General features: G+C 38.6%; 1 protein-coding gene across 4 annotated transcripts; it reads right to left on the minus strand.

The window, feature by feature from the left end:
- Positions 1 to 21978: 21978 nt before the first annotated feature.
- GATA5 (GATA binding protein 5) lies at positions 21979 to 49662 on the minus strand. Of its 4 annotated transcripts, none has more exons than XM_031951727.1 (7): positions 49527 to 49660; positions 47376 to 48140; positions 42473 to 42648; positions 27164 to 27289; positions 24587 to 24674; positions 23661 to 23782; positions 21979 to 22805 (listed from the first exon to the last, which is right to left on the minus strand). In XM_031951727.1, the coding sequence occupies exons 2-7, from the start codon at positions 47902 to 47904 to the stop codon at positions 22653 to 22655; spliced, it is 1194 nt and encodes a 397-aa protein (XP_031807587.1). In that variant the 5' UTR covers positions 47905 to 48140; positions 49527 to 49660; the 3' UTR covers positions 21979 to 22652. The 4 variants fall into 4 exon arrangements, with proteins under 4 accessions (XP_031807587.1, XP_031807584.1, XP_031807585.1 ...); XM_031951724.1 differs by having other exon boundaries at positions 22255 to 22808; positions 49527 to 49662; XM_031951725.1 differs by lacking the exon at positions 49527 to 49660 and adding an exon at positions 49056 to 49456 and having other exon boundaries at positions 22255 to 22808.
- Positions 49663 to 72089: the final 22427 nt, after the last annotated feature.

A 72089-nucleotide genomic window follows, 5' to 3' on the forward strand; every position in this document is an offset into this window, starting at 1 on the left:
GAGGTGACAAATGCAAATTTCATTCATTGATCTTTACTCTGCCCTTTGGAGCTACAAAGAATAAGTCTTTGCTGGGGAATTCTTTCTGTTCTTCCATAGTGGAGTTTGAAAAAGGCTGAGAGTCCATTGTTTAATCCTGATGTTTCAGGATCTCTTTTCCTGATGGAATCTTTTATTTTTATTTGAACCTATTCCTTTGCAAATAATTTTCTTAGCACAATAACCTGTCTGTCCCATTTCTTCATTCTGTGGTGATCTGCTTAAGAAACCTTTCTTCCTTGGTCCACAGGGAGATTGTAGACAAGGAAGAACTAAGCATGGACAAATACTAGATCTGGGACTCACTGGGAGGCTAAGGGCTGCCAAATGCCTTCTAACCACCAGCAGACCTAGTTCCTGCTCCCTGAGCCAATTTCCAGTCCTGCTGGGAGGTTGAACCAAGTCCTAAAGCAGTGTTTATTTTTAAACAACCCACAATGTTAAGAATAGCCCCCCTTCCCATGCCTTCTGTTGTGAATTGGTAACTGGCTATTAATCAAAGAAGAGGGAGAAAGAGAAACACATAGAAAGAATCAGAGAGGAGAGACAGACACACACAGAGAGCACAAAACAGAGACAAGACACTAAGAGACTGAGACAAAGAGACAAGAGACAGAGGGGTGTCTTTTGTTTTATGATCTCCTTGTCACATAGACACAGCATGGAGGAGCCAGTTGGTTTATGAAAAATACCAGCACATGGGATGCTCGTGACCAGCCAAGTCTTTCCAAGAGCAAGCAGAAAGGACTTTGAACTTGACCCACCCTTCAAAAGCTATAGATTATGGTGAACCTTAAATATTGGGCTAAGGGGTTTGTTTTTTGTTCCAGTGGTGATGTAGAACTACTGAAGTCTATCAGATTTGTGTTTTAGAAGAGTGATTTTGGGCAATTGTGTAGGGGAAGGATTGGAGAATGGAATGGAAATCAAGTGACAGTTGAAATAAACTAGACCTCAAAGGGTGGGAAGAACTTGAATAATCAGAAGGGAGAGTTTTGGTCATGCTCTCTGCATCTGTACATGGTGCAATTCAGGTTGGGCAAATGCGATTCTCATTCCTGTAATTTATGGTGTCACCTTTGGCAGGTGGAACTGAAAAATGCATCCCATAGGATGCTTGAAGCTGGATTGATGCTCCCAGATCCCTCTTCCTGACAGGATCTCCTGCTGTATTTGCATTTATTCCTCTGCAAATAATTTCCTAGCACAACAACCTGTCTGTCCCATTCTTTCATAAAAATGACAGCCTATTAGCTGCCTCAGGGTGTAAAGGTCCCAGGGCAGCTGCTACCTCTTCTGATCTCTATGATCCCTCTGGGGAGGCCTTCAGGCTTGGAGTCTGCTATTAGTTGAGCCATAAATCAGGATTGGGGGTATTTGTGAGGGTGGGGGACCAGACTGAATGTCTGGTGTAAAGGGCAAGGTGGGGAAGGGAAGGCCAGGAGGAATTGTTGCAGTGGGCTGGGCTGTAAAATCACCTGGTCCAGTGATCTTTGAGCCTGCATCTTCTGTAACAGCTGGACAACAGTAAAGATGACGGCAGTTGGAATAGGTCCCATATTTTATGGGAGATATTGGCAAGCTGAGCTGAAATGAGCACAAAAGTGCGAGGCAGGAGAACTTTAAACCAAGTTAGGTGATGGTTGGTTGCAGAAACTGAGGGTATTTAGCTTGAAGAAGAGGACTTAGCAACAACAGGATTCAGGAGGTCACAATAATTGTCTTTAAGAAATTTGAAGGCTTATTATATGAAATAAGGATTACATTTATTTTGTTTGGCCCCAGAAGACAAAACTAAGTCAGAAGAAACTAAATACATCAGAACATCAGAATTTCAGACTGGGTAGAGCACTGGACCTAGAGTCAGGAAGACCTGAATTCAAATCCAACTTCAGACACTTAATAACCGTGTGAGTCTGGGATTAAATTCATTTTGTTCTGAGATAATATTTGTAAAGCTATTGGCATAGTGCCTTGTATATATTAAATAATTAATAAATGCTTATCCCTCTTTGGTCATATACTCTAATATGGGATATGTATCAAAGATCCTTACTATGATATCCCAAACAAATGATTATCTAGCCTTTGCTGGAAGACCTCCAGTGAGGGGGAATCTGCTATTTTCCGAGATAGCCCATTAAATTCTTGGAAAGTTGTAATTATTGGGAAGTATTTCCTGACATCAAGGTTAAATTTGCTTCCTTTCAAATTCCCCTTATTGCTGTGAGTTTTGCCCCCTCAGGCTGAACAATACATGTTAAATCCTTCTTCTACATGAGTCTTTCAAATATTGAAAACAGTTATCATGTTCTCTACTCTTCTTCCTCTACCCTATTAACCTTTTCCATGTTAAATATCTTCAGGGCCTATTGATCCAGAGTCCCCAGAGAAGGGAGAGAAAAAACCAAATATTTATTAAGTACCTGCTATGTGCCAGATACTGGGTTAAACACTTTACAAATATTATTTTATCTTTATATCCCTCAAAGTCCCATTTATTCTTTCAACATTCAAAAAGTACTTATCAAACACTGATTTTGTGCCAGGTATCATGATGAGTGGTGGATATACTATGGCAAAAACCAAAATATTCCTAGCCTGCAAGGAACTTACATTCAATCAGGAAGGAAATCCCACAATATGATAAATGAAAAGTAATTTCTGGGTTCAGGACACTAGTATCTGTGGGTGGGATAGAGTGAGGAGAAAATCAGATTAGTCCACATGTAGGAAGTTGCTCTTAAACTGAGCCTTGAGAGAAGGTAAAACTTCTATGAGACAAAGGTGATGAGGCAGAGCAATTCCAGGCTTGGAAGACAAACTGTACATAAATATGAAGAGAGAAGAAGGAATCTCTTTTATGGGATATGTAGGAGATTATATATTGTAATAGGCATCTCAATTTCCATCTCAAAATCTCATGAAACTGGTTGTCTTCTTTCCTAAAATGTCCTTCCTCCAAACTTGGCTAAACAAATTGTGGTTTATGAACATAATGGAATACAATTGTGTTACAAGAAATGATGAGCAAGATGAATTCAGAAAAATATGGAAAAATTTACATTAACTGATGAAAGGTTTACATGAAATGAGCAGAACCAGGAGAATGTTGTATACATTAACAGCAACATTGTGAGATGATCAACTTTGATAGACTTAGATATTTTCAGCAATATAATGATCTAAAATAATTCCAAAAGACTCATATATGGAAAATGGCATCCACATCCAGAGGAAGAACTATGGAGTCTGAATGCAGATCAAAGCATACTATCATCATTTTTTTCTTTTCTTGTGGTTTTTTTCTTCTGATTCTTTTACACATAACTAATATTGAAATATGTTTAATATGATTGTTCATGTATAAACTAAAAAAAGAGAAAATTCCACAGACTGGATTTTAATTTACCTTTTCTGAAGTTATTTATTATAATTCACCTTCATTTGCTTTGCATTCTAGCCAAACTGGGCTACTATTTGCTAAAAGATCTCCAACCTCCCAAGTCTGGATCTTATTTTCCTTATTTGTAAAATGAAGTGATTGATTTGGTGATCTTTAAGTTCCTTCTAGATACATGTCCTGTGAAAGCTATCAGATTCACAGAGAGAAATGGTCTCACCTCAATGTCCTATACTGGCACATTATATTGTCCCCAGTGGACCTTAAAACTAATGGAATTTCATTGAAATTTAATCGGGACCCTTGTTTGTAAGTAGTTGTGGAGAGGAGCAGGAGGGGGGAGTTTCTGTAATGTGGGGGTCATAAGAGGAAAAGAAGAAGATTAGAGTTTTATAATCTAATTGGGATGATAAGAACAAGAAATCCCTTCCTTTTTTCTGGACTTTCATTTTTTCTTTTGCAAAATGAGAAAGGGGGTAGTGACTAGATGAGCTTTAAGTTTCCATCTTTAATGCTTAGGATCATGTGATTCAGCACCAATATGAAGGGGAAAGATAGAGACTAGACCTTCCATGTGATTGATAATAACAGGTCTTTGGTGAGAAAATTCTAATTAGCGATATCTTTTTTTTGCAACTTAATGTGAATGCCACAGACCATAAGTGATACAGGAATTTTTTATAAATATATATATTTTTTATCAAATCTATTTTTCTCTCTCCTACTTCCAATTCAAAATGAAAAGAAAAGCAAAATGCATTGTTGATAGGCTTGTGAACTGATACAACTACACTTTTCTGGAAAGCAATTTGGAATTAAAAATGAAGTTATTAAACAGAGAATGCCTTTTGACCTAGCGATATCATTATTAAATATATAAGAGAGCAAACAAAGAGGAAAAGGTCTAGTGTGTAGAAAAATACTTATAGCAGCTCTTTTTATGGTGGTAAAGAAAAAAACAACTTAGAAACTAAGAAGGTACCTATCTATCAATCAGCGAATATTCCAACAAATTGTGGTATATGAATGTAAAGAAATACTATTGTGCTCTAAGAAATGAGGAAAGTAGATTATTTCAAAGAGACATGGAAAGACTTATATGCACTGATGTAGACTGAAGTAAGCAGAACCAGTGAAACAATTTATAAATTAACAACAACATTGTAAATAACATATATATATGTATATATATATTTATATAGTTTGAGGTATAGGAATTCTACTAAAAATTTTATAATTATTATCTCATTTGATCCTCACAACAATTGTGGGAGGAAAGTGCTATTAGTATTCTCATTTTACAAATGAGGAAACTGAGGTAAGGAGATATTAAAGTACTTGCCCAAGGCAACATAGCTAAGAAGTTTATAATGCTGAATTTGAACTCAATTCTTTCTGACTCTGGACCTGGTACTCTATCCACTGCACCACCTTTTAATTTTATAACAATTCTGTCCAATGTATTGACCATCTCTGTTTCCAGAGAACTGAGGAAGGCGTGCTATTCACCTGATGACTGAGAGGTGATGGATTCACGGTGCAGAATGGGACATGGTGAATGAATTCCTTTTGCTTGACAATGTTATAGGAATTTAAAGAACACTGGAGTTGTATTTTCCATAAAGGCTTCCTGGGACAGGGACTTGAAGGTTGAGCAAGATTTAGAGAGGTGGAGAGGCTGGATAGGAGGAGAGGTGGAGGAGATACATGTGGGGAGCTGGGAAAGGATGTGACATGTTCAGAGACAGGAAAGAGATGTGCTTGGTTGGAGCTGAGGGTCTAATCTGGGGAAGAGAGGGAGATTTGAAGCAATAGGGAAGATGGGAAAAGTGCCAAAAAATTGAGAGTGTCTGTCCCTTCTCCAGAAGAAAGTCTTGCAGCCCCAAGCCTGGCCTTGCTAGTGAATGAGGTACCACCATAGCTAGGGGTGTTGGGGGAGGAGGTGTGAGGGGACTTTTAACAAGTTGATGGGAGGGAGGTCCTTCAATCCCTTGGTCTTTCAGTCTAGGCCCCAGCAAGGCCAGACTGGCTGTCCAAGGGAGCCTCGCTGAAGGCACTTAATCAGATAATAAATAAGGCAGCTGGAGCCATCAGTGTCAACATCCTGGCAGTGTTTGCCTTGAGCGGCCTGACTTGACCATTTCCCAGCATTTCCCTGGCCCTGCTGCCACTACCATTACCCCTCCCCTCTTCAAGGACTGTTCCTTTTCCAGGCCTCAAGAGAATCAGGGGGCTTGAACACTTTCTTAGTCATATCAGAAAGATTCTTGAGCTTCAGAGTCTGATTCTGGCCTTGGGCCTGTCCTTTCTGGGCCCCACTTGTGCCCTTTTTTCGAATGGGAACAGAAGTTCTGGTCTTCAGGTGTGCTGTGAGCGTACATAGGGCAGAATGCTTGTCGGTGGTCTGAGGGAGACGGTGTCCCAACAGGAGGATTATTGTTATGATTGTTTCATCAGCATCGCCTGGGAACACTTGGCCCAGCTGAGAGTCAGCCTGGCCTTTTGCCTGGAGCATAAATGATGCACGTCCTTTTTCCGAGTTGGGCCAGTAGCCTGAGCTGCTGGCTCAGCTTCTGGCAAAGGTGAGGGACTTAAATGTGTGTGTGAGATGGGGAGGGTGGAAAACTCAGGGGGCTTAATACTTTATTGAGGAAAATAGTTCTAGCCTTAAAATTATCCCACTCAACAAATGTGAACGTAATGAAATACATCTTGAATAAATATATTTGTATATACATGTATATGTATAACATATAGATCACATCTTTATATATACCATACATGTGGAATTCAGACATCATTGGAAAACTTGTATAGACTGATGTGGAGAGAAGTAAAAGCACCTAGAATAACAATGTATACAGTGACTATAGACTGCCCGTTCAGGTGAATTCCAATAAAATAATCAGGGTCTTGTAGAACAGACAATGAATTATATTTTCTTTCTTTCTGTAAGGGACTACAAATATTGAATGTTTCCAGACATATGATGCCAGACTGTTTTGAGTCAATTTATTATTTTTTATGTTATAAAGAAGGGTTTAGTGGCAGGAGAAAATAACTGTTACACTGAAAAAGGCATCAATAAAATAAAAAATTAATAATATATGATATATGTGTATGTACACGAGTTTATGTTTATATATGTATTACACACACACTCATAGTTAATATATCTAATCTCAGGCAAGTCACTTCTTCTCTTTTGGGTACCTCTTGTAAAATAAGGCTGAATTTGATGATCTTTAATGTCCTCTCTAATTCTGATATTTTATGAGTCTATAATCTGGAAATGTTGGTCCATGGAGCCTGGGAGTATAAAGTATTCCTTTCTATCTCCCTAGGTTAAAAGGAGAATCCAGGAAAATTTGGGGGAGGAGTAGAGGAGGTAGGAAATAGAGAAAAATAAGCTTATTTACCTACTGAAAAAATTTCTACTTGTAATAAGCATGTTAGATGTATATATACATATCTATATATAATATATATATATATATATATACTATATACAAACATTGCATATAATTTCAGGTTTAATACGTTATTGAGGAAAATAGTTCTAGCCTTAAAATTATCTCACTGAACCTAAATTTACATGAGAAATCAGGGATTTAGCTTGGAATCCATTGTTCTCCCTTGATCCTCTGGTACAATCCTCTCATTTTGCAAATGGGACAACTGAAGCCCAGAGAACTAAACTCACTAGCCCAAAGTTGCACAAATAACAAATTTCAGAACTATGATTTGAACTTGTGTCTGCTTGGCCCTTAAGGGCAGAAGTAGAAGCAAATCTGATTCTGTCCCTTATTAACTGGGTAACCTTGAGTAGATAGCTCTGGACCTTCATTTTTTCTTTGTAAAAAGAAAGTTCAATTAGATAATTTCTAAAAATCATATCATTTTTCTATCATACCATGAGGTTAAAGAAATCTGTGCATAGAGTGTCTGGAGAAAGTCTACTTAGAATCAGAAATCCTCACTGGAGTGGATGCCCATTAGTTGGGAAATGGTTGAATAAGTTATGGTATATGAATGTTAAGGAGTATTATTGTTCTATAAGAAAAGATCAGCAGGATGATTTCAGAAAAGCCTGGAGAGACTTACATGAACTGATGCTAAGTGAGCAGAACCAAGAGAACATTGTGTACCATAAAAGAAGATAATGTGATGATCAATTCTAATGGATGGTGACTCTTTTCAACAATGAGATGATGCAGATCAAATCCATTTTTATGGAGAGACCCATCTGCATCCAAAAAGAGGACTGTGGAGACTGAATATGGATCATAACATAGTATTTTCACCTTTTTTGTTGTTGTTTTCTTTCTCATTTTTTCCCTTTTTGAGCCAATTTTTCTTTTGAAGCATTTATTAAATGTAGAAATATGTATAGAAGAATTGCACATGTTTAACATATATTGGATTATTGCTATCTGGAAGGACAAAAGAATAAAAGGAGAAAAAATTTGGAACACAAGATTTTCCAAGGGTGAATGATGAAAATTATCTTTATATATGTTTTGAAAATAAGAAGCTTTTTTAAAAAAGAAAAATGAAAGAAATCCTCACTGGAGTATCCTGAAGGCTCTGAGCCTGGCCCTGTATTTGCGTGTAACTAGCACAAACCTCTGGATTTCTTCTGAAATTATATTCTTGTTATTACTTGTCCATTCTCTCATTCTCCAGTGTTATTGTTAGCTTTGGTACAGTAGGAAAAGGACAGAACTCAAAGCAATTCAAGAGCTGGACTTGAATCTTGCTACTGATGCTTACTGTGTTATCTTGGACAAATCATTCCACCTCATTTAGCCTCAGTTTCATTATCTGTAAAATGGAGTTAATGACAGATGTAGTACTTACGCTGAAGCCTTCTATTTAGGATCAAATGAGATAACATAAACAGAGTGCGTGGCAAACCTTTAAGCATTGCACACATAGCAGTTATTTGTAATAATAATGATTATTATTACTCTTTTTTTTTGCCCTCTGTCCTAGATCTCTTAGGTGAGAAAAAACATTCAGGTTCCTTGGCAACATCCTTCTTTTGCTCTTACTTTTGCTCTCTTGGAACAAGCAGACACAGGTTTAAATCCTAGATCTGAAATTTTTTATTTGTGCAACTTTGGGCTAATGAGTTTAGTTCTCTGGGCCTCAGTTTTCCCATTTGCAAAATGAAAGGATTGTATTAGAATAGTGGTATCAAACTCAAATAGAAATGAGGACCATTAAATAGCATATAAATCCCTTTAGACCACATATTTACTTAGTTTTAAAATGTAATATTATCTATGATTTATTGTGTTTCTATTGTTTTGTTAAATATTACCTAATTACTATTTAATCTGATTTGGACTGAGGAGTGTTGTGAGCCACAAGTAGCTTATGTTTGATACCTCTGAACTAAATCATATTCAGAGCTGGAAGGACTTTAGACAAGGTCATCAACTCCAATTTATATTACTTAACCTGAGAGCCATAAACCATCAAGGGAGGGTGTCTGTGGATCAGGGGGTCTGTGAAGTAAATGGGGGGAAAATTACATTTTTATCTTCATTAATTGAACTAAACTTTAACACCTTCTTTAATTATGAATTTAGGTAACAAAACATTATTCTGAGAAGATGCCTAAAGATTCTACCAACATATCAAAGGAATCCATGATATAAAAAGATTAAAAATCCTAAGGTTAAAGTTTAAGTTGTCTAAATTCTACCCCACATCCAAATCCTATTATCCTAAATCTAGTGCTCCCAAATAGATTAAAAACTTTTAGGGGCCTATTAGACATGTGGATATAAAGCTTTTGTTACAGAGTAAATCTGTGCCCATTCTATTTTATGATTCTTTGACTCTTCCTGTTATTTCTTTGCCCCATCAGCATTCTTCTTGTCCCCTGTCTTGGCCCCCACATTTGCCGAGCCATGGAAGAACTATTTATGTTGAAGGTTCTAAGTTTAGGAGGTAGAGGATGAGTCTGGGAATTGGGAGAGGAGGTACAGAGGGATTGAATGGGTTGCTGATTCATTTGCCACTCTAGCTGCTTTTGGCTTGTCCTATTAGGTGGCAGGACCACAAAATTATTATTTCAGGAATGAACAAAGGAAAAAAAGTGAAAAGAAAGAAATTTGATATGAATTTTTAGAACTCAATTTTGAATTGGAAATGCATTAGTAAGTGTTTCATCTCTTAAATAATCAATAGGAGATAGCAAGGAGAATGTTGTCAAAGGCAGGAGTGGGGGTGGAGGACAGGCTGGAAGCCACAATGAATGCTCTCCAACTTGGCTATGCTTGAATTTCTATATTTATCACTGATATCAAGCCATCAATTGATGTCAAGTCATCAATGGAAGCATGGAGATATAGTGATAGAATTTAAAGCTAGAAGGGAACCTAAAAGATGATCCAGTCCCACTTCTCCAGAGAGAGAACTAATCTAAGGTCACAGGTAGAGATGGAGCCAGGTTTTTAACGCAAGTCTTTTGCCTCTCTATTTAGAGGTACATTTATATAGGACTTATTGTGTGCCAGATACTGTAATAAGTGCTTTTTTCTAAATATTATCTCATATAATCCTCACAACAATCTTAAGAGATAGGTACTATTATTATTCCCATTTTGCAGTTATAGAAACTGAGACATACTGAGGTTAGGTGATTTGCCAAGGTCATAAAACTACAAAGCTTCTTAGGCTGAATTTGAATTCAGGTTCTCTCGATTCCAGATGCAGTATTTTATTCACTCTATCAGCAGCTGCCTCTTGCTATTTTACCACACTGCCAAGGCCTGGGATCCAAGTGATCAATATGTTGCTTTTCTCTCTCCATGTCCAGGATAGAGTCCAGAATGGATTAAGCACCAGAAAAGTCCCTTTGTCCTTATATGTGAATTCATTAAGAAGTGGAGTGGGGAGGAGGTAGGATTTCCACTGGGGCTGGATGCATTTAAATCATGAATACAAAACCTTCTTCCAAATAAAAACTAAAGGACAGGGACTGAAAATCAAAGCCCCTCACATATCGTCCCCCCAACCTCTTACTTACCTGATTCCTTTTCTAGTTCTGGTCATAATACCCTGTCCCCATAGTCAGACCCTTCTCTTCACTATTTGTACATTCTCTAGACTCATCTCTGCCTCTGAATTTGTTCATACAGGTAAGCCTTTTCTTCTTTCTTAGGTAAATGCTACTTCATCTTGCAAGATCCAGCTCAGCTCCCACATCCTCCATGGAGCCTCCCTGATTTCTCCAGTCTACATTGATCTCTTCTGAACTCTCATTGTCCTTATAATCTATAACTTCCAGTCAAGTGCGTGATTCTATCCCATTTGATTTCACTCTCTGAAAAGGACTACTTCCATATCTCTCACAGTGTGGTGCAATCAGGACAAAGAGCAGTCACTTGATTACATATGTTGAGCAATTGATTGAGGGAAGAAATAAAGCTTTTGCTCCTCTATCAGTTCAATATGGCGGGCTCTTCAGAATCTAAATAAACTGATTTGATGGCTAATTTACATGTAACAGTTGATGAATATAAGCTTTTTGAGATCAGAGTCGCTCAAAATGTTGCATTTGTATTGCCAGCACCAATGCTTACCACTCCATGGTAGGCTCTTCCTACACGATCATTGACTTGAATTGGATAGAAAGTTTTACAAAGGACTTTTTTGTGATTTACTTGTTTGAATCTCCCATGAAGTACATGAGATACTTAATACCGTTATTATTAACAATACAAAGAGGATTGGATTTAGAGTTAGAAAAATGTATTCAAATCCTGGCTCCTTAGTATACATATTACATATATTTGAACAGATCGCTTAGCCCTTCTGAGTCTCAGTTTCTTCATTTATAAAATATAAAGATATCTCTTCTAAAATGCAGAGAGGTTAAGTGATTTGTCCAAGATCATACTACAACATAAGGGTCAAAGCCAGAAACGGTATCCAGGCCCTTTGAATCCAAATAGAACATTTTTTCCACTACACAATGTCAATTTCTTTGTAATGGTACTTTTTCTAGGAGTAGCTGTTAAATCTCCAAACAAAATGATACGAAAATGAGATGAAACAAGCTTATGCCTCTCAGATTAAGCCTCTTATTTTCCCTCTTCTGATAAGAACCCTTTTCTTTCTTGCCAGACCTCACCAGTCATTGTATTTATCATGTTGTTTATAATAAAAACTGGGCAGAGCATTTACTCTGACAGGCGGAAGAGGCATTACAGGAAGCTTGGTACCCTGTCGCCGCTATATTAAGGTCCTATTGCTTGACAGTTTCCTGGCCATGAATAGCCGATTCATTAGGAAGACTTTAAATTTAGCTGCAAAGTGACTGTAAAGGTAATTTCTGTAGGCCTTGCTTCACTGCTAGGCACATTCTTCAAAACTAAAATAAGAATAGAGAAAAATGAATATTTTTGGCTGTTTCCCATTTGGATCACATGACAAAAATGGAAAATTGCATGATACACTAAAAGAGTCCTGGATTTGGAATCAAAAGAACTTGGTTCAGATCCTTATTCTGACACTTACTATGTTTGCAAAGCCTGGATTAGTCATTTGATCTCTCCATGCCTCAGTTTCCTCATCTGTAAAGTGAAGGGATTAGACCTTGACTTTTAAGTTCTCTTCCAGCTCTAAATCTGTGATGTTAGTTTAAGCTTCTCATTTTATAGAAAATAACTTTTTAGCCAATCTACTTTTCACTGCCCTGTTCATTTACCTCAGACTTTCCCCATCCTTATATGAACTAGTTATTCCAAATGAATCTTACTCATCTCTTGAGATATTGTTCAAACTTTACTTCCTCCACATGAAGTTTTCTCTGACCCTCTGGAACCCAGAGCAAACCCTTTCCTCTAAAATCCTATTGTACACAATGTCTTCCATTCACAGAATACTGATCATGGTTTGCCTTTTATATCTCTCTGATCTTTGTTTTCTACTGTGAGATATTGTTCAAACTTTACTTACCAATGACAACACCTACGTAAATAAAAAAATCACAACCCCAAAATGATCAAAACTGAATGTTGTGAAATTATGGTGACCAAGTCTGACCCCGAAGGGGAAATATGAAATGATACCTCCTCTTGCTTTTTTGTAGAGATTGGAATCTGTGAGTGTGGACCATTGTATGAAATGTCAGACTTGTTCAAAGTGCTAATTGGTTTTGCTGATTTTTCTCTTCTTCCTCTTTTAAAATTCTTTGTTTTAAAGGATGGCTATAAGGCTAGAAGGAGGGAAATGGGGAAATGTGGGAGATGTAAAAACAAAGGATATCCATAAAACCCATTTTTAAAAAAACAACAAAAAACATTTCATCCGTGAGTTTTTTCTGATGCCTCATCATGATATGGAAGTAACACTAGGCCCACACTGACTCTCAGGAAGCACTTTTATAGTTCCCTTTCCTCTTTTCTTCTTTCTCCTGTCTGCAAGGTAAAGATGCATGTGAGTCCTAGCATGTAGCTTTTGTAAAAACTAGGTCCATGAAGCAAAACATGCCAAATTGAAAAGGCTTCAGATACGGCCCTATAGATATTGTCCAAGGACCAGGCAATCTGAACTGGGAGAGACTTTGAAATAGAGGATTTTGCTGTAAGACAATTATATATATATATATATATATATATATATATATATGTATGTATGTATAGTTACCATTGAAATCATGAACTCATGAAATAGTCTACTAAGGCAGGAAAAGTTGGTGATATACACTGATGCCAGCATTAACTCCATCAAGGAAATCATCAGTTTTTAAAAATGAGTACATGTCATTTTTGCAAACTAAGTTGTAAGCATCTCAAGGGCAGGAACTCAGGAACGATAATCTATACATCTTTAAACACTCCTGACCTCTCTTCCATAATGTCTGGAACAGGATTGAGCTCATAGTACAACCTCAAGAAATGTTGTTTTTCTGGTTTTGTCACCTAAAATTAAAAATGTTTTATTTCTAAATTAAAGTTCAACTTGACTCTTGTTGCAAGTTAAGCCAATTTCTTTTTATATATATTTTTAATGGAAATGAAGACTAGATACCTCACTTAAGATTCATTTACATCTTCAAATGTCTATTCCCTCTTTCTAACTGTCTCTTTTTCATCCAGTTAATCATAGGGGCAGTCAGCCTATGTTTCATTCAGATTCTTCTAATTGGTAATTTCAGGAATCTGGAAAGGTCTGGCCTGACATTTATCTTTATATAAACACATGGATTGGAATCACATAAGAGATACGATATAGATTACTAAGCTTGCTTCTGAGCATATGAAATAGAGGTACTTTCCCCATTATATATGTAAACAAATAGAGATGAAATAATAATTGCATAAGCATAGTTAGTTTCCCCCTTCTCTACCTCTCCTTTAAAATCCAGCTCATACCTTACCCTAAAAAATACTCTCAGGAAACATTCTCTGATACTCCTCTCACCTCCATAAAGACATGTTTTTCTCTTAGATCTATTATAGAACACTGCTGTCATCTCTCCTATGTATTTACTTTTATAGTTATATCTTGATAATACCTCCAGAATATGCACAGTGCTCACAGATAGTTGGTCTTAATAAAAATATTTGTTAAAGTGAATTGAATCAAATGGAATTGAATTAAGAGAGTGAACAAGCCCTTCAGGAGGGATCATTCACAAATAATCGATAGCTCATTTACAATTCATCATTAAGCAGGCTCCCCTCATTTAGAGAATTCTACTATAGCTTGAGCTTGAAGGAAATATAACTTATTTATGAGAATATTGTACAACTCTGACTAGTCATGAAATTAATCTCATCTTCCCCTAAATTAGTTCAAATAAGTGAGGTCCAACTGGACTCACATGCATCTTTGACCTTGCAGAAAGGAGAAAGAAGAAAGAAGGAAAGGGAACTATAAAAGTGCTTCCTGAGAGTCAGTGTGGGAATTCAAAGGAGAGTGAGTCTAGAAAGAAGAGAGCTGGAGTTAATACTAGAGTGTCTGAGTTTAAACTTCAGTTCTTTGACTTACTAGCTTTGTTACCCCAGCTGTTTGACTCATGGGAACCTATAAAAGAGGGGGAGTTAAGGGATTGGATTGGGTGCCCTCTAAAATGCCTTCCTAATCCATATCTCAGATTCAGTCATGATTAGGTCCCTTCTAATCTGAATCCTTAATTCTAACTATTTTTTCAATCAAGTCTCTCATTTTAAATGATCTGCTTTTCCTTTCACCTTATTTGCAAATTTCACTCCTGAGTCCATTAACTCATCTTCAATCCATTGTGAACTAGAAATGGACCATGATGTAGATCCAAGACTGAATGAGAAATGGAAAATGGGCTGGATTACATTCAAGAAACATTGCTGTGCCTTCAACACTACTCAACAGTTTTTCTATTTTTAATACTAATGTTGTTCCTGTGATTCTCTATGACTGAAAATCACTCGTTACCATTATCTCAGAAGAATCACAATAACAGATAATCCAAAGGGCAATGGAAAGATTTGTGGTCATAGAATCACAGAGTTAATGCCATAATTCATTAATTTTACATAAAATATGGGTTTGAGACTGACTGCCATCTTGAGATTTATATTTCAAAGGGATAAATATTTCCTTCTCAATCTTTTAAGCAATGGAGAATTGCAGCAGTTTTTGAATCATGAGATGGAATTGAATCATACCTGGAGTTCTTAAAGAGACTCATCATAGTCTTTGAGAGGCAGATTTAAAGGAAGAAGGAAGATCTCCACACCTAAGCTGGAAAGAATTGTCCGTTCTGGGGCAACAACCAAAGAGAGAAAGGAAAAGTAGAGCTAAGTTTTGGCAGGGAAAAGAGAGAATGAGGAGAGCCAACAGCCTCTACAGGATATCTTGGAGCAGATGACTACATCAAAAGCAACCAGTTGTATTTATCTCTTTAAGGACTAAGGGAAGTTTCAAGAAAATATCTGTTCTTCCCAAACTTTCCTTCTTAATGTCTGTCCATTAACAGACAAAGGAAAATACTAGATTTATTTCTTTACCCTGGTGTTTCTGGTAACCTGATTTTTTTTTTTTTTTATTTGCCTCAACCATAGAGAGGACATGGATGGCTTGAGAAAAATATAAATTTAAATCAAGGCCGAAAGCCAAATGTCTCTCAATTTATGGTTAGCCTCTTTAGAACCTAAATATTAGGGATTAATTTGGGGCTCTGAGCTACAGTGATTGTACTTATATATAAATCTTTAATATAAATTCCATAGAGAAACAAAGGAGGGGACCATGTTAACCTAAGGGATAATTATATTGTTCCTTATCTTTAAAAAAAAAGGTGTTGCTGATTAAAACTGGAGAAATAAAGGGAGTAGCTAGGCAAGGTGATAAATATTCAACTTGATAAATATTGCCTGGCCAATTCCATCCCCCACAGCAATACTCATAACTATTTTTGTTAAAGATAGAAGAGGGAAGTTAAGACCCAGAGAGATAAAGTGATTTACTCATGATGGCTCCCACAGTTGATAATTTAAATAATTTGAATTTAAACTGAGAAACTTTGACTCCAAATCCAGCATGGTATCACGTTTCTCCTCAATTGCACCATGTTTCTTTCCAACCATAATTTTGTCATGCACAAGAAGTGTTATAAAATATACCTTTCAGTATATCATAGAAATAGGATATAGATAATAGATAATTTTCTTCCTAGAAATAGGAAGAAAAGGAAATGGCACAGTTGAGTATCAAGAATGAGGAATGTAAGTGTATAGGGTGGGAGATGGAAAAGAAAAAGGGAAGGGAGATTTAAAAACATCTACCATGTGCCATATACTCAAAGAATCAAAAAGTTCACTTGTAATCAATATAATAGAGTTTGTTTTTTTTTTTTTTGATTTTGTAACAGCACTCAAAAGCAAAAGTTTGGAAAAAGCAGCAGCAGCAACAACAATCACCAAGGACTCTTATTCTTTTCAAGCAATTTCATTACCCTGAGTTGAGTTGGGCTTCAATATAGATCCCAGACTTTCTTGCTCTTTTGCCAGGATGTCCTGGTGCCTATTCTTGCAGATTCCCACAACCTTCATCCCATTTCTGCTTGCTGAAATCTTAGCAGACTGTCAAAGTCTAATTGAAATGTCATTTCCTTTCTGAAACCACCCTTAATCCTCCTAGCTGGAGATGATCTTTCCCTTCTTAGACTTCACGTAACATTATTACTTTTCTCTGATGATTTTATCTTCATCTATTTTAACATGATAACCTTGCATTTTGATTCCATAATCCTTCATGCCTTGTATTTGCCAATGATTTAAAGACATGTCAGTCCCTGTCCTCAAGAAACTTTAATTCTATTGGGAGGAAAAGAAGGTGGAATATAAAATGTATATGTTAGTAAATATAAGATGACTTTTGGAGGGAGATAGCACCTACATCTAAAATGGATCAGAAAAGTTTTCCTGTAAGAAGTAGACAATGATCTGAGCTTTGAACGAAGTTAAGGATTCTAAGAAACAAGAGGTGGAGCTGAGAGACACTAATGCATTTCTGTGAGACACTTTGAATGGCTATAACCTGTAAGCTGAAGGAATGTTGACTTAAGAATTCAGGGAACAGCTAACAGTCCAGTTTGGTATGGACTAATTTGGTGAGGACATAAATTCTATAATGTAGAGTTTGTGAAGGAGAATATTATATGATAAATCTGAAAAATAGCTAGATCTAGATTGTAGAATACTTTAATATCAGACTGAGGAGTTTATATTTTATCAAAATGGCAACAGAGAACAAAAGAGTGATGACATATATATATATATATATATATATATATATATATATATAAATTCCACAAAAGCAGGGATAATATCTTCTTTAATCTTAAATGGACCACAATCTTTACCCTAACAGAGCTTATAGTTTAGTAGAATTATATGACTATAGCATAAAATGATAAATGATAAATTTGTAAAAGAAATATAAACAAAGCTCTTGGCACAAAGCCCTTTTAAAATAGGTGCTTAAAATATTTGTTAAATTTTGAGAGCATTTTTTTTATTCATACCTTAGAAAGAACTGCATTCCTGTTTACCTGTCAGCCAATAATAAAGAGCCAGAGCACTTTATGATAGCTAAGCCCCAATATTATTTATCCAAATGAAAGTGAGTATAGAGACTACTTTCTCTATCTGGCCAAATCACTGAGAAATTTTCCTTTTGGTAGTTCTTACTGAAAAAGAGGAAAAATAAGAGTAAAACTTTCTTTTCTTTCCTAAACCAACAAAGTTTTTCCTCTGACTGGATCTGTCAGTCACTAAACATTTATTAAGTAGCTAATATATGTCCAGCATTGATAAATTTTGAGGATACAAAGAAAAAGTATCTACCTCAAGGAGTTGAGTCTAATATATGTATATGTGGGAGTCAATACAAAAGCAACTGTATGCTAACAAATTATATACAGGATCATTGGAGATAATCAACAGAGGGAAGGCACTGGAATTAAGGGGGACTAGAAAAGACTTCCTGTAGAAAGTAGCATTTTATCTGGGCTGGAAGAAAATTAGAGAATTCAGGAGATAGGCATCAGAAGGCAGAGCATTCCAGGATTGGGGATACAGCTTATGAAAATACCTGGAGTAAGGAGATTGAAGTGTTCTCTTTAAATATGAGCAAAGAAGTTGTCATTGGATCACAGAGTATATGAGGAGCAGGGGGTGAGATATAAGATTTGAAATGGTGGGGGCAGATTTTTAAGGACTTTGAATTCCAAAGGATTCTATATTTGATTCTGGAGATGTTGGGCAGACACTGGAGTTTACTGAGTGCATGTGAAGGAAGAATAACATGGTCCAACCTGTATTTTAGGAAGAGAACAAGGGCTGAATTTGGGGCCAGAGGATCAAGATTCAAATCCTAGCACTACCATTTACTTAATATGAGACCTTGCATAGGTCACAATCACTGGGCTTGGACTTCTTCTTTAATACACTGAGAGTTGTGGACTAGATTTCCTCTAAATTCCTTCCACCTCAAATATTTTATTATCACATGATTATTCAGGAACCCTTCACCCAGTAGGAATTCAGCTAAAATAGAAAATACATCTAAGGAGTCAAAACACAAAGCTCATGCACTAAAGCTCTAATCACAGAAAACCCTCCTTTTCCTTTACTTCACAAATATACTTAGTGATTTATTCCTAATTTAAATGCTTTTTAAAAATGCATTTGGCTATATGGTTAACCTGCTTTCAACAGATTAGAATCACCAAATCAGAAGAGGAAAAATAACTTTCTAGAAAGTTATGGAAAGTAACAATGAAAAATTGAAAGAAGGGAAACAGGAAAAGCATAAAAAACAGATAGAAGAACTAAAAAGTCACAACAGGAAATAAACACTAAAAATCAGAGAAAGCAGTTTACGTATATTAATAAATCGTGAGGGAATTAACACACAGTGTAATAATGATTTTTTATAATGGTAACCCTGAGTCATCAAGGGAAGGTTAAATTTTGTTCAGCATTCTCTGGAAATCAAGAAAACATGGATGAAATTTTAGGAAAAAAATACATCCCAACTATACAAAAAGCTTTGGACTGGGAATCGGAAAGTTTGTGTTTCATTCTTGGCTTTACCTTTACCTTGTGGTCTTTAGCTCTTTTTTTCCTCATTCATGAAATAGGGATGAGAGATGAAGGGCTGGAGTAGATCATTGATATCAAACTCAAACAGAAATGGGGCCACTAGTCCTTATATAAGCATCACTATTGAAAGCATACTGAATTTAAAATGTAATGTTAAAATGTTATGGTTTTTTGCATTTCTATTTATTTTGTTAAATATTATCCAGTTATATTTGAATCTGGTTCTGGTCATATTCAGGAGTGCTGCAAACTATACGAGGTTCTCAGGCTGTGTGTTCCAAGGTTAAATAGCAAAGCAAGACAAAACAAAACAAAACAAAATGCTGTCACCCTCCAATTATTAACTATCTAGAAGTTATCTATACATTATCTGTAAAGTGAATTGATCAAGAATATGCTCTTCCAGGATTCCAGATCCTAGAGATGCTGCTGCAATTACAATCCTTTACTTCATGGAATACTTTGTACTTTCCAAAGTACTTCCACATGCACTATCTGCTTTGACCCTTTTACTATCCCTGTGAAGAAGATAAAATAGATTTATGTTACAGATAGGGAAACAAAGACCTAAAATTTAAGTGACTTGTCCAAAATCCCACAGTGGATAAATGACAGGGACTAGTCTAGAAGACAAATATTTTGGCTACTTGTGAAAGGCTCTTATACCAAGCTGTCTCTGGTGACCTCCAAATTGAACTCACTGGGAGTAATAGAAGTTATTGTGGGACTGGGGCACATTTTTATCATTTTGTAGCCTGAAATACATGGATTGATTTTCCATACTGACAAGTCAATATTAAATTACTGAGTATTATATCCCTTGAACATCATGATTTTCTTCAACATGATTTGGTTTCAATATATCACAGATCAGCATAAGAAATTAAATGGGAAATTTGAAGAGTTTTGTGGAATCTACAAGTGACAGGGGATAGCCAATAGAAAACACAAGACAATGATTAGAAACTCAGATATGTATTATATATATATGTGTGTGTGTGTGTATACATACAATATATATATATGTGTGTATTATAATATTAACATATTGTCTTTTAATGCCATAGTAATTCAGACGTCTTTTCTGATACAAAGGGAAAACAAACCAATTTTATATGGATTTTCTAGATCCTGGGTTGTTGTATCTTCTAACTCCTCTAATGCAGAGGGATGACTATACTTATAAGGCACTAGGTTCTGAGAAGAATACTGGAAGAGAAACTATATATATTTAGAGCTAGAAAGGATCTTACAGATCATTTAGTTTGACTTTTTCATTTTATAGATGTGGGAATATAATTTCAGAAAGGGTAAGTTACTTATCCAAAGTCATACAACAAGTAAGCAGCCACTTACAACTCTGCTCCTCTAAGTAAAGTTCCAGGACTTCTTCCATTGAACCACCTTATTCTCAAAGAACTCACATTCTGTTTGGGGAATCAAGATACACACAAAACAGAGAACAGTGTGAATCAATAAGATATCACAAGCTGAATGAGTGGTGAACTGGTCAATAAATATCTTAGGAAGCCAGGGATGGAGAGTCCCATGTAGCTAGAACTGGGCAGGGAAAAATGCTCACAGGCAGACTTGATTTTAGATAGTCTTGGAGGTTGAGTAGACTTTGAATGGAGTGGAGGGAATAAGGCAGAAATGTATTAACATTAACCAAATGTTAAATTTTCACTGTGAATGAGGATACCTTAGAAATCTGCAAAAGCTGCAAATTAGGGATACATTTGTTCTTTTGTTGATTATCTAGATTTAAAAGTATGAATAAAGAGCCTTAAAATGTATTATGCGTGACTAATATGGAAATATGTTTTACATGATTGCATATGTATTATAAGTTTAAGAAGTGAGGAGGGGAAGGAGAGAGGGAGAAGGAAAAATTTGGAACTCAAATTTTTTTTTAAATGAATGTTTAAAATTGTCTTTACATGTAATTAGAAAAAAGTAAAAATACTATTGAAAATGTATCATGTGAACACTTTTAGGAGAGCTAACTATTGAACATTTACAAGTATAGCTCTAGAAGAAGGAAAACCAAACATATTAAATATGTTAATTAACTGCCAAATCACTTAACTTACAGACTATTAAAGATGGAAGAAATGAGAGAGGCACTCACAGAGACAGAAAGAGGGAGACAGAGATATGCAAGAAAGATATAAAAACAGAGACATAGAAAGAGACAGATCTACTTCAAAAGACTGATGTGAAGGTCAAGTTAATCTGTAAAGTCATTTGAAAATCTTAAAGCATTAGATAAATATCAACTATTATTATTGCACCCTGATGATATAGGTGCAATTGTATCCTAATACTATATAATGCTTTTTATAATTTTTTTAATGCTCCATAAATGTTTGTCGAATTGAACTGAATTCAGATAAAATGTGCTCTTGGGACACCAGTAGGAGGAACACATTTTGGGAATTAGCAAACACAAAATTCAGAGAGAGATGATAAAAGCATATGTAGCACCAGCTCTTGTTATTTCTCCCTCTGCTTTGTTTTCACTCCTCACTATCTAAGTTTTATATTTTCCAACTTCTGAATCCAACTCCACCATTGATATTCCAGCCACTTTCATTTTTGTTTCTTCATTAGTAATAGTCCCTTCACCTAGCACATCAAGGTCTGGCCCTTGATGTCAAGTGTAACCTTGCATTGGAACCAGAGAAGGATTAATCTCATTGTTCTCTAGTCCCTCCTCAAGAAGAACCCTGGTTTGAATAAATGCCTCTCTCTATACATATCTATTCCTCATTGATGTATTCTATCTCATTTAAATTGAAACAATCAAATCTTTTTGGGGAATGGTGTCTGAATATGGGAGGTGGAGTGAAAGGGAAAGATGAATGAACCTCTTTATTGTGGAAGCGCCGAAGAATGGAAACTCCCAGAAAATTCCCATGGTTCAATGATGCAAAGATGACTGGATTTCAAAGTTTTTATTTCTTCAAATTCTTTAGGCGTGTTTGGCTGTGCTGCTCATCATTTTTATAAAAATCCTTTGGAAGTAGGACAGTATGAGCAATGCCTGCATCTCCAGTGACTTTTCAGGGTGAGCACATACATGCTTCAGAAGCTAACACTCTAGAGATGACTGTTTTCAATATAATACAGTAAATTTTTAAAGTAACTGGTTGTGTTTTTAGATAAACTGATGGCTAGTTTGTTTACAAAAACATTAAATTAGGTGGTGACACATAATCAGTCTTTATTGAGAAGTGGGACAAATTGCACTCCAAGTAGTCAGAGGAGGAAGAAATCATTGGGAATAAACATGTGATTTAGGGACGTTTGTCCCAGCATTGAGGGACAGTATAGGGTTTTCACAAATAAATCTATCCCTCCTGCTCCCAGGAGGAATGCCCAATTTGCTCCTGCTGAGTTAAAGTTGATAGAACTAAACAGGGTGAGTGGTGAACGCAGAAGGCAGCCAGGTATCCCCGGATCTCTCAGTCTCTCGCTGGGCCGGTGCATAAGCAAATTGTCAGGTCATTGGCTCTCATCTGGCCTCTCTGTCATCCATCAGAGGGACAGGTAGGAAGGTTGGTCCAAAAAAAGATGTTTCCAGGGAGCCCGAGGATTTAAGCCAAGGCAAGGGCACACCATGAGTCCTGGCGGAGGGGCACGCTGAGTCCAGACTGGGAAGTCACAGAGGATGGGAAAGTATAATCCTCAGGCTCGAACTTGAACTCCGAGTGGTTGGGGCCCAGGGGATCTTCTGCTGGGCTAGGACCCTGCTGGGGGAATAAGAAGTGTGCATGGGAGATCCAGGCACATGACTCTGGGAACGGGTCTACCCTTTCTTTGAGTTAGGATTCTGATTTGGTGCCAAACCTGGTCCCCAAAGGCTGGATCATGACTCATGCTTCCTTTGAGACAATGGTTCCATCATATATAAATTTGCTACCACTTATGGTGAAGGTTCCCAGAATGCTTTACAATTGGGCAAAACAGGACAGGGCCATAGTGGAGGCAAATTAAGAGTTTGAGGTAAATTAAGAGTTTGAGGTTTTACACCTGGAAAGGTGAAGACTAAAAAGATAAGAGCACAGGAATCTACAAAATCATGACAGTGAATTAATATTGAGGTCCTCTTTGAAAGGTGGTGAGTGGGAGAGGTATCTGGCCATAAGCCACATTATGGTTAATAGAGATAATAAGTTCAGGGATATGTCTATTTTGCATTTCATCCTCACCCTGTCTCTTGCCACCTCCCATCCCTACCGTACCCTGTTTCTGGGAAATAACTGGGATAAGGGGAATATGACCTGGGCTGGGTTTAAGGCTGGAGAGGTACAGAAGGCACTGTGCTCAATTCAAGTTTACACTTATGCTAGATTAGCCAACCTGTGGCTGAAGAGGGTTATTAGGTCATTCCTTTTGCCCACTTCTAAGTAGGTATGATCCTCCACAAAAAGCCATTTTGGAGAGCTCTTCCCTGTGCCCTCTCGCTATGAAAGTTGCCCTCACACTTCCCTTTATACTTCACTTCAGAGAGAGCTCTTGGGGAACCTGATTGCCCTATGAATTTTTATCCCTGATTGCTCTGGTCTGGTCCCCCTGAGCCTCTTTTCCCTACCTGGTCTTACCTGAGAGGTGATGGTCTGCCCTGGATACTGAGGGGATGTCAGGTTTGGCTCAGGTTTTAAAGTGGCAGTGCTGTCAGAGTTGGTGATGGAAGATGGGGAATTTGTGGTTGAGGCTGTTGATCCTGGGAAGAGATAGTTATGATCTGTATGTAAGGTGTAACTAGTAAATTTTCTTTCTCTAGGATAAGTTGGGCCACGGAGAGATTAAGTGACTTGTTCAAATTCTATATAAATATATATATATATATATATATATATTTAGACTTTCAACTCTCATATAACTTCGTCTAAGTACTAGACTATGGATCATTGCGTTTTCAATAGCTTTGTCCAACTTCTTTCTATCTTGCCTTATTTCTCTCCTACCTTCCCCACTTCTGCTATTTCAGAATAGAATTGATTGTGATGGTTTTTTTTTTCTGGGGGTCCCTGCACTCTCTCCTTTCTGCCTTTAAACTTGTTTGTCCTAAGAATCTGTATATGGTTCTAAACTCAGAAAAATCTCATTTCTACTAAAGTTTTAAAGATTAAGTTAGTTACTTTTCCCAAGGTATATGCATTTTAGGAGAACAATGATTATTCCAAAAATAAATAAGTAAAAAATGAAGCTCTAACAATGACACTTCAGATAGGTCAAGAAATATTTGGCTCTTGATGATACTTTTTTCATTTGGGATAGGCAGTCACATATTTTGCCTAACTCTCCCTACTTGGAAAAACACAATCTCTAAAGAACCCCTAATGTGGAATAGAGCATAAGAGATTTGCCCTGGAGCTGAGCCTCTGTTCTGTACACTGAGCCTATTCTCTCCTCTACATACTCCCCTCAGCCCATCCTCACTCCCACAGTACAGGAAGCTTCCTCCTCAGAATATTAGAGATGGTCCATCTCAGCTCCTTTAAATGGTGGCTTAAGCCATGAGTACCTGTGGAGCTCTTGGCTTTGGCAATGTTTTTGGGCTTCCGTTTCCTTGTCTGGATGCTTTCCTTCTTCATGGCAAGGGGACGAGGTACCTTAACAGGAGCACAGAGAGATCAGTCAATAACAATAATCCTTTCTTGAGCATCTACAATATGCCATTTTAAAAAAAAAAACACCTAATTCCTCTTTTCAAGCAGCTCATGGTCTAATGGGAAAACAATATACAATCTTGTACCAAAAAATATAGACAGAATAAATTGGGGGAGAGAGTGAATCTTAGAGGAAAGATACTAAGATTAAGGAGATCTGGGAAAAGCCTCTTGTAAAAGATGAGACTTTAAATGAGATATAAAGGAAGCTGAGGAAGTCAGAAGACAGAGATGAGGAGGGAGATATTTTCAAACATTGGGGATAGCAAATGAAAGTATCTAGATTCAGGAAATGAAGCGTGTTTGAGGTACAAGCAGGTCAGTGTTTCTGGATTAAAGAGTGTGGGAGGTAAGAGATAAGAAGACTTCTGAAAATAGGAAGGAATCAGGCTTGACTTTAAAACCCAAAGAGGGACATTATATTTGATCTTGGAAGTGATAGGGAGCCATTAGAGTTTACTGAATGGAGATGGTAACATGGTCAAACTTGCACTTCAGGAAGATCATAGCTGAATGGGAAATGAATTGGACCAGGGAAAGACTTAAGTCAGGGAGACCAATGAGTAGGTTATTTCAATAGTGTAGATGTGAGGTGATAAGGACCTGAATCAAGATTGTGGGAAATGTCAGTGGAAAAAAGTGGGGCCATGTTTGAGAAATGTTACCTAGGTAGAAATGACAAAACTTGATAATTGATCATTTATAGGGGGAGGGGGAACAAAGAGTAAGAATTTGAGGATGACTTTGAGGCTGTGAGCCTAGGTGTCTGGGAGGATAGTGATACCCTCCAAAGTAAAGGAAAGTGAGGCAGCTAGATGGTGGAGTGGATAAAGCACTGGCCCTGGAGTCAGGAGGACCTGAGTTTAAGTCTGACTTTAGATACCTAACATTTCATAATTTTGTAATCCTAGGCAAGTCATTTAACCCCAATTGCCTTGTCAGAAAAAAGAAAAAAAAAAAAAAGGGAAATGAGATAGAGGAGAGGAGTTTGAGGAAAGATAATGAGTTATGTTTTGTTTTGAAGCCCCCAGTATCCTGCTTTTAGTTCTCAGGGAGAGAGGGGGCCACCTTGCCTTAGTCTAGTTCTTTAGTCCTGCTTTAGCATGTGTCCTTCCCACAACTGTGGTGGTTTGGTTTCTCTCCATTTCCCCTTCATCATAGGCCTCTTTTCATCATTTGTAATTAGGATTTACTTCCTCTCTCATTTCTCCAAGAAGCCTTCTCCACTCACTCCCACTCTTCTCTTGCTACACTGTACTCTGGAGTCACATAATTCAGTACTCTAGCATCAACACTGCATCCTAGTTTATAGGCTGCTCACTATGTAAGTCTCAAAATGTGAGCTTCCTGAGAGCACACACTAAGTTTTTTTAGTGAAAACTCATTAAATACATGTATCAAGCCCAGTGTTAAACACTGGGCATATAAACACAAAATCAAATCTCTGCCCTCAACAAGTTAATATACCTTTCTAAAAGATTTTTCTCATTTTATCACAAAACTATACCTTCTCTTTGATATGTTTCTCTTATAGCTGGGCCATAGTATGTGGCTGGCAAATATTTGTTGATGAAGAACAGATGTATGAATTGACTCTAAAGGACAGCAAGTCATTTTTCCTATCTGGGTCTCAATTTCTCCATTTGTTGGATTAAATTGACATTTCTCAAATATTTTTGGTCTCAGGAACTTTTTCTTCTTTTAGATATTATTAAGGATCTCACAGAACTTTTTTTAAAATGTAGGACATATCTATCTATCCCATACTATAATTATTACTTATGGGTGTTTAAAACATTCATTTATTAATTCATTTAACATTCACATTTAAACATTAAACATAAACAAAACATTCATTTAAAATTCACAATCTATTGCATGTTAACAGAAAAAACATCTTTTAGAAAAATCACTATTTTCCAAAACAAAACAAACAAGTGGCATTGTTTTACATATTTCTTTTTCACATCTCTTTAATGTCTAGCTTAAAAGAAGTTTTGTTCTCACATCTGCTTGTGTATTCAGTCTGTTTCAATATATTGTTATAGTTAAAGTATGTGAAGAAAAGCTGGCCTCACATTGCTACATAGACAGAAAATGGAAGATTTCAAGAGACAATTAACTTAGTACTATAGGAAAAATAGTTTTTACCCCAGGTAACCTCAGACTAGACTTTGACGGTATCTGAAGACCCAATAGACCGTGATTATTAAGGAACCAAAGACATCCTTTCACTCACTCTTCTGAAGGTTGTGATGGGAGTTTTTCTGAAATGAGTGGGAAGGTCTTTAAGAAGCTTTTGGTTGTGGAGAGTCATTGAATAGTAATCAAAGACTCTGCAGGGCACAGAAGACTTATTTCACCTCTTTGGCTATATAACTCCATTTTCACACTTTCCTTTAACCAAATTCTGGTCCCAAGGCCCCACTTACCCCATGAAGCTTCATATAGAGTCCACAGGCATTGCACACTGGCTCCCCTTCTGCATTTCTCCTCCACAGGGTGGTATTGGTTGTGTGGCAATTAGTGCAGCAAAGTCCAGCCCGTCGAGTTGAGGACTAAACAGGAGAAAGAAAAATAGGGTGAGCTTGATTGCAGCAAGGGGGCTTTTGTTGCCCATTGGACTTTAGTGCTTCATGACTTTTTCCTAGGAGAAGAAAATGTTGGAAGGGGTCAAGGGAGAGATAAAGGGCCGATGAAAGGCATAGCCTGTGTCTGAGATCACTCTCATCCCCAGAGCCCTTTCATTAAAGCTGATAAACCTGGCCAGATTCCTAATGCCTCTCTGTTTGAGAATGTATGGGTTCTGGCTGTCACATTCATATTTCATAACAGAAAGAAGTGGGGTGGGGAGGGTTTGATGCAGGGAGGGCCCTTAAGTGCCTGGAACTGACTGGAACCAGAGACATTCAAATGAGTGTTAGGGTCCAAACCCCACTCCCTTTCCAAAGGTTCCTATGTTGATTTCCTAGCAATTGTAAAAATAGAGAACCAGGATGGAATTTGGGATGAATTTTCTAGCAAAAAGATCTTGAGAAACTGGAGTGTATGACCAAGAAAAGTGTGAGTGAGTATGTGTGTGTGTGTGTGTGTGTGTGAGAGAGAGAGAGACAGACAGACAGACAGAGACAGACAGATAGACAGACAGAGACAGAGACGGAGATGGAGGCAGAGAGAAAGAAAGAAAGAGAGAGACACACACACAGAGAAAGAGAGAGAGAGACAGAGAGACAGAGAGAGACAGAGAGACAGAGAGAGACAGAGAGACACACAGAGACAGACAGATAGAGAGAGAAAGAGAGAGAGAGACAGAGAGAGAGAAAGAGAGAGAGAGACAGAGAGAGAGAAAGAGAGAGAGAGAGAGAGAGAGAGAGAGAGAGAGAGAGAGAGAGAGAGAGAGAGTATAGTATCTTCTTCTAGAGCTAGAGGAAGGAAGATGTGAAGAACAATCTCAGCAAGAAACCTCCATTCTAGTCCAGTGACCTGGTGATGTGGCCTGATTATACGTGGGTTGTCTACAGGACTGGTCACATTCTTGGGAAAAAGTTCTCTTTGAGGCTTGCAATGCAGTTTACATATATTATCATATACAACAATTCTGAGACAGGTACTATATTTTCTTCATTTTACAGAACAGGAAATTGAGGTTGAAGAAGATAAAGTGCAAGTATCTGAGTCAGAATTCAAACTCGGGTATTCTTGAGCTTATGACACCAAATTACTTAGGAGTGACATCAAAAGATAAATGAAAGATTAAATAATTTGAGATTCTTTCCTTTCCCCTTTTCTTCCCACCTCCATATCCCCTGCCACCCCTGCACTATTTTTCAAGGCTTATTTCAAGGTGCATATCCTTTGGGAAGTTTTTTGAGTTTTATTTCTGCTCTACTCCTCTAGTCAGTGGCATTGAATGAGTCACTCTCTGGGCTCCAGTTTTCTCATTTTTAAAATGACAAGGGTGAGACTAGATGTCTGTAAAAATTCTCTTAGTTCTAACGCTTTATGATTCTAACAAGAACAACAAAATTTTACTTGGTCTATCCTGCTGTAAATTTTTTGCTGAAGAGGAATCCTTTCCCTCCCCTATTCCCACATTGATGGGGCTGCCAGCTCTTTCTCTAGCCTTCACCTGTCAACTCCAGCACTTGGGGTGTTTCCTATTAATGTCTGGGGACCAAAGGCATCCGAGCAATGTTAATGGGAGCCTGGAATGAGTGTCCGTGTATCTCTGAGTCACATTGCAGAGTGTGAGCTATCTTTCCACTTAGGTGTTGGAGTGATATTCTTCAGTCCCAACCAAAAAAAAATCCATAAAACTCATCCCAGAATGCTTCCTCCTTTTGGGTTCCCCAGGCCTATCCCAGTGTCTGGGAGAAAAATGAAGCATGCTTATAAGAATTCTATCCCTGTTTACTTTTCCAGACTGACGCCACATCAAACCAGCCCCCAGGGTCAAATGATAAATGGACTGAAGGGGAAGGAAATAGGAAGGCCAGGAGCCTGGTAAAGATGAGAGTATTTCAGGAAGGCAGATGGAAGGTTCCGTTCTAGTTAACTGTACACAGGGCAGTTTTACATCTCAAAAATAACAAGAAAAGAGGAGTGAAAGAAGGTTTTAATGTCTTTGAGACTGAGGTTTAGGTTTGAAAAAAGGAAGATGAAAAATATCTACTTTCCTCAGAAAAGGATTTAAATTTTATTTCTTGTATAACAACAAAAACCAAAACAACATGCAATAAGGAGAGAACACTAGGTGAAGAGTTAGGAAAAGTGAGGATCATTCTCTGTTCTGTCTGTCACTTCCTGTTTCTGAACATCAATTTTCTGTAAAAGAAGGTGGTTGGACTAGATGCTTTAGGAGACTCCTTTTAATTCCTACTGTATAGTAAGCCTTGGTTCTAATATCATCTCATTCAATAGTTCTTTTTACTTTACACATTTTCAATTTATTTTAATAGAATATAAGCTCTCTGAGGAAAGAGATGGCATCTTTTTTTTTTTTATTCTCAGAGCTCTAAAGCAGAGCTAATATTGAATGTGGTCTGTACCTGTGATTTCATGCATGGCAGGTAAAAAATTATTGGAGAGGAAAATTCCTCTAACAGTTAATGTAGATCAATTCAGACTTCACAATTTATAGCTTTTATAGACTTGTCTGGGGGCACTGAGAGTTTCAGAGACATGCTCAGGGTTATCTAATCAGTCCAAGAAAGGATCAGAGAATCCAGGTCTTACTGACTGAAGCCTGCTCTCTAATCACTACTCCATGCTACCATGCCCTTCAGTACACATTTGTTGAATTAAATTAAAAGTGCATTTATCCACTATCTTTACAACAGCCTTGTGAAACAGATGAGTGGTGCTGTAATCACTGTAATCACTGAATTAAATTAAGCAGTACAGCAAACATTTATAAAATACTTGGTATTGCAAAGCATTGTGCTTGTTGACAATGACAAAAAGAAAAAGATTCCCGCCTTCAAGGAGATTATATTCTATTGGTGGAAAGAGAGTACAATATATGCACAAATTCACAAAAAAACTATGCAAAGTAATTTCATAAAGAAGAGAACACTTATCATCATCATCAGTAATAGTGATAATGGTCAGAGTGTTATAATAGTATTCTCATTTTATGAATAAGGGATGTAGTGACTTTCCTAATGACTCAGAACTAGAACTAGCAAGCAGCTTTCCTGACTTCTGGTTCAGGAATATTTTCATTTTAGTGTGTTATAACAGTTATTAAAAACAAAACAAAACAAAATCCAACTTTCAAGAGTTGTGAATTGTTGGTAGTGTTCATGTATTTGTGTGTGTGTGTGTGTGTGTGTGTATGAAAAACCAGAGGGATATGCTATTAAATATATTTTAGATCCAAGGATGCTCATCCCAAAGAGGCACTTAGGTGGTACAGTAGATGAAATGTTGGACCTGGACTCAGGAAGATGAGTTCAAATCCAGCCTCAGATAGTTACTAGCTATATGACCCTGGACAAGATACTTAACCTCTGGTTAACTCAATTTCCTTAGCTTTAAATAGGGATGATAATAGTACCTATCTCACAAGGCTGTTGTTAGGATCAAATGAGATAATATTTGTAAAAAGGGCTTAGCACAGTACCTGACAACATAGTATGCATGTTAAATACTTGTTCTTTCCCCTTCTCCAGCAATTAGTAAATATAATTAATTATCCTGGCTCTCTCTCTCTCTCTCTCTCTTTTTAAAAGCACTTAACATTCTTTTCATTCCTTTCTTCACCTCTATCTTATCTTCTGGGTAGAAAAAAAAGGTACTATTATTTCCATTTGACTGACAAGGAAACTGAGGTACAGAGAAGTGAATTATTTTGCCCCAAAGACAAAGTTTATACTGGAATACAACTGTGACCCCAACCAAATCTCCTTTATACCATACCACATTCACTGTCTGTACAAAATGAGCACAATTATATGTATATGTATATGTATATGCATATATGTGTGTGTATGTGTATACACTGCCAACTTATTTCAGTGTTGTAAGGATACTGAAAAAATATGAATGTGTGTGTTTTTTTTTAAATTACATTATGCTCCCAATTAGGGGGGAGGTTTTTTTTTTTTTTTTTTTTTTAAGAGAAATGATATTCTGTTGCTCTAAAGTACATAGTGTATCACTACTTGAGACACAATGAACATTACTAAGTAAAAATAAAAAAAATAACAAGTTAACATTGTACTGGGCCTGTGTTACACAATACCGAAGTATATGAATCACTAGACTGAAAAAATTGAAAGAATTATTCATTGGTAGGTTCTTTTCATTTGAAATAGATCTATGAATTTCTGAGGGGAATTCTCTTAGTCATAAGGGCTGAGAGAGAAATGTTCTTTTAACTCTGAAGTCAATGAAAATCTGGGAGTGTTCTTTGTAATAAAATTATAATTTGTAGATTCTGAATAAATTCAGGAGGTATCATCACCCTTGGACTAAAAGGCCTAGTTCCAACCTATTTTTATTTTCTCTGCTGGGATTCATCATCGTGAGGGAGGCGGGAACTACTGCCAAGGCTACAATTTTGCTCACTGAAGGACAAATAGCATAATGTTATTTTGAATTTGCCAGCAGCTTTCTCCAAAGGCAGGACTCCTGGGCCAACTTCCCCTCCTTTGGAGCCCCCTTTTCACATGATGACCTTGCCTAAGAAACTGTTGCCTTCAACTCTGTACTCAAATGTTTATTTTTTTTTTAATGTAGCAAGAAATCAGATAGTACCCTCCCCCTACACCATGTGTAACTGATAAACCACCAAAATCTCATTAAAACTTAGAGTGAGCAGGATGAGAGGCAACCTTCTGTGATACCGCCCTGAGTATCTATATGCAGCTATTTGTGGCTGGGAGATTCTGCCTCACTAAAGAAACTGAGGGATCTCACATCAGAACACTGATGAAGAAAGGGGTCTTAGCTAGGAATGACTTCACATAGCATATCTCTCTATTGCAGTTATTGTAGGAGGGTTTCCTCTTCATTTCTGGGATCTGAGACTTTGGAATAAGATTTTGGAAGTAAATAAGGGGAGTTGAGACATCTGCTACTCTGATCTCTCCTCTAGAAAACCCTTTTTTGATGGAAGAACTATCAAACTAGAAAATCCTTTGGACTCTATATTGTAGCATTCTCTCATGCCCCAATACTAGATGAACCCAACACAGAAAAGGTTTTCCATTCTAAAAACATGGAATTACCTTCTAAATATCCAAATGTCATTTAAACTTCACAATAATCCTGTGAAATAAACATGGCAGATATTATTAGTATTCACATTTTAGAGGGGAAGGAAAAAACCTTCTAGGCTAGATTCAAATCCAAGCCCAGAGCCCTCTTTCCTCAACTATAAAAGAGGGATAATAAGAGTTCCTCCCTCATAGGGTTGTTATAAAGGCTAAGTGAGATAAAAGTGCCTAGTACAGTGCTTGAGCAGTCATTTCAATCACATTGGAGTCTTCATTTGGAATTTTCTTGACAAAGATATCAGAGTGGCTTGCCATTTCCTTCATTTTACAGATGAGGAAACTGAGGCAAATGAGGTTAAATGACTTGCTCAGGGTCACACAATTAGTAAGTATCTGAGGGCAGATTTGAATTCAGATCTTCTAGACTCCAGACCCTGTGCTTACCCTATCCATGTGATAGAAATTGTTACATAAATACTTATTCCCTCCCTTCTTTCCCTTCATCCTCACTTCCTTATTTACTTAATAGACATAAATTTATCACTCATTCTGTGCAAAGCACATTTCAGTGATAGGATACTGCTGGAAGTTTTTAAGTAGAAGTGTTTATGTAAGGTCTATGGAATAGAACTGAGGTTGATTCCATACAGGTAAAATGAGGTAGAGGATTGAGATAATCATCCATATAATTAAGGGAAAAACTGTGTTGGGGTGGAGTTGTTGGATTAATGGGATAATGCTTTATTAACCAGAATTGGTTGTCATGAGATCATGCCATTTGGGGATTTGAAGGGATATTAGAAATCCTTTTGCCCAACTTCTTCATTCTATGGATATGGAAATTGAGTCTCAATGTGGATTGATATAAAATTCTTCATGGCTCAGGTTAGGTAGGGGACTTTCCACAATGTAGGAAAGTGTAGCAGAGAGAAGCAGGGGATATTTTCTGATGTCTAATATCAGTCCAATTTGAGCTAAGATGGATGCCTGTTTGAGCAATTAATCATTTTTCTAACAGATTTTTGCCATGAACATTGAGATTTAGGGACTGTGGATATTCTCTGTCAGAATAAATACCTGTAACTGGACAATTATGGGCAATTATTAATAGCTTACTACTCTTATTTAGGTTGGCTTTCTCTGAGTTCCTGTGATTACTCAAGCACAAATGTATTACTGAAGAAATGAGAGGGCTCAGGGCCTTCAGTTCACTTAGCTGAGGCAGAACCATAACTAGGGTGTGGCCATGGGGACTTTGCCTACTGATACTAAAATTTAGAGGGCTATGTCATAAACACATCTAAAAACACCTGACCTTAAAATCTAACTAATAAAAACAAGTCATTAAAAAAGGAAGCTACCAGACATATCAATCAATGAGCTACCAAAGCATTTAATTCCACTTCCAATTCAACTGAATGCATCTGAATTATTTCCTGTACTTTTTTATGTAACATGAAAGATGATTTTAGGGTATCTCTGGTGCTGTGGGGTACTGTTCATTGCCAGTGCCAGAATTGCTCAAGCATAATAACCACAGGTCTTTCCTAAATTGGGATGCAACAGCCTGAGACAGTCATAAGTCCTAGTTTCCTCTACTTTATTGGAACCAGAGAGGGTGATCCTCTTTTCTTGACACATTGATCAGCAATAGCACAATAAAAAGAAATGATATCAGTTGTATCACAGCTGTTTCAATAGGTATCATTTCTATTGTACAATACAGTTTGCAAATATAATCTCATATGATCCTCACAATAATTCTGGAATGGAAGTGTTATTATTATCTCTATTTTACAGATGAGGACATTGAGGCAGAGAGAGGTTAAGATATTCCCTTAGTCTCTAAACTTGAATTTGCACTCAGATCTTCTTAATTCCAGATCCATTGCTCTCTTTATCAAGTCACCAGCTTATTCATGAATGAATGAACACATGGAGTCTTTCCCCAATGAAATACTCATGAGAAAGAGAAGAAAGAATGGTTTGTTTTTATAGAATGGTGAACATGACCCCTATGATTCAGTGGAATATCTCTTCAAAGACTGTGACCTTTAAGTACTTTTCTTTTAATAACATTTGCAAAGATAGGAGAGAAGCTACTCCAGTTGTGATCAATCATAGAAAACAGAACTCCAGTTATAATAGCTATATCATAGAAACTTATTGGGAACTTATGTGTCATTAAAAAATATAGCTAGTGCAGTCAAGTTAGTTCAGAGAAATCTGGAGCCTATTTCTTTCCACAAAATGATAGATACATCTCAAGAACACATCTAAAGACATTTCCACTGCAGAAGCCAGTGAAATGGCCCTGGTCAGTGATGATCTATCCCTTCAGATTGCCCTTTCTCTATGGTACTTATATAATAAGGCATGTTAGAGCTGTACCCAGAGCCTACTATTGGAGAATGAGCTTCATAGGACTGGGGACCCTGTCTTATTTAAACTTTGTCACTCCTCCAATAACTAGCATAGGGCTCTGCATACAACAGGCAATGAATGAATGTCTGATGGCAGGGGGAGGGGAGATAAACTCAAAATGCATGCATACACGAATGAATTAGTGAGATGAACACACCAGGTTTGTCTTTAGAACTGCTGTTGGGGTTGGCAGGCTGGAGAAGTTGAGGACTGGAAGACTTCAGTAATTGTTATGAGGCAAGACAATTATTGCTGATAACTTCAGTACTTAGAGCAGTGCTTGGCACATAGTAGGCAGTTAATAAATGTTTTTTGACTGATTAATGGCTACCATTAACACTGACGTGATCAGATTTTTGCTTGGCTTTAAACTTGGCAATGTGGTTGGGATGTGCCTGGCTCAGAGCTATGAAATTCCAGACTAAGTCCAAAAGCTTAGAGATATTTTTTTAAAATGTGGATGTCAAGAAGAAGCATCTTCAGTGCTATGGATACTTTGATCATAACCTTGAAAAAAAGGTTGAACCAAAATTCTTCTTCTTACATACAAGTTTAGTGATTTTATTTTACCCAAAGATACACTAAGGTATCTTTGAGCTTAAAAAATGTAACTATAACACCAAAATTGTCCTTTACCATTTCTCCTGCCCCACTTACTGTACTCTTTACCTGTTTGAGGGATTCTGAGACTTGAATCTAGGAAATGCTAAGTTTGATTAGTGGTCTTTCCTTTTGCCTCTTTAATTGTGGATTTTAAAGTTTTAGTGTTGAGGATCATCTCACTAATTCCATAATGGGAAGACCACATATTAAATGCAGCTTATGGCTTCTGATATAGGATAGTCTGGAACTTAAAGTGAGGGCCTTGTAGCAACAGAAATGAAAAAATAAAGTTGAATTCCTGCTGTTCCATAACAGGTCAGAGGGGAGACCCCAGGATCTTAGAAAGGAAGACAGGGAAGATATTGAGAGAGAAAGAAGAGAGAAATGTGGAGCTACCATGGTAAGGAAGGGAAGACCCTTTCTTTATTCTCTTGAAGGCTGGCATTGGATAGGATGAGAAAGAAGAGGAAAAAATGCAGGAATCTTTTGCCACTCATGGAAAAGGAAGCTAGCAATGATCAGAAAATAACTTACTAATTTACCTTTAACACTTAAATTCCTGGGTTCAATCATAAATAAAATAAACATTCTATCACATTCTCACACAATGAAAAACAGAAAATCATTCTACCTAAGAAATCATCCCTACCCTATTTGTTTCTAAAAAATACCAAAATGTTCTTCCATATTATTAAATAATGACTACTGGGTTTTTTTCTTTTTTCTGGCCAGAAATGTTAGGCAGAATCTCTGCATCTAATTCAAGATCTTTAGAAGTATGTTGTCAAAGGGAAATTTTTGTTTAGTGTACAAGATGGCCCCATCATTTACATCCATTCTTCTAAAAGTAGTAAATAAATCATGGGGCACATGCCTTTAATACCTGCTACTGGGGGAGGTTGGCTCATTTGAAGTCAGGAGTTCTGAGTTAAAGTTGATTATTTAGGGTTAAAGTTGACTGAGTTTTCATATTGTGGCACAAATATGGTGCCTCCCTCCCCCCTACTCCCAGAGCCGAGTCCCACCTTCCTCCCCTCCAAAGGTGGTACTATAGAAGATTCAAATGCTTCAAAAATCATGATGTTTGGATTCTAAGATTTATTTTCTGTCTCTTTGACTTATTGTGTGATATAGGTATATCAATTGCCCTCTCTGAACCTCACCTTCCTCCATAAAATGAGAAAGTTAGACCACTTGACCTCTCCCAATTCTGATATTTTATAATGGAATGATTAAATCTCTAATTCCCTCCCCCCCCCAATTGTTAAGACCCATATTCTCAAAATACAATTTTGAAAAAGCTTTTCTGTAGGACGTTGACCCTTTCCGTCACCAATGAAAAGATTTTACTGAGAGATTTTAGTAGATTTAGAGAAGAAATAGCTGATATCTATTTGTATATACACATATGTATATATACGCATGTGTGTACATGAATAGAATGCATGTACATATACACACATATATGTATATACGTATAGACACATGTGTGTATATGCCTGTATGTGTATATGTGTGTACATATATATGTGCACATGTGTGTGTGTGTGTGTGTGTGTATGTATATATATATATATATATATATATATATATATATGTTTTTTTTAATCTGAATTTTCTCCATTAAGGTAAGTCTAGGCATTGGTATCACCAAGAAATAATGAAAATGAAGCCCATAAAAATTAAATAACTTGCCTTTCAATTGTCAGAGGAAAAAAGTCTAGGTCTTCTTGACCTTAAGTCTAGCTACCTATTGTCTACATCAAGCCATCCCCAATCCCCCAGTCAAAGTTTCCCTCACTCCCTGAAATTATTTTAATAGTAAAGTCTATAGAATTCTAGCACAAACAGTAAATTCAATTTTTAAAAATTTGAAATTTAAAAATTGGACTTATTGGGTCAAACTGGTTGCCAGATTCAGTCAAATTGTTAATCTGGAAACCTGTATAGACACTACTGAAATGTATCATCTGAGAGCACTCTTCTAAATTTTCTCACCTTACTCTTTGATCCAGAACATTAGACTTATTTGTTTTTCTTCAGGGTGATAGTGAAAATATTCCTTAAGTGAGCATCCCAATAGCCTTAATTTCAAACCTAATGTTGCTACAAGTCTTGTAATAATTTAGTAAAATTTCATCAAAGAATTACTAGCTTTATGATCATGGATAAGTCATTTAACCTCTCTGAGTCTCAGTTTCTTCATCTGAAAAGTGGAAATAATCACACCTTAATACCCTCTTAATAAGATTTTGTGAGATTTAATGAGAAGATGACTGCAACTTGCTTTAAATGTTTTAAAGGTTTATGTCGGAAGAGTATCTCAGAAGTCTTTAGACACCTAAGTGAAGGGAGAGCTGGATCCAGAATCAGGAAGTCTTGAGTTCAAATACAACTTCAGATACTCTTTAGGTGTGTGATCCTGAACACTCATTTAACCTCTGTCTACCTCATTTTCCTAGACTATAAAGTGAAGATAATAATAATACCCATTTCCCGGAGTTGTTAAAAGGATAAAATGAGCTAATATTTGTAAAAATCTTATAGCACAGTGCCTGGAATAGAGTAGCACTTGAAAAATGTTTATTCCTTTCCCTTGGTGCAGTGTTAAGCTATTAAAGCTAAAAACAGAACCAGGATTTTTGGGACACCTGTATAAATGTCAGTTATTACACTACCAAAACAAAATGAAAAATGTAAAAAAATAACAAAACATAAAAAGGCTTGGAAGTAACTGGATTTTTACCATTTAATTATTTTCAAACAAAATCAGCTAGTGACTAGACGATAATTCAAAACAGATTTTAAAAAATCAAACCAAATTTGGTTTAATGATATTTTACCATAGAGCATCCCAAAAGTCTCAGTGCAGGTTTTAGCTCTTAAAGCTTAAGTTTTAATGTTTAATATCAAATTGTTATGATACTAAGTCTTTGGAGACACTCTATATTTGTACATTGAGACATTAAAGATTTATAATCCCAGTGTGTGAGTCCTTCTACCAACTGAGCTCCTAATCCTTTTATAATTTAGGAAGTATAATTTAATTCTCTTCAAGAGTTGCTGTAACCAATTGCTATTGAGTATTACTGAAGTACTATTTTCACTAAAATCCTAAAGTATCAGTAAATTATCATTACTACCAGTACTATAATCACTATCACCAATACCAGTAGTCAAGTGATAAATCTTGTGTTTAAAGACATACATTAAAATATTTTCCTTCATTCAGCTCATGGAATGGTTTCTGACTTTGACACTATGCCTTCCATCCCTTCTCACCTTGAAATTTCCCTTAGTTCTTATGGCCTCCTCATCTTGTAAAATCCCTCTCTCTCTGGGGTGAGACCTCCATATTGGGAAAGGGCTTAAGCACCTCTTCTGACTATTTTTGAGCCTCATACTCTGGGTACCTCCACGGTACCCTTCCCATTCCTAGTTTTCAATCTTTGTGCATTAGAATTAGGCTCCTGAAGGCCTCTACTGTCTTTTTCCTTGAATTTATACTCTAGTATTTAATACAAATCTTAATTCATAGTAAGTACTTAATAATCCATTTTCAAGTATTTATTAATACTAGGAAGACCAGGCTCATTAATTGACATAACATTTTTCTTACTAAAATCTTAATTTGAAACAAACAATTTTATCTTATCTCTATTTTCTCTGCCTTATGAATTTAAAAAAAATGTAGTGAACCAATTGATATAGCTTGGTCTTTTTTGTCAAGGTATTCTTAAATTCTGGTCCCTCTTGCTTAAGTGCTTGCACTTAATGTCTAATGGGGGAGAGAATAGCATGCAAACAGTGTGTAAAGAAAAGATATATACAGAATAAATTAGAGATAAACAACAGAAGGGAGACACTGGCAACAAGGGAGATCAATAAAAACTTTTTTGTAGAACTTGCTAATTTAGCTAGGGCTTGAAAGGAAGGCAGGGAAGCTCAGAGACAGAGAAGAAAATGGATCGAATTCTAAACCTGGGAGACAGCCAGAGCAAATGCCAGGAGGTAGAGTATCTTGTTTGAAAAACAGTAAGGAGACCTTTGTTACTTGATGATACGGAGTATATATGTGGTGGTGAGATTGGGAAGGAGGGAGCAAAGAGAGTTATAAAATGTAAGAAAACTGGAAAAGTAAGAGGGGACCAAATTAAGAAGAACTTGTAATCTCAAAAGGATTTTATTTCTGATAATGGAGCTGATAGGGAACGTGTGTGTGTGTGTGTGTGTGTGTGTGTGTGTATGTGTGTGTGTGTGTGTGTGTGTGTGTGTGAAAGAGAGAGACAGACAGACAGACAGAGACAGAGGGACAGACAGAGAGAGAAATGGTCATATCTATACTGTAGGAAGTCAGTTAGAAAGCTTGCAATGTACTTTACATATATTTTTTCAACTGATACTCATGATAGTGATAAAGACTAAAATAAATATTTTTTCAATTAAATACTCATTCTTATATTCCTCCTTTATATTTACTGTTAATGTACAATATGTAAATATAAATATTAAATTCTTAATTTATGGGAGCAAGTATTAAACGTGACTATTTGATCTTAGAGGAGGATTTGAACACATTGGATTCAACACCCCATAAGAAAAGTGTACACACACTTGATTGAACTGTGGAAATGTCTAAAATGAATTCTAAAGATGAAGTAAGATAGATGCCTACTCCCAAACCATGGAGCCAACTCATAAACTGCCATAAAAAGAGGATCTAGTCCCAAGTCCTACACAAGAGAAACTACTTTAAATTCAGCCCAACCCAATTCCAAAGGTAACCATATCTTAGATTGTGGAAAACTCAAAAAATCAACCAGCTTCCTTATCCCTCTAAAATTAGTGGTCAATGATAAATGTTTACCAAACAGAAATTTAGGACAATTCCTGTTCTCTCTCCCCAGATCCCCTAAGTTCTCCACACTCTCAAGAGGGTCTAAACATTTCAAAACAAATGAAAATCAGATTGAAACCAACATAAATAATCCATTCCAAATTTAAAAAGGAAAATTCAGGCACTTGCTTTGGGTCTTTTATTTAAGGGCATATATCCTGACCAATAGACCAAATGATTGGGATGGGGGTGGAGAGAGAAGCAGAAATCCAATACCATTGAATGGCTTATTACTAAAGAAATTAGAAAATTATCTCATTTGGTTTTCATTTTGGGGAGAGAGAGGGAGGCAGGGGGAGCCTTCCAGTAACTTAAACTCTGTAGGAGGACTTGGGGTATTTCTCAGTTATTTTTATGTTTAGTTATGTTTCTAAGAAATATTCTCCTCTTTCCTGGGAAAAATACTTTTACATTTTTTCTGCAAGAGCCTAAGAAGTAGTTTTTTGGCAGGTGTAAGTCAAAATTAGGACTGCTCCTCAATTGTTATACTCAAGGAGTGTAAAACTTGCCACATGTGTCAAAAATATCCAATTTTATTTATTTATTTGTTTATTTATTTTTGCACCACACTAGCTAGAATCTTTCTGAAATCAAGAAAGAAAGTGGCAGAGAAGTATGTGAATATCTTAATTAGAATATTAAATATGGCTTTTAACTCTGGGGATATATTTTTGGAGTTTATAGTCTTTTCTGATGTGGACAACCCCAGGTTAGTTTTCCTTTTTCCTCAGTGATAACAGAGAATTTACTTTCAGAGGAAGCCTACACTGGTCTTTTTAGAACCACTTATTAATTCATAATTCTAGCTGGGCAGCCTGCTCTTAGAGCTTTATGAATTTTGTTCCAATATATTTCCTAAAAGCACCTATTCTTATGGTCCTTGGCCAAAATCCAGAAAGAGAAACTTCATATTGGTAGGAAAAAGTATTTAAAAGTAGCATATATGTATGTATGTGTGTAGCATATATGTATGTATGTATGTGTGTATGTGTACACGCACACACACATCCTTCCAAAGGGGAAAGTGGATGAATCAGCCAAACAGAAATTCTCTAAAAAGCTATACTCACAGCGGCTGGGACAGGCTCAAAGGTGCTGGCAGCTGTGAGCATCCTGCCTCAAACTCAGCAGAGCTTTAAAAGTCCTGAATTACTGTCTCTGATAACAGTTCTGCCGGTTAGTCTATACTGAACTGGCCAACTTGAAAGTGCAAAAAGTCAAAAAAAAGGAGGAGGAAACCCTGAACTCACTCAATTAGACCTTAGTTTGAAAGCCGCAAGGCTCGGGGGAGAGGAGAGGGAAGAGGTATTGATATGTTAAATCTTAAGTCCATTTGCTTTAAATCGAATGGGAAAAAGTCAAAAAGAAAAACCGCCTGTTTTATTCCGGAGCTCTGTAATGGGCAGGCATTTCTCTGACTGAACAGAAACCAAACTTTGGGCAGCAGAAAGGGCAATCAGAGAACCTGCGTTCAAATCTCGCCTTTTATGCTTTTTCTCTATGTGATCTCAGGCAAGCTAATTAACAACCTTAAATCTGTTTCCTTATCTATAAAATGAGGGAATTGGATTACTACTATTTGACCTCTTAGGTCCCATCCAGCATCCCTTCACTTGAACATAGTCCTCTGCCAAGCTATTTTGCCAAGGTGGTGGTGGTGGTGGTGATGGTGGGGGTATCAGAGGAGGAAATATTTTAACACAAACCTCCCCCATCCCAAAAGGTCAATCCTAGCTCACCATTTCTGCCCCCGAGTCCGTAGGGTTGGACTGAAAGCTTACGTAGTTGCTAATCCTGTTTTGCAGATGCACTGTCTCTCCCGTACCCTCGTCCCCGCACCTTCCCTCCACTTTCTCCACTCCCCTCTTTCGAGACCTCTCCTTCTGTTTCAATTCGGGGTCTCCAGGACAAAGCAGATTCGAGGGTTAATTTCCCAGGTAATTTAAGGACATAGAAAAATACTGCTTTTGTAAGCCTTATTCGCACGATACCCTGTGTTCCTAGCCCTAGGGTGGACACAGTCTTTCTCCCAGATAGAAAGAACAGTGTTTGGCTTTAACAGCAGGACGTGACCAACTTCTCAGACTCTGACTTACCAGCCTCTTCTGGGGCTTGATGAGCGGCCGGTTGATGCCATTCATTTTGTGGTAGAGGCCACAGGCGTTGCAGAGGTAGTGGCCTGTGCCGTCTCGCCTCCACAGCGGCGTGGACATGGCACCACAATTAACGCACTCGCGGCCCTCACCGGGGAACTCTTCCAGGAATTCTGAAACTGAGAGACGAAAGGGATTTCAGGGTTCGTCTGAGAAGGGGGAACGCTGCATATGCAAAGCCAAGTTCGTCCTTCCCTCTATAGTAGAGTATTTAGAGCTCAGACAGACTTTTTTGCAGATGGGGAAATTGAGAAGAGAGGGATAAAGTGACTAAGCTAAGATTACTCAACTAATGCAAAGCCAGGATTCAATATCAGATCCATTTTCCGACTTAAAAATTCAGTGCTCTTTCCTCCCCCAATGTCTCCCCACATCTAAATCTTCTATCCCAGAGAGACAGAAGACTGACCTAATTGCCAGGCTTTTGAATTTTTTAAAAAAATTTATTATTATTATTATGAAGGAGATGTAGATAGGGAAGTGTATAGGGGATGATAGGTTTTGAAGGTTTTCATTGGAAAGGAAGAAGAGAATCAATGTATTGTGTGTAAATAATAACAACGAAAAAAAAAATTGCAACAAACTTGAATCCTAAGTCAGAAGCCTCGGCTTCATCAGCCTTGGCTTCAGGTTTGTGACTTCATGTTTAAACATAAGGAACAGAGAAGTGAGACATAAAATTCAGTGCCATTATGTCCACCTTCTTGATGGAATCCCAAACTAACTTTCCAAAGTACACAATCTAGAGCTGGAAGGTACTGAAAGATCATGTATTTTAAGGATCTCATTTTACAATCTCTAAGTGCTGAGACCCCTAGAAGTAAAAATGACTTGTCCAAGATTTACCATTACATCTTGGATATCCAGTGCGGCCGTGCGTATTAAAATGGAGATTGGAAAACGGAACTTCCAGAAACCCTGGTTCTGTGTGATCTGTAATGTCCCGGAAAGTATCCACTATTCGCTTTCTTTCTATCTCTTAGAGAAGGAATATCTAGAGCAGCAGAAAACCACTGGGATGCAGATCTTTCCCTGCTTTTTCGTGGAATTAGTCTTTTCTTCCCCCGTTCATATGGCTAAGCAGCTTTGCCCCTTCCACTACATCTTGGTCATGGGAAATACAGAAAGCTCTCGAGAAGACTCTCTCTACGAGGTGCTGGGGAGTAGAGGAATGAGGAGGGGGTAATAGACGTTAGCATCAATCTGCTGACCAAAGCCTAGCCAGGTCTCCCTGTTTTCTTTTCAATTTAACCTTCCTGGATTTTGAGTTAAGAAGGTTGATTTTATTCCTTGTTCTCACGCATCCTTTCCCTCCAGTCTTCCTCCGCGTCCTTCTTCCCTCTATCTCCGCGCTTCTCCCTTCCCCCAGCTTGGGGGTGTTAATGTTGCGGTTTTTGCCTGCTTTTCTCCCAAGGCCGGGCCCTGACTATCTAAGCCCAGCCCTTGGCCTCCGCGCGTCCCACGGGCCGACTGGGCTTTGAGGCCGGCACGGCGGACAGACTGGCCCGCTGGCCGGGTTGTCTAAACAGGGCTCAGAAGCGATGTTATTGTAAGGCGATTAAAGGCGGGGGTGGGTGAGTGGGTGGGTGTGGGAGGGACTGGAGGCCGACTTGGGGGCTTCCCTGATTTCCATCAAACCTTTGGGGGCTTTGACTGGTGGCGACGCGCAGGCTGGGCCAAGACGGATGGAATGTGTGTGGGGGCCGCGGGCGCTAGGACTGTTTGGGGGGTGGTGGTGAGCAGGGGGGAGGTGACGCAGGATCAATCACACCTCGGGCTGGGCTGCCAAGGACCGACAGAGGAGCCGCGCCAGGCCGGGGGCTAAGGGGCGGGGGGGAGGAGGCAAGACTGGACCCGGGACCAGAGACCCTAGACCTAGGACCAGGACAGAGCGGAGAGTGAGTGTTCGGGGGTTAGTCTGCTCCATTTTGTCTTCTTGCTAGAAGCAGCTAGAGGCCACATGCATAAATTCTTAGAGTTAGATTACTTCCTTTTGAAAAATTGATTTAGTTCCGAGGCATCTCCCGAATCCCTCCAGTAAACGTGCCTCAGAGGTGATGTTAATAAACCCCAAGAAACTCAAACTCACTGATGATCTAATTACTCAAAGTACAGTATGCTGTAGTCTTCAATATTGGCTACTTATTACATATGTGACCTTGGGCAAGCCACTTTTCTTCTTCTGCGCTTCCATTTCACCATCCTTGCAACGAAGTGTTTTGATTAGGATATGTTAGGTCTCTTCTTTAAGTTTCTTTTTTTCCAGCTCTAGCAACAAATGTTCTAAGGTCACTTCCAACTCTGCATTCTGTATTTTTAAGCCCATTTCAGCCTTTGATATTTTATGTTTTAAGATCTCTTCCTATTCTAGAGCTTGTGGTGGCATTAAGAAAGTAGCTTGCAACCGAGGGCAAAGGAGTTTAAAGGTAGGCTGGTTCCGGGCTGATTGATACTTCTCCAGATAAAGGAGATTTGCAATTTCCCTGGCCAATTGCCCCCCTTTCCTTGTAGCTAACTGAGAATCTTTCTAGTTATTGAGAAGTTCATTCTTCGAGGAGAGAAGGAAAAACACTTGGAATTTTTGGTGTAAGGTGCCCAAATCAATAGGTGATCCATTATGGAATGTCAGACTCAACTCGAGACTAGTGCAGGTTAGTGAGTGCGAGGCGAAGAAAGGCTCAGCTTTTCATCTTCTGAATCTTAAGCCAGAAGTTTCGCCATTAATATATTCCCGGTACCCCCAAACTCGCATTTCCTTCTATCCCGAATCTTCAGAGTAATCCACATAGCACAAATCAGAAGGAAAAATGGAATGTTTTGCCAACTTTCAGGCAAACTGTGGATTTTTTTTGGATGATCCTTTGGGTTTTGGAAATGGGTGTATCTAAATGATCCGTTTAATTGAGATGTAGATCTGGTCTATGACTGAGGAAGAAGGGACAGAATATTTTTCCTACTTAGGTTGAGAGTTCTGCAATTGTGGGGGAGGAGAAGTAGAGAAGGCAGAGGTCTCACACTCTCTCCTCTGGGTGACTTTGTTCTCAGTAGAGATAAGCTCCTCGGAGCCCAGTCATAGAGTGGGGAGGGGGGGGGAGGGTGGCAGGGAAGGAGATAACTGCTGAGGGTTTGAAGTGCTTTTCAAAACAAAACAAAGTTTGGAGGGGGTGGAATTGGGGATTTCATATAGGAAAGAGCTGGAAGAGACAGGACAGTGGAGGGGAGGGGTGAAGGAACAGGAGAGGTGGGAGAAGATTGACAGGATAGTTGTCAATATAGAGAATGGGAAAGTAAATTTAGATGCAAGAAAGCAATGAGGGGAAGGGAGAGGAGACTGAGTAGTAAATATGAAGAGGGAAAAGGAGAGAAGGGAAAGTGTCTGAAAAAGACATAGGAAAATAGAATAAGATGAGGGAGAGGACTGAAAAAGAAGAGAGGAAGGAGGAAGAGAAACAGAAGAGAGAAGAGAATGAGGAACTTTGGCAATTGCAGAAAGGGTCTTAAAACACCAGAGAGAAAGAAGAAACACCTTAGCAAAAGGGTGACAGGAGAGTATCTGTGACTGTGCCAGTATGAGTATGTAAGGGGGGAGAATGACTTAAAAGAATAGGCTAAAATGGCCCTCAACCCAAGTAGCTTTTATTGACCACTGCCTGATTGAGTTTCATTATCTCCTTGGAAGGGGGAGAACAAGGCAATTTGGGAATTGTTTGGAAAAAGCTGAATTAGGAAACCAAAAGTCTATTCAGATATAAACTAATTTCCCTAAAAAAAAAAAAATTACTTAAATGTTAAAAGCCTATAAATATACTCCTTTGGCTTAAACACTGGCTTTTCAGCTCAGAGGATAGGGTCACTGAGCACAGGTGAGGGCAAAGAAAATGATCTCAGAGAGGTTGGCTTTGGTTGAAGGGCTCATATGGGAAACTTGGAGCTTACACACTTTTCAAAGGAGTTTTCTTCCATTAAACTAGGGCATAGCTTCTCCTAGGCAAAAAAACTCCTTCCTCGCATTCCTCAGATCCCCAGTCCTATGAGGTGGCCAATAGGTTATGCCTGGCATGACTATAAAGGTTGGCCAGAATAATTTTGGGGGCATTTCACCTGGAAATTCCTCTTATTGATGGAAAGGGAGTTTTTTTGGGGAAAGTTTTTAAGTTTGTTTTTTTTTTTTTGCATGATTTTTTTTTGTAATTGGGATGAGAGTGTTTCAATATAAGGTAAAATGAACCTCTTAATTGGTTTACAATAACATTTGCACACTTCCTTGTGTAAGCAAAGCTAACAGTTGAGAATATGTGCCACTCTCAGAAACCCCTGAGATTTGGGGATTAGAGTAGAGTAGAAAGGGTAAAGTGCCTGTCTCTGAAAGAAGTGATCTTTATCCTAATCCTCTCTCTCTCCTCTTAAGGGCAAAGATTCAAGGGAAACCTCATATCTTAAAGACACTGGGACCTAATCCCCTAGAGACTGGGGGTGAAGGGTGCAGATGGGAACTCCTCTAGACTAATTGTGAATTTCTGAACCTGACCTCAGGCAGTAAGACATTTCAGAAAACGTGGGCAGGTGACCAGGACTTGTCTCTTCGGAAAAATTAAAATATAATTTGTTCCAAAATAAGGATAAAGAAGAAAACTAAGTTTCCCCCTTCTATCCTCTCAATTACACCCCACTCTGCCATTCTGTTCTTCCCATCCTCCCCATTTCACCCAGGAGCAAGGGGGACAATATCTGGTTGGGTCTTGGAGAAGTGGTAGAGAACTCACAAATAGAATGATTAGGAGTACGGAGTCGAGGCACAGAAAAACTGGTGAGGAGCACTAGCTGGGTAAAGGAGAAAAGAACTCACCAAAAGTGGACCTTCTGCCTGGAAGGCCAGCTTGGCGGCTTTGTAGGCTGTGTAGAACGCTGCTTTCGAAGTGTCCGGCAGTCCAGGAAGGGGCCATGTCCGGGCTTACATAGGCTGGGTAGGTGTTGGAATAGGATCCGCTGACTGAGCGCACTAACGAGTTGGTGTATTGCTCCCTGGTGCCACTGCCCAGGAGCAGGGGGCTCTGGTAGCTTCCATCCCGACCCCCACCGCTGCCTCCAGGAGGGCTGTGAGAGTAGGAGAAACCAGAGGGTGGATGGGGACTGCCAGGGTTAAAAGCCGAGGCCTCTCCACTTGCCTGGGCCCAACTCGGGTGACTCCCCAGCGGATGGCTCTGATGTGCAGCCTCACAGCCTGCCAGATACGGCATCGTAGGGAGCATGGAAGGCACCCTAGTCGTGGGCACATATACGGGGGAACTGGCTGCTGGAGAGTGTAGGAAGCTACTGGAGTCGTGGGCATAGGGTGCTTGGCCGGGGTTCGAAGCGAGTGCCAAACTTTGGTACATCTCTAAGTAGGCCTCGTAGTTCCTAGTCCAGAAAGGGGCGATTGGAGGTGTGATTAAAACTGGAAGCTCAGGGGTACAGCAGGAACCAGGTGCCGAGGCTGAAGGAACAAAGCGTTAAAATTCGGTCGTATTTTCCCCCAGTGTCTGACTTGGTGATTTTCTCTCTCTTATCTGGCTGGCTATCTGGGTCGACTTAGGGGGACTGGTATCCAGATGTTGTCAGGAAAAGATGTTACCTGGAAGGAGATGAAAAAGAGAAACAAGACCATCAACTTGGTCTTTTTTGTTTATGGACATAGAGCTTTTCTATGTATCCTAAAATCACCCTCTTCCCTCAAATGATCCACCCGCTTCCCGAATTGCACCTGCCCTCCGCGTTTGGGTATTCTTTCTGCTTCCTTCCTTGGTCTCTGGCAGAGCCATTCTATTTTATCCCGGAGAAGGCCCAGTCAGACCGGGAACACCAGTGGAAGATTCAGTTTTCATTTAGCTTGACTAGTTCGCTATATTATCCCCTCCATACTTCCCAGATAACTTGGCTGACACTAGAGGCGATATACCCGGCTCCCTCGAAAACTGTGAAATAGACAGGCTCAGAGATCGGGGCTCTGTAAGGTCTGGCTGAATACAGGTTTCTACGTGGCTAATTTTCAATACCTCCTCTTCAGCTCTTATTCCACTCCCTATTAGCCAGGAATTCCATTTCTCAAGAAAAGCAAGAGTCCCTGATCGGGTGGTTGCTGTAACCCGTGTACAGCGTTTTCGGACTCACTTCTAATTAACACCTGGGCAAATGTCTTAAATCGAAGACAAATTCTTTTCTCAGCACTTTTTTTTTTTCCCTTTCGGAGGACGGGGATCGAAAAGCAACGACAAGAGAGAACTAACTATTCCACCTCCACGCATCTTACTCCTTCCCCTCCCCCCAAGTTGTAAGGGCCCGGTTCCCTTTGGAGAAGAAAAGTTGAACTAAGAGCTGCAGAGGTTGGGCACCCTGAAGTAGTGAAAAATTGAACGGCCAACCCATTACTAATCTTGGAAACCCATTGCACTGCGCCGATTCCGGGAAGCTAAGTTTCTAAGGACTAGGATACCATGAAGAATAAGGATAGAACCGGCGGAGGAGAGTGTCTTCAACGAGCTAGACTTACTGAAAGAAGAGAAGGAAGAGGAAAGAAAACGGCGAAGGGAAGGATAGTCTTTAGGTTCACCCATGAGCCCCAATTCCTCAGATTGTCGCAGGAGAGCATTTGAGGTCTCGGGAGGTGAGGGGCTAAAGTAGCTGATTCTTTCTGGCGCGTCCACGGAGCAGCAGGGCCCCGGGAGAGCTAAGTATATGGCCGCGGTAAGTGCCTAGGTTGGCACTATCAAGGCGTAACGGGATGCCAAAATTTTGCCTTGAAAGAGACCAGCACGTCCCGTAGCGGCTCAGAGACCCTTGGGGCGGCCTGAAGGGCCCAGGGCTCCGGTAGCGAGAGGAAGGCGGGAACCGGGCTGGGGTGGGAGGGGGCCTTAAGGAAAGTTGCTTCCACGGGATCCCTCATGTACGCGGGCGCAGATCGGCAATGTACTAGATAAGGCCGGGCGGGCTGATAAAAGGTGGGCAGAGACATCATACTTACTGTGGCGTGGAGGGGAGGGGGCAGCGGCCGAAGCTGAAGAGCAACTGGGAGCCAGAGGCTGCGCCGCAGGGAATCCCGCCGAGGGCCGGGCCGGCCCCAGCCCCTCCCCTCCCCTCCCCTCGAACCCACCCCCTGCCGCTAAGCTTCTCCAAAGGTCAGCGCCGGCCCCGCCCGAGTCGGCCCGCCCCATCTCCCGGCGCCCTCCTGGGGGGCTCCAGGCAGCTCTGAGCCCCCAGCCCGGGTCAGCGCCCGGGCTCTGGCCCGAGGGACCACGTGACCCTGCACGGCTTTCTCTGGGAATTTGGCTTCTGACTGGAGCGAAGCAGGAGAAATCCCAGACTTCTTTGGCAGGGGCCTGAACAGTCTGGTGGGCAAAACTCTCATTTTCTGGGACCGGGTCTTTTGGCTCAGGTCTTTTGGAACAGAGAGCAGCTCAGAAAGGAATCGGTTGATAATTTATTAAAAATTAAACCAGAGCTGTGTCCCCTGGGTCTTGTCCGCCTCTCAGTCCCGCTAGCCCACTTAGTGGGCTTTGAGAGCTAAAGAGGGATCTCGAACCCCTCGGTCTTTCTGACTCGGAAGCCAGCCGAAGCCTGGAGGGGCAGCTGGACGCTGAGGGTGAGTCCAAGTCCGATGTTTGTCCCCTGACTCCTATCCCAAATAACACGCACACACTCGAAAACTTGAACACACCTGGCCCAAGGAAGTTGGAATTATGTGTCCCAAGACTTGAATATACCTATACCGGGGTGGGATTTTTTTTTTTTTTTTTTTTTTTTTTTTGTTGTTGTTGAACTATAAAAACAAGTGAAAAACTCGCGAATCTGCCCCCCAGCAAAAGCTTTGGAGTGGGAGGTAGGAGTGAATATTGGAGGTGGATTTTTGGAGAGACAGATAGAGATGCTGTAAGTAAATGTCTCAGCTTTGAAGAGAGAACACGGATAGAGCCCCTTCAGGCCTTAGGCAAAAGTTTCGTGCTCTTGGTGTCCAGCTCAAAGAAGAGTCATTCTGTAAGCTCAGGGCCGGGACCCAGCTGTTGGAGAAGGGCCTGGACAATTTCCTGAAGTCTCTCTCCAGCGGTTGGATTCCCTATCCCTAGAGCCGTCCAGCAGCCGCGTTCGGGCTAGTGAAGACATTTTAAAATCAACGAAAAGAACAAAATGTCACGTCTGACAGTTTCATCTCCACATCATCCATGAGCTACTGAGGGTCCAGTATCCCAAAGCAGCCTTCTCTACTGAAGGAACCCAGCACTTGGGTTCCTGCAGCTGACTCAGGCTTAATATTAATAGCAACAATTTAAGGTTTAAAAAACACTTTCTTCCCGAGTGTGAAGAACTACCTGTGAGGTAACTAATGCAAATATTACTCCCCCATACCCCCCACCTCATTTTCCAAAAGACCAAATAACCCTAGCTAACTGCCTTGTCCAAGGTTGTAGAAGCCAGGAATCAAAAGGTTTTCTTCCGACTTCAAGTTCAGCTGTCTGTATTGTGAGGCGATATCTTTACGTCTATCCGATTCCAGGACCAATTTTTGGGCTCCCTATCCCCACTATTGTTCCTAACAAGACCTTTTTCAAAATTCACTCAAAAGTGCCCCTGACTCAACGACCAAAACCTCATCTAGATTACGGAGAATTCGGCTCAAATCGGTCTTAAAACTTAAAGATGGGGGCAACATGGCTCCTGTAACTGCGCGGGAGGTGGAGGAGAAAGTCCAACTTGGTGAAGCTCGTGGCCCTGCCCTGGTGACCACCTGGAGCTGAGACGCCCTAGAAACCAACTGGTTTAAAAATCGAATGATGCGGTGATATCTCCCGGGGAAAGTAGCTCTGCAGAATAAAACACAATGTACTGGTGTCCTATACCAGACATATAGTATGTAGCATAATGCAATTCCGTGTTGTAAAGTGTTCTGCATGAGTTTAACATTGTTTGTTTTTCTGGGAGCTGACATGATTTGTAATGGCTCTCTTGCTCTATGAAACATGGTACACACAAGATATAATATATATGCACATACAGGTATAGATACATAAACATGATATTTTGTTATCTTTTACCCTAACGGATATATTATAATGTTGAATATAATATTGAATATTTTACTATAATGTGTCTCTTCACTTTTGCTTTAGTAATATAGCAGATGCTCTGTTTTAAATAATAATAATAATAATCTCACACATATCTTCCTTATAAAAACCTGTTAGGTTTACAAACCAAAATAAATAAATAAATAAACTTAGAATTGAAATGATTTGACCACAGTCACACTTAGGAGGAGAAAATGAGAGACCAGAACTCCAAACCTATTATTTTGCCTATATTATTTATCCTAAACCAGGTTGTCTTTCCACACCAAACATCCATAGATGTGTGGGTCGTTCTATCAAATAAACTTAGAATTGAAATGATTTGACCACAGTCACACTTAGGAGGAGAAAATGAGAGACCAGAACTCCAAACCTATTATTTTGCCTATATTATTTATCCTAAACCAGGTTGTCTTTCCACACCAAACATCCATAGATGTGTGGGTCGTTCTATCATATTCCAATAATACACACCATATAGGTGTATGTGTATATCTATATAAATGGATATGTAAGAATATACAAATTTATTTTCATTATCATCAAAACCATTATCACCATCTACTCTGAGGTTAAGTAACTAATTCAATGTCACACAGCCAGGATGTCAGAGACATCATCCTGATTCCAAGACTAGTTCCCGACTCAAGCTTCCCTTTGCATTAAATGTATTTATGATTTCAAACATAGATAAACACATATATGATTATATATGGGATCACATTTCTCCTCCACATATTACTATAATGAGGTTACCTGCAAAATATGTTATGTGCACATACATGAAATACAAGACCATCATAGGTATATAAATAATTGTAGATTGTTTATGTATATAATCTATATCTTGCTATATCTTACTCTAGGAAAGTCATAATCTGAATTCTCATCAAGGCAAAAGGGATTGTCAAAGGCTACCAGTGAAGCACGGACTCTAGTAGGTTTTACCCAGCCAGCAGAAAGTTATTGGTGTTTTTTTTTTTTACTGTGACTCAATGAAAGTCTGTTAAATCTGTTGTCCAAGGACTAGGATAGCTAAGTTTGGAGAAACTTGTCTCTAGAATAGTTGCAAGGAGAGGATTTTTTTTAAATTATGAAGCTATTTGAGAACCATCTTTTAAAAGGTAGAAGGATTGTAAACTGCTTTAGTGAAGGGAATATTCCACATCGATGAAACCATAGAGCTTTAAAATACTGAGGTGCTATATTTTTGTGATGGGGTTCTAAGGGAGGGTATAGCAACGTTTTGTTATATTTCCTTTAAGGAGTAGTGAGAGACCAGGGTACATTTCCCAGGTTCTGGGCTGAGCATGTATTATCCAACACGTCTCTGCCGATGTAGATTCCCCGTTTCCATCCTGGGCCCATTTGCTCTAAATAGAATCTGCTAACTCTGAAATCGAATGTCGAAAAAATTTAGGAGTGAGAAAGGGAGCAGAGGATAATCCCACACCTCTTACCATTCTCAGGCTCTCCTGGTCAGTTTCTTCAGCCAATAAAGCCCTATTAGGGTGGGGACACTTGTTTCAACATTTCTTGAGCGATAAACAGGCAGCCTTGGCCTGCCCCATCCAGTCCCATCTGTATGCAACTAGCCTTTCTTCCAATTCTTTCCTTCAAGTTTGCATTGTCTCGGAGCTCCAGTCATCCACAAAATTTGGGGACAAGGAGAAGGTCCCGCAGGGGATGTATAGATCTGGGGCTCAGGCTCATTTCAAGAGATTGGAGAGAGGATTGGAAAATAAGATTAATTTTGATCTGGAATTTGGGTACTTGGACCAGGTTCGATTTAGAGGCGTGCAGGTGCGTCCCAAGCAAGCCCTGAGGGCCTGAGCTAGTGAAAATACCTAAAACACGGGATTTATGGAAGCTTGCTACTAAGGTCAGGCATTAAAATAGCTTTGAGGAATGAGTTCTGAGTTAGGAGGTAGAGAGGGTAGGGGCTCTGGATGAGACGACAACCAGATGACTGGGACTTACTTCGAGATTTTCCGGTGCCCTTTGCGGGAGCCTAAGGGAGATAATTCTGTGACTGAATCCACCATATTCAGCTTGGTTTTCGTTTGGGAAACAGGAACTTAAATTGCCAACCTCCAAAACAAGGCTGTAGATCCCAGAGTCGAAGAGGACACAGAAAAGTGGAGAACGAAGAGGAAGATAAGAACAAGACAAGGTGGTAAGGTGGGAGTGGGAAGTAGGGAAAGGCTCTTATATACCTCCTGCCAGCCAGGCATTCACTCTTTGCGGGTTTGGAGGCAGTCAGAGTCCACGTTAGAGATGCGTAGATTTCAGGATCCCGAGTCTCGAAGATTATTGGTTATATTGGAGATGGTAGGTGAAGATTGTAAAGAAAACCCAAGAAGCTTTACAACATATGCGAAGCCTTTTCTTCTCTCTCTCTCTCTCTCTCTCTCTCTCTCTCTCTCTCTCTCTCTCTCTCTCTCTCTCATAATTGCCTCATAATTGAGGCAAGTTCCTTAATAATATCAGTAAACATCTTTGGGAGATATTATGAATCCTGAAGTATCTAGATAAAAGTCTCAGTTCTCGGGTTCGGTGGATGGAGACCGAGCTTTCCAGGATCCTCAGAAGGTGTAGGGGCAGAGAGAATGAGAGAGACCGCCTGGTCTGAACCTCTGAACACTGGACTGATAATTGCTAGGCGTCTCGGATTTCCTACACCTCTGATGATCGCGGGTCAGGGTTCCCCAACAGGCATTTGCGCAGGGTGAAACCGAAGTTCCAGGGAGTTTACACAGTCATTAGCAGACCAGGGTTTCTTGCCCGGAGCCTTGGACTCCTTTCTTTAGCTTTCCTGCTAGAAGGAAACTTGTTTCTTATTGCTCCCCAACTAATTTCCAAGGTGAAGACAGCTCCTTTCCTTCGCTTTTCCCAATCTCTGACTTGGATCTTCCTTGAGGAGTGGTTCCATCCATTCTGCTTCCGCCCCTATCTCCCTTGCTCTCACCTGTCCCTTTCGTTCTGCATCAACCTACATCCCAGGGGGACCCTGCCCCATCTCCGGGAAGGGGGAATTATACTTTAGGCACAGGCCGGGAAAAGCGCTTAGGAAAAGTTCAGTTATTTATACATACCCATTCTCATACCCACACCCACATCGAGGAAGAGAGAGAGAGAGAGAGAGAGCGCTTTGGAATGGTGAAGCCCCAAGATTTGTTTAGGATATGAGTGCATCTAAATGAGAATGCTTCCTTTAGTGATGACCTAAGTCTTTAAGGCTTAAACTACCTCCAGAGGGGAAACAGCACAACCCCAAATCTTCACTCCTTCCAGATCCCAAGAATATGAAAGGAGTTGTGGAACTGACGTCAGTGAAGATCTCCCTTCGAATTCCTCCTTTGAAATTTGTGTATGACGCTGGATGTTGTTAGGAAAATTGACATGTAAGAGCCTCAGTTTCCTCCTCTATAAAACCGGAATAGGAATAACTGCACTATCTGCCTTACTGGGTTGTTGTGGGAACCTAAAATGTTTTGCAAAATTTAAAGCAAAGAGTGATTTTTTAAAAAATCATATGATCTGTTATGCTTACAGGTTTTTTTTTGAACCAAACTTTTATTCTTAGTAGAAATCTAACTTGGTCAAAATGAATCTATCATATTTTTGGTATGCTCTGTCAGTTATCCTCTTCCCCAAACCATTCATTTTTTTCAAACACAAAATAGAAATATTCCCCTAAACCAAAAGGAAAGAGGGTATAGTCGAACCCCAGCCTTTGAACCAAACTTTATAAATTTCCACAAAACAGCCAGTTATACAATACAGGATCACAGATGTTGTATGCCAAATTGCACACCCCCCTCACAAGTACTGTTTCATAATAATAGCACTTACACAGGGTTTGTAAAGTATTTCACATATAACATAACACATAATGTTCATAACACAGATTGGCCCTTAGCTATATCATCATTTTATGGAGGAGAAATTGTGGCTCAGATATATAAAAATTATTTCCTCAAAACAAACCAACTAGCAAATATGGGAGAAAGGAACCTAGTCTTTGGGTTACATCCAGAGAATGGTTCACTACTTCAAGCTTCTCTTAAAACAGACAATAGAGGAACTGGAAATCTTCAAAAAAAAAAAAAAACCAGACAATAGTAAGTCATATATGCATAGTATTATCACTAACTTCTATATAAAGACACTTAGCTTGGTCACCTACGAATTGATTTAGTTCCATTTCAGTGGCAACAGATCCTATATCCATTCCACTGAATGGAGTGGGAAAAGGGCAAGGAGAAATGGGGTATGATTTGAACTTAATCTTTTTTTTTTCTTTTTTTGGAGTTTCCATTAAGGCATACAGTCTGGAATTGATATCCTTAGAGCTCATTTGGAATCTTCAAGAGGTTATAATTTGCTCATAGTCATTTAGCAGCTAAGGCATATGTTCAAGGCTATCCTTGAATTTAGCTCTTGATTTCAAGGCCAATTAAGTCATACAAGAAGTCATACCTCACTGACTCTCTTCAGGTTTGGTTATGCTACTGAAGGACCACTCCAGGGACCAAATACTCTTGTAGAGAGGTATTTTTGGATGGAGGCGGGGAAGGTAAACTGAAAGTTTGCTATTGACCTAAGGTTTCATGAGACCATTAATACAAAATTCTCCTGAACAGAAGGTAAAAGGATAGGCTGATGGGTTGGGAGAATCCTGGGTAAAAAAGAGGGAGTAGAGGAACCTCTAAAAGAAGAATCCACAAGAATTAGGTGTTCTGAATTGAGTGAAGCTGTGTTAACCATCTGAATAGAACAGAAGAACTAGGACTTTGATATCTTCTCCCCTCCCCCAACTTTATCAATCAGTTTTAATAAGTACTAATTAAACATTGACTTTGTTCCATGCACTATAGTAAGCATAAGTAATACAAAATAAAAACATGGTTTCTGACCTCATGTATTGAGAAGAGAAATTCCTACTCTAACTTGGAGTTTTGTGTTTCAGGGGTTGTAGAGGAAGCTGCTCTGGAGGGAGGCTCTAGCTTTACATAAATTTTCCTTTTGTTCTAGCGGAGGACACATTAGATCTGCTGTCTGAAAAGCTGCAAGCTCAGTCATTTGCCACCTGTATGGCCTTGGACAAGTCTTCTCTGAGTTTTTGTTTCTTTTGATGACTTCTGGAAATTAATGCCAATGAGGCATTTAGTGGATAGAATTCTAGGTAGTTTGTATGACCTGAGTTCAAGTGTTACTCTTGATACTGTGTGTCTCTGTCACCACCTCTAAATGCTTCAATAAATTTCTCGGGACTTAGTCCATAAGTCTATGAACCTCTGTGGTGGTTCCATTAGCATGGAAATTCATTTAATATTCACTGCTTTGCCCTACCACAGTAGAGAGTGATCTCTGTGACAAAGTGGTGCCTGGAAAGAAACCATGACTATAAGGTGAGATCTGAGCTCAAATTCAGGGACACATACCTCAAAATATTACATAAATCTTTTTGCAGAGGTAGGAGGTTTCTGGGTATGGAATATTTTATATAACATGAAACCCACCCATTAGTGGTTAGTTTTGCTGAAAGGATACTTTTTAATCCTTAATTTTTTTTTGTTACAAGGGGAGGAGAAGGGATATATTAGGAAATGAAAGTAATGAAAAAGAGAAGATATGAACAAACGTAAAATAAAAAAAAAAAACTAAAGTACTTTCTGCTTGACCCAATTTTCACACCTTTCCCACCCCACCCCAGCACAATGTAAGATATGCTTCATTTTTATCTTTGTCATCTAAGCACATAGCAAATTGCTCTGCCCATAATAATTTCACAACAGAGATAGGTATTGGATTTATAAATTCTTTGATATAAGGAACTCTCTGATAAAGAAATTTCTTCAGTGGGTTTTGGCATCTTTTCTTCAACTTACAATTTAGGAACTTCTCTAGAGCACTGGGAGTTGTCCAAGGTCACACAGACAATACTTATCATAGGTAAGACTTAAACCTGAATTTTTCTGGTTCTAAGACCAAATAATTTTTTCATCATTTAATACATTTTTATTAAATTAAACTAAATTAAATTAGATAATACCAATAATATTTTTCCATTAATTTCAATCACAAAACTGCAAGCCTATAGCAAAACTCCACTAACACTATCCCAACAGGATCAGTATTATATTATGAATTATAATCACATTCATCTTAGGCAAACAATAACATAATTATTAAATAACACCAGGATCTTAGAAGTAGTGATATGTAGTGAATAGGTTACTGTGATTAGAGTCTGAAAGTACTGATTACAAATGTCTCCTCTGACCCTCACTAGTTTTGTGACCCTGGTCAAGGCAGTTTAACTTTTCTGTATCTTAGGCAACTTCCCAAAGCTTGTGGAAATCATACTTGAATCTGTATTGGTGGAAGGTGTACCCACACTGGTAGTGTCCCACAGGATGAAATCCCAGATCCTTCTGTTATGTGAATAACATCTGGAGGATCATGATAAAAAATATTAATCTTGAGAAAATTGGAGACCACATCATAGGAAGATTGCTTAAAGGAACTGAAGATATTTACTTTAGAGAAGACTAAATAATTGCCACGTTTGAAGGGCTGCTATATGAAAGGTGAGTTAGTTTTGTTCTATTTGGTTTCAGAGGAGAGCAATGGAATTTGCAGAAAGACAGGTTTCATCTTGATACATAGAAAAACTTCCTAATCATTAGAGATACCTCTAAGTTGAATGGGCTGTCTTTGGAGATAGTGAATTACCCATCACTGGAATTCTTAAGGTGGAGACTTGGTGTCCACTTGGTGGAGACATGTAGGAGAACTTAAGGTATAGCTACCTCTTTGAAGATTATAGTTATCCTGGCCAATGTCTCCATCTGGACTTCTCAGGTCATACTAATATCCCAATTCAGAGCATTATGGTATAAATCTGATCCTTTTGACCTTGGGCCTTCTATCAAGTATTGCTGGGGCTACAAGAGGAGAGAGATGAGATAGGGAAAGAATCTAAGGGAAGTAAAGGTTGGGATGATACATGTGGGTGAGAAAGGGACATCTTTGAGGAAGGATAATGAGAACCAACATTTATTTAGCTAAAGTTTTAAGCTTTGAAAGTACTTAACATATACTATTATATTTTATTTAGTACTTGCAACAATCTTATAATATAGATTCTGGTATTATTGCTATTTTATACTTTATCCCTTATGAGAAAATTGATATTGAAAGAGTTTAAGTAATTTGCCTTGTGTCATACAGCTAGTAAATACCAGAGGCAGCATTTGAACTCAGGTTTTCCCAATTACGTATCAATCAAGCATTTAGTAAGCAGCTACTATATACCAGTTGATGCAGCTGAGTGGCTTAGTGAATAAAATACTGGGCTTGGAATCAGGAAGACTTGAATTCAAATCCAGCCTCAGACACTTACTAGCAATGTAGAGGAAATGGCAAACCAGTTCAATACCTTTGCTAAGAAAACCTCATGGACAACAGTGAAATGCTATGGTCCAGAGGGTCAGGAAGAGTCAAATACAATTGAACATTTTGCTAACTTCTGGGGAAAACAAAAGAGGCAAAAAGCAATTCTTGCCCTAAAGGAGCTTACACTTTCATATTCTATGGAGCATACCAACTGACCACCCTATGATACATGAAAAGGAGAGGATGGGTATGTGGCCAAAAATGATGGCCCTGCTATGCATACATTTTGGGGGAAGGGTACTTCACTATTTCTCTCTTGTAATTTTTCTATGATTGGCAGCACCATCTCAGGAAGGTTTCCCAGACTGGGTGTAAAGGGAAAATGACAATCACTGAGAAGACAGATTGGAAGCTGTCAGCCAGAGGTTCCCAAACCTAAGTTTGGAGTGTGTGTATGTGTGTGTGTTGTATGGTGTGTGGTGTGTAGTGTGTTGTTGTGTTGTGTTTCAAAGGCTAACTTCTCCTTAGCATGCTCAGAGCTACCACTCCTCCTTCCCCCCTTTCCTTATCCCCACCTACAAAGAGGCAATAAATAAAGTCATCTATTTTGCTGAATTAACCTTCTGGTGGCCAGGTGAAAAGGTTACATTCACATGATTCATGGCAGGCTGAGCGACAGCACTTTGTTGCTAGGATTTTGGGGAATGTGAGTCCTGAGCAGCTGGAGTCTGAGTAATCTCGAAGGGAGAAGACCAGGCTCCGGTCTGCCTGCCTCCCCTCCCTGTTGGCTCTGCGTTTCTTTTCAATTGTCACTTTTCTATCGGCAGCAGCAGTAAGTTCTTTCTCAGCCCCAGCCTGGGGCTCCTAGATCTTGGGAACCGTTAACTCAGACAAATTTATAGGTGGGAAAAAAGGAATAATTCTTTGTTGTTTGAATTTTCAACTATTTTATAACTTCATTAGAACAGGCTGTGGTGAGAGATCATTAATGATTTGGATTGGGACGGTATTGTATTGGAAAGGGCATGGGAGGGCACGTTTTTTTTTTTTTTTGGAAGCATTTTGGAAGCCAAATCCCATCTTGTTCAATAGTAATGTAAACTTGGGCAAGTTATTTAACCTTTCTGGCTTTCCTTATCATATTTGGAAAATGGGAAGAATAATTCTCATCTCACAGAATTTCTGAGTATGTGCCCTAAATGTTCGTGGTTGTTGTTACTTGCTACTCTTGGGCCTTCATGATCACATTTTAAAACCACAGACCTGAACCACAGGCTTAGGAGAGCACCAGCAGAGAGTCAGAAGAAGTCATGTCTCCCTTGAACATCTGTCTGCCATCCTGGGGACCCAGCCACGGCAGCTTCATCCCGCAGTCCTTCTATGCTGATCCTGTTTCCCCAAGTGACCCGAGAAGCTCTGCTCACTCCCTTACACACTCTTCTGCGTGTGTCTTACCCAGATCAAATGGGGGAAGTGTGAGGGAGCAATGGGGTTATTACAGGACCTGCAGTGAGGGGAGAGGATCAGAGAAGATCATTCCCAGAGTGTTCACAGACTCAGGTCTTAAATGCACCCCCTGTACAACCCCAACCCTTCCAGACCGCCCAGTACCCATATTTGGTGATTCTTTTTCTAGATTTCTACCGAGACAGTCCTTTTGAGCAAAACTAAACTGGATCAACCAAGGATATTTTAACAAAAGTTGAAGAATTATATCCTTGAGAAAAGCCAGTCTGAAAATTCTCCCTTAGCCCACTGGATAAAACACTGGAGATAACTTGAAGAAATTTGAGCTAGTTTCAACTCATTACTCAGATTCTAGTCATGGGAGTATGGACAAGTCACCTAAATTCTCAAAGCCTTCATCTGTAAAATAATAATAGAATTTTTACATTTTTTACTACTATATTACAGAGTTGTTGGGTGGATGTGCTTTTCAAATGGAAGTTATTGTTTTTTTTCTAGCTGCAAGTAATCCCTTAGAATTTAATCTATCATTTTGAGATCACTAACTAATGTCATTGTAGTCAATTTTCAATTTTCCATGAAGTTAAGAGGAAGGAAAAAAGAGAGAGATGAAAAAAGAAAGAAAAAAAGAGAAAGGAAAGAAAGAGAAGGAGGGAAGAGAAGAGAAAGTAGAGAAGAAACAAGAGAGGAGAATGAATGGTAGAAGGCAGGAAAAAATTAGAAAAAGGAGAGAGGAAGACAAGGAATAGAAAATGCAGGAGAAATAGGAGAGGAAAAGAAGAAAAAGAATGAGGAGGGAGGGAGGGAGGGAGGAGAGAGAGAGAGAGAGAGAGAGAGAGAGAGAGAGAGAGAGAGAGAGACTTGGAGAGACCTTATTAGTCGTTTGCCTGGCTTTTTCCCCTCTGTAAATACTTTTCAACATTCCTGACAGAGTGTATCTCTGGAGCAGTAAATCAACCATATCTGTTGCAGTGTGTGTTCATATTCATTATTTCTTATATTTTTTCCCCCAAAGGTGAACATTTCCCTAGCACACAGTACTAGACTAACTGCAACAGACTGCCTTCAGAAAACTACATTAGACAGTATCTAAACTACATTATTATCACTCAAAGTGAAAAGTTCAGTCCATGAAATTTTGTTGTTTGCCTGTTTACACTATATCAGTTTACCTATGTGACACGCTACCTCCTCTTCAAAGACTTCCCTGAAGTTCTCCAGTACTTAATGCAATTTCCATCCTTAAATTATTATGTATTTACTTCTATATGTATGTTATATTGACCCATTAGGATGCAAACTACTTAAGGAAATGAACCTATTTATTTATTCCCAATGCCTGACATAAAATAGGTGCTTAATAAATGCTTGTGCATGAAATTGAAGGATAGCTGAAGTCTAGGTAGTAAAACCAATCATTCTCAATTTTTAGAGGCTTCCACTAGCAAGGATCTTAATTGCTGGGAGAATGTAGATGATATTGTCAAAACGCTACTATCATTGTTGTTTGTCCTGTTTCTCATACCAAACCTCAGTCAATTCTCTTGAAAATAATACCACAGTACCTGGCACATAGTAGGAGCTTTATAAATGTTTGTGAATTGATCGAAAACATACCTTTTCTTTCACATTTAAAACTGGGAGGCAAAATATGGGTAAGTAAATTCCGCTCATCTGCATTGTGGAGATGCAAAATGCATCTGCTATTGATGGAAGATGAGGGAGAGTAACATTTTTATATCTTGAATAAAAAGACTATGGAATCAGATCATATGTCAATATAAAGGAGATTACATTTATTAACATCATCCCCATGGAGCCTAGAACACTAGAAATTAATGAGTGCTCAGAAAACAGCTAAGAGGACAGTCAATTAAGAAGTATTTGGGATGTTTATTATAGTTTAGCACTGTGGTAGTTGATAAGAAGGATTTAGAAAGAGAAGACAGAATCTCTGTTGTGGAAGATTTTAACAAACTAGCATCATAAGAACATAGATTTGGAACTAGAAAGGAGATTAAAAGTTTTTAACTTGAGTCCCTCATTCTACATATGAGGAAATTGAAGTCCAAAGGAATTAAACTGTTTGCCTGAGGTTATATAGAGAACAAGCTGAACAATGGGAATCTGAATCTTTCTGACTTTTAATTCAGAGCTCTCTCAATTGTATAGCCTCCTGATTTCAGCTACATGAAAATGTATCCATGGACCCATCATCATTTATTTAGTAATGATCTCTTTACTGATACCATCTCTCTCAATCTTCTCTCCTCTTGGGTTGGAGGGCTGGAGAGTGAAGTATCAAACTATTCCCAACGTCTGTCTTCCTCCCTCCCTCCCTCCCTCCCTCCCTCCCTCCCTTCCTTCCTTCCTTCCTTCCTTCCTTCCTTCCTTCCTTCCTTCCTTCCTTCCTTCATTTTTCTTTGTTTCTTCTTTCCTTTTTTATAATAATAGTTTTTTATTTTTCAAAATACATACAAAGATAGTTTTCAACATTGATCTTTATGTTCCAAATTTTTCTCTTTCCATCCCCCATTCCTCTCTTCCCTAGATAGCAAGTAATTCAATATAAGTTAAACATGTGCAATTCTTCTAAACATATTTCCACATTTAATATGCTGCATAAGAAAAATCAGATCAAAAGGGAAAAATGAGAAACAAGCAAGCAAACAACAACAATAAAAAGGTGAAAATACTATGCCGTAATCCACATCAAGTCCCCATAAAGGCTCTCTCTGAAGGCAGATGACTCTCTCACTTACAAGACTATTGGAATTGCCCTGAATCACCTCCCAATGCCTTTCTTTATAGAATATAGAGACTGTATTCAGCTCCTTCCACTTCACATCTCCTGCTCTGCCTAGTTTCAACTTTGAGGAACAAAATGCCCCAATTCCAGGTACTTCCTTGTGTCCACACCTTGACCCCTGCCCCACCATTGTTTTCCTGCCTCCTTTTATGTGCTATCTCTTCCTTTAGATTTTAAGCTCCTTGAAGGCAAGGGACCCTCTTTTTATTACTCACATCCCCAGCACTTATCATAGTGCTTGGTATACAGTAAATGCTTAATAAATTTATTGGATTGGACCTAAGATGTCCTGGGTACTATACTAGGCATGGAAGATACAGATTCACAAGTGAGCTTACATTCTAACTAGAAGATACAATACATATAGGGGACTGATGGTCAGGGAAAAGAATTTGTTTAGACAATCAGGAATAGTGAGTGGAGCCATAAAGCAATTAATTATCACATCTTTTCCAGTAGCAATAGTAGAATTGATTTGATTATTGTTGTCAGAGTCAGAGGAAAATATGTAAATCAGATGCTAGGAGCAGCCCAGTCTTCATATGCAGAGCACATGGCAGATGCATGATTTGGCTAGGCTTTGTCATCTGGGTTGATAGTCGAATGGAGTGTGAAGCACATAAATGCTGCAATAATTTAGTAGAGACAAAGACCAGCCTAAGCTTGACTAGTTCCAGGCTTCATGAAGGAGATAGGAACTGAGCCCTGAATTCTGGGTAGGATTAAGAGAGATGGAGAAGAGAACACTAATAGGAGTCAGTATAGAGTCATAGTTTTTTAGAAGTCCCAAGAATTTGGAATGGAAGACTATAAGAAAGAAGGGAATAGAGAAGAAAGCTCCTGAAGTTAGGAAGAATGAGAAAATAAGGAAATAGTGATTCTGGGACTGATACTAGATGATAGGAAATAAAAGGGCACATAGGATGATCAGGCATTAATCAAATATCTAGGATGAACAATGTCAGAGGCTGGGTTTAGGCACTCCCTAATTGAGAGGACCACAGAAAGAAACACAGAGTGTCATAGTAGAAATAGAATCGATTAGCATTTTCTATAGGTCTGGTATATGTTAGGCACTGTGCTAGGTCTTGGGGTGTACAATCTTACAATATTTTTGGGCTGGAGGGAAGATAATATGTATGTGTAATTATATATGTAAACATACACATATCTACATGCAATGTAATATGTCTTTATGTGTGTGTATATATGTCTATATCTGATACAATAGATATACAGGATGAATACAAGATTATTTTGGGAAGGAGGGCTCTAGGAGCTGGGGAGGAAGAATCAGAAATGGTTTCATGGTATCATTTAAGTTTTGAAAGAAATAAGGAGTTCTAGATGTAAGGGAAAGTACAGGCTAGTCATAGAGGCAGGAGATAGAGCATTGTTTATAAGGAACAGCAGGAAGGATAGTTTGTTTAGACTTCAGAGTGTAGAAAGGGGAAGGAGAAATTATTACTTGAAAGGAAGTATATAAAGTTTGATGCTGGGGTCAGGTAAGTTCAAATCCAACTTTAGACACTTAGCTATGTGAACCTGAACAAGTCACATAACTTCAGTTTGCCTCAGTTTATAGGAATAATAGGAATAATAACAACACCTATTTCACAGAATTGTTGTGAGGATTAAATGAGATAATATTTGCAAAGTCCTAAGCACAGTACATGGTGCATAGTAGGTACCGTATATTTGTTCTCTTCCCCTTCCCTTCCTTCTAGCTAGTTGGAGTAGACATTAGAAATCATCCAGTCCAATCCTCTAATCATATTAATTGAAAGTTTTCAAACATAGATTGAATGACTAATTGTGTGGATGCTAAGGAGAGAATTCCAACCCAGCTACACACTGAATGTGGTAGCATTTGAGGTTTTGTGATTCTAGTCCTTGTTATGCTAGTAACTTTGGGAAAGTCATGGAATCATAGAACATTAGAGCTGGAAAGAACCTTAGCAGAATTGCTACACAGCTCTCTTATTTTATGGATGGGGAAACTGTGGAACTAAAAAAGGTACTTTTTGGTACCTTGCCCAAATCAAGCCTCTAGTAAATGGAAGTACTGCTATCCTGGTCTTTGGATTTCCCACTCCTTCCCAAAGCAGCACCTTCAAGGATGGGGATTTAGTCTTCTGAGACTCTGAAAGCAGTTGAAGGCTGATACTGAAGCTGAAGTAGTGTTCTCTGCCTTGGCTAGCAATGGGCACTCTCTGAACTAGCACAATGTTCCTCAGGGAAGATTATCTGAGTCTGAAACTATCTCAGTAGTTACATTATAACCATTTTAGACTTCTGCTCTGCCTAGTCATGTGGAGCTAATGCAGGAATGGAATATTAGAAAATAAGGGTAACAAATTATACTTTGTTATTACTTCTTCTAAAGCCAAAAAGCTGCTGGGAAAGTGTTCAGGGTATGCCCAAGTAAATTTCTAACGGCAGTCCATCAATCCCTTGGTGTCTCTGCCATATTGAGCTCTCTGGATCTTCTTAGCTGAGTCAAGTTCACCTCTGCTCAGATGAATCTGGCTCAGCCCAGTCCAATCCCACCTAACATATTCCTGTTCAGCCTATTCTACATCATCCCAGGGTAGGCCAGGCCAACCTATTCTAAGACTAGGACAGACTTCTTTGCCAAAGCCAGTTCAACCTGGTCTTTTATTGTTTTTGTTCTTTAGTCATTCAGTCTTGTCTAACTCTTTGTAGTTCGATTTTGGATTTTTTTGCTAAGGATGCTGGCATGATTTGCCATTTCCTTTTCCAGCTCATTTTACAGATAAAGAAATTAAGGCCAACAAGGTCAAGTAACTTGACTAAAATCACACAGCTAGTAAATCTCTGAAGCTGAATTTGAATTCAGGTTTTCCTGACTTCAGGCTTGCTATTATATCCACTGTGCTACCTAGGATTGGTCCAGTCCAATTTAAACTGTCCTAACCCAGCCCAGATTAGCTCAGTATAGCTCAGCTCAATTAAACCTAACCCAGCCCAGTTGAGTTTGGGTAATCCTAAATCCTAAATCCAAATCATCCCCAGGGCAGTTTAGTAAAAGTCTAGCCCATTTCAATATAATCCAGTCCAGTCCAGTCCAGATCAATTTAATTTAGGCTATTTCATTCTAGTCCAGTCTTTTACAGTGATGGTCCATTCTATTAAGCACAGCTTCCGTTCAACCCAGCTGAACCCAGTTTAACCTAGCTTGGATCAATCCAGTTTGGGTCATTCTCTCCCAACCTATGCAAGCTTAGAGCAGTCTAAGCAAGCCTAGAGTTGATCATCCTATTTCATTTTAGCTTGGCTTAGCCCAGAAGATAACAAGTAGTCAGCAAAGGGATTTCATTAGAAGAGACAGCAAGTGCTCACAAATGGGAAATGCATCCTCTCATAAACCCGGGCTGCACTATGGATGACCCAGCCATTGCATAGAATTGGCGAGAGAGAAAAGGAAAACTGGAAATGAAAACAAAGTTCCAAATGCAGCTGAAGCATTTCTTGTAACCAAATCTATTTTCAAAGGCCCTCCGTCACTCTCTACAGAATTACAAATGGCAGGAAATCTCAGGCCAGATCATCCAATTTTCTTTTAAAAAGTGTTTTTCAGGAGCAAATCAAAGCAAGTTTGTTTTTGGGGAGTAAGTAATCATAGTCGACATTGGATTTTATCTTCCCAATTTGCAGAAGTGTGCTACATGACTGGAGCATTAACAAATTTCCTGTCACATGTGGAGGAAGATTTATGGCTTGTCTCCTAGGGCCTGTGAGTGATTTCAATTCAGGCATTCCCTGAGACAAAAAGAGAGAGACAGAGACATATAGAGAAAAACACAGAGAAATGCAGAGAAAGTCAATGACTGAGAGAGATAGAGACAAGAGACATTCATACTGTTAGGGAGAGACATGAAGATAGAGACAGAGGAAAGAGTCAAGTAGAGAAGGAAAGAGAGAGTATGTGTATATGTGTGTATGTAGGAGGATAAAGAATCAGATGAAAGAAGAGAGGGAAACAGACAAACAGAAAAATTACAAAGAGCGTGAAATGCATTGAAGTGGAGAAAGAAGAGAGGGAGAAGGGAGAGAGAAAAAGAAGAGTGAAGATCCACAGGAAAAAAAATGGAAAAGAGGGAAAAGAGAAGGGAACAGAGGAGAAAGAGGGAGAGAGAGGGAGAGAGAGAGAAAGAAAGAGAGAGTAGGGAGGAAAGGAGGAAAGGAAAAGAGAGAGAAAGAAGTTGTGATCAAGAGGCAAGGAAAGAATGTAGAAAGAAGAGAGACACAGAGAGGGGAGAAATAAATGGAAGGGGAGAGAAAAGAAAGATTAATGTTATGTTATGAGAATAGCTAAAAGAACCATGAGGAATTCTTCATTTAGTTGGAAAGAAGGAATCAGGAAGGGAGTGGGCTCTACGTCCTGTCTAAGCCCTTAATATTATCTCTTTATCCTTCTAGGGAAAATAAGTAGAGTTTCTAACATCTTCAACCTGAAAAGAAAGCCTAGACTCCTACCCCAAATCAATTAGCTGTGAATTACTCCAATGTGAGTGACATCACACTTGACTCTTAGTAAAACAGTGTTAAGTCGGTGGGTAATAAAACAGCTTGACACTAATGATGGGTTGTGTGTGATAAATTACTGTTCAAGATCAGATAAGCCTTCTTGAAACTAACCTTGAACTAAATCTGCTTGGTTACTGGGTTTTCTATAGCTGTAGTGCTCCCTCCTTGCCAGAGCAGATTAAAAATGCAAACCATATGTCATCTTGTGAAATTACAGTCCTTTATTTTTAAAAAATGAGATCCAAACTTACTCCCCAGGCTGGCTGGTACTTAAAAATTATGGAGGAATCTTGCTCTCTGCAGTTCACTCAGATTACTCTCCTTTACAATTCCTTTAGCTCTGGTAAGTTTTCACTTCATCTACTCAAGAACTGCAACCCTCCCCCCAAAAAACCTCTAATACATCAAAGGATCCTTGCTTTCATGAATGTGAGTACTCCTGTTTCTCTGCACACCTCCATCACCATGACTTCTTCATATTTTGGCAGGCAATCTTCATGGGATTATAGATTTACTGTTGGAAGGGATCTTAGACATCATTGAATCCAGCCCTATCATTTTTACAATTAAGGAAACTGTGGTGTAAATGAGTGCAGTCACTTTCTCAGGGTCATAAAGCAGTCCTCTAACTAGAAATCCTTGGTTCTTCTCAGTGTAGCATAAATTGCCACGATTAAAAGAAAATTCCATTGTCCAGGTCATTAACTTTTGGGGGATGAACTTTTTAATTCCATTCCTGGAGTTTAGACATACAGCCTACTTTGAAACCTCCTTCTCGGAATCTTTTCTGATTAGTTGGACCTGCTAGATATTGTCGTCCATTGGCATTATTTTGGAAAATCCATTCCATCATAAGGCATCCAAGAAAAGTGTCTTCTGTGCAAAGTCCCTGTTCCTTCTGCCTAAATGTTTGCCTTGTTCTTATCAGTTATTCCTATAGACAATGGCAAACTGGTTTTTCTTTGACACAGTTCCTCTTTAGAGTTTAGTAGAGGTGCATCTCATGCCTAATTTATGAGTTTCATGTCAGCCCTTTCTGTATCTAGTGGCAAGTGAGAGCCAAGAAGATCACAAGTGAATGGAAATTATAAGAGAGCAAAATACTTGATATAGAAACTAAACAATAATGTTCATATTTCACCCCCTTTGGGTTCACTTTCCCAACCCTGCTCCCTCTCTTGAACAGGTGGGTTATATCCTGAGGAAAGCAGTTTATTATTAATCTCTTCAGGGTTCTAGAGGCAACCTTGAGGGAATTGGTTTTTTCTATCACTGTAGTTCTTAAGCTCCCACCCAATGTGTTCTCCATTATTAAGCAACTAATAAAACTTTGTGTGCTTTTAAGAAAGGGATTGACTTAGAAATGATAGCAAGAGTAGAAGTTGCAAAAACCTCATGCATCCCCTCTCACTACACCAGGGAACATTTTCTTTTTGCATATCAAGCATTTTTTTTTTGGAAGGTTGGGCTCAGACTTAAAGTATCAAGGTAGTCAAGCAAAGTACATATTACACGGAACCAATAGGAATCTTAAAACTCCTGCCTCTAGAAGTGATGTTCTCATGAAATTCCCCTTCAGTACTGTTTTCTGCACCTTTTATATTGGTGCCTTTCTGCAGTCTACTTCAAATTTCTCTTCATGATGAGAGGCCACAATCCCTACAAACTGTCTTCTTACATCTGACTATAGCCACTTCCTCTGTTGTTAGATATGGCAACTAAATGGACTTTGTAACCAACTCTGGTTGCAGATAGGATCTCTGATGCTTTTTGTCCTTTCAAAGTTCAAAAAGTAGGAATCTATTAATTTCTGTAATTTGGTTGCCTAAAATCAGCAAAAACAAACAAACAAACAACAAAAACAAAAACAAACAAATACCGCAGGAAAAATAGAATTGCCATGTGCTCACAGAAAGGTGTTAGCAGGAGAAGGAAGTGCAATTTATTGCTAATATCTCAACTGTTAACTCACAACAGTTCTACTTTATTCATTGTAAAAAGAAAAGAGACTTTTATATTCAAATTCTATTCTAGCTTAAGATCTCCCTAATCATTAATTCTTTTTTTTATTTTAAAATAAAGTCAGTTCATAACTCCACCAATAATGTATCAGTGTCCCAGTTTTCTCACATCCCCTCCAACATTCATCATTATCTTTTCCTGTCATCTTAGTCAATCTGAAACATGTGTAATCGTACCTCAGAATTGTCTTAATTTGCATTTCTCTGACCAATAGTGTGAATTATTGTTCTTTTGATTTTAAAGTCAAATAGAAGACTTTTTGTCTTCATATTGTATCAACTCCCTAGTCACTTTTATTGGGAAACCAGATCCTTAAAGTTCTAATGTTGGATTGGAATTAGGAAGGTAATATATAAACATACTCCACATAATTTACCAGGACTGGCAAATTTGTGAATGTTCAAAGGATTGAACGCTTATTGGCCATTTTCATCTCATTGGCTATCATTAGCTCTGCCTGATCTTTTGATTATTTTAAGAAATTTAGAAGTGGACTGGATTGTTGTTTTGACTTTGAAATAAATTCAATGTGAATTGTAGTTATATAGTACTTAAGGAATTTTAAAGAACTTTACCTACATTATCATAATTTGATCCTCACAACAACTCAGTGAGGTAAATAGGACAAGAATTATCATTTCTATTTTATAGATGAGCAAACTTGAGACCTGGATGGTTAAGGAGACTATATGTGGAAAATTATAATCTGTGTTGACTCCTACATTAATAATTATAATAGTTTCTTTTTATATCACCTTCATCTCTAAATGTATCCTTTCTTTTCAACTATGAAGTAGGCCATTTATATGAGAAAAAGAATTTTTAAAAAGTAGTTTGGCAAAATTAATCAACACTACTACATATAATAAGATATACACATAAACTCCCATCTTTGCAAAAAAAGGAAAAAGTTAATTTTTCAACATTTCTCTGGGGTCAAGCTTGGTTATTATAATTACAAAGTGTTCAATTGTTGTTCTACTTTTTACTTTGTTGTGATCATTATGTATGTTATTCTTCATATTCTCTTTATTTCACTCTGTGTCAGTTCATAAAAGTCTTCCTATGGCTTTCTGAATTTCTCACATTCATCATTTTAAAATGAAAGTTTTTTTAAAAAAAATTAATAACACCCCTGAGAGATCATTTGTATTTATAAAGCATAAAAATTTGATTTTATATAAATGTTTATATTTATATATAATATATATTAATATTTAATAATAATATAATTATATATAATATAATAATATAAAATTTATATTTATATATAATAAAGTTGGCTTTATTATTTAATGTGAGCAGCAGCAAATCCCTGTCTTTGCCTAACATGCTCCATCAGGCATGTAACTGACCCAAGGTCCATTCTATTCCTTTGCACTCAATTTCTGAGTCTATGACTGAAAAGGTTTGGAAATAATCGCATGCCCTCTCAAAGAGGAAGCATGAGGTCATAGAATGGTGGAGCAGCAAGGAAGTTTACAGATCTACTCCAATCCCTTAAGGAAACTAAGAGGGGAAACAAGTTGCCCATTGCTATAGAGATAATAAAAATGATGGCTAATTGCATACATATATAGTACATTCAGGTTTGCAAAATATTGCCTATACTCTCTTATTTGGATCTTACCTGTGAGGTAGGTATTATCAAAGAATGTTGAACCTAGGCATTGCACTGTAGCTGCTCTATCATTTATATTTTCCCTGATACACAGTTTTCCAACAATAAAGCAAAAGCAGTGTTGGGAGTATCAGAAATTAAGGGTCAATAAAACCCTCAACAATTTTTTATTGGTCATCTCTTGTGTTAAGTACTGTAAGGAAAATTAAGAGACAAGGAGGTTGGGATCCTAGACCCTGGATAGCCTAACATGGAAGACACAGACTTGCACTTACGGAATAATTAGAGAAAAAGCCAGGGCCATATGTGATCAGTTATAGTAATTTATAAGCACTTTTTTCATTATAATTCTGCTTGGTGGGCAGTGCAAGCACGAATTTGCCCATGTGATAGATAATAAAACTGAAGTCCAGACAGCTCAGTGCTTTTCACAAGGTTTCACATTTAGCAACTTATCTAAGCCAGCTCTCACATCCTGGTCTTCTGGACTCTAATCCAAAGACCCTTTCACTTCCCTAAGAGACCTTTCTAGCAAAGAAGATGGCAAGAAGGAGGTGGATCTTGAGTGTGGAGTTCCAATATTTTGAATTA

This window comes from Sarcophilus harrisii, chromosome 2, assembly GCF_902635505.1.
Source record: "Sarcophilus harrisii chromosome 2, mSarHar1.11, whole genome shotgun sequence".
NCBI lineage: Eukaryota > Metazoa > Chordata > Mammalia > Dasyuromorphia > Dasyuridae > Sarcophilus > Sarcophilus harrisii.

What these genes read in the sequence shown, in the direction of transcription:
- GATA5 (XM_031951724.1), bottom strand. Translation starts at nt 47,904, where the DNA reads ATGTACCAAAGTTTGGCACTCGCTTCGAACCCCGGCCAAGCACCCTAT. An exon ending in AGGCAGAAGGTCCACTTTTG is followed by an intron (nt 42,649 to 47,375) that starts GTGAGTTCTTTT and finishes TTCGTCTCTCAG; the next exon opens with TTTCAGAATTCCTGGAAGAG. An exon ending in GGCAGACCATCACCTCTCAG is followed by an intron (nt 22,809 to 23,660) that starts GTAAGACCAGGT and finishes TTATTCCCCCAG; the next exon opens with CAGGGTCCTAGCCCAGCAGA.